The sequence below is a fragment of the Hoplias malabaricus genome, chromosome 2 (genome assembly GCF_029633855.1).
Source record: "Hoplias malabaricus isolate fHopMal1 chromosome 2, fHopMal1.hap1, whole genome shotgun sequence".
Taxonomy (NCBI): Eukaryota; Metazoa; Chordata; class Actinopteri; order Characiformes; family Erythrinidae; genus Hoplias; species Hoplias malabaricus.
The window spans coordinates 73,249,505-73,321,593 of NC_089801.1; the positions used below are offsets into that span (position 1 = coordinate 73,249,505).

Below are 72,089 nucleotides of genomic sequence, written 5' to 3' on the forward strand. Positions count from 1 at the left end.
TAGGAGCTCGGACATCCGGGAGAGACTCGGAGTGGAGCCGCTGCTCCTCCACGTCGAGAGGAGCCAGTTGAGGTGGTTCGGGCATCTGGTTCGGATGCCTCCTGGACGCCTTCCTGGTGAGGTGTTCCGGGCATGTCCAATGGGGCGGAGGCCCCGGGGCAGACCAAGAACACGCTGGAGAGACTATATGTCTCGACTGGCCTGGGAACGCCTCGGTATACCCCCGGAGGAGCTAGAGTCGGTGGCTGGGGAGAGGGAGGTCTGGGTTTCTTTGCTCCGACTGCTTCCCCCGCGACCCGGACCCGGATAAGCGGTGGATAATGGATGGATGGATGGATCTAGAAACAAGTTCAAGCAAACTTGTAGCATAATAATATATTATTATGGCAATTATTTTAATGACAATATATACAAAAGCATGTTAATAAATAAAAAACAAATATTAAAACTATTATAACAATCAAACATTTTTTAAATTACCTTAAAGTACTTTTATCTGAAAATGAACACAATACTGTATACATATATACATACCTTACATTTGCAAATAAACCAACTTTAAAAGATTCAAGTATATTTAACCAAAAAAACATGAGATTTTAGAAAGAAGAACACCCCTATTTGCATGCTGGACACATGTAGTCTCTATGCAGTGTAGCCAGAATTAAGCAGGGGTGCCTTTTCATGTAGATGGACTGCCTTAAAAAGCACCCCATCATAACTCTCTTTCTGTACACACAAATATGGTTTGTTTTTGTCAGTACACCTATAGGATCAATGTAAAATACCTGTATAAGTTTCATGGCAAAAACAGAAATGTAGCCAGAATTAAAATTGGGTACATTTCTTTCTAATTCAACTATTAATACTGCAGTTATGTTCAGGCAGTGGCAGCATGTGTATATTTTCATGGATATAACATTTAGCAAGTTCAGTAATGAAGTGGTAATTTTATTTACAATTCGCTGCTTTTGTCCTATATTCCTATTTATTTCCAGTGTTTAAATATTCCATAAAAATTGCGACAGGATATGTAGGAGTTTCATTGTGGTCAGAAAATGAACGTACACGTTTGTTTTAGAATAAGTCGAAGCTGACTTCAGAAAAAGCAGCGGTGCCTGTAGATTATATCATTTTATTATTTACAAGCGACCTTTTCTTTTTTACATCTCAATATCTAGAGTGTTTCTACTGGGGAAAAGGCGATTTATTTTTATTTTGACGGAAATGAACATGATATTTTGCCCGTTTTGTCATAAAACGCCGATTAACCTCCCTTAGGACTAAATATACCGGGGATGCATCTCGCGGCGGGGGTGCTGAATTCGGCACAACACCTGCTCTCGCCAGTGAATCAAATCAGACGAATCAGTTCACAAAGAGGAACCGACTATCAAACGATTTTCCACTAATCCCTAGTTTTCCCCCCAAAATAAACGGTTACCGATACACCTAACAATAAATGGCATTTTAATCCCTTTTCTACTTTATTAACGTATATAAAAATGGCATATCGTTGCTGTCAGAACATATCACATATTTCCAAAACTTGAATTTTTGAAAAAAAAAAAAGAAAAACAAAAAGTCAAGCAATTTCAGAGGACGCTGTCATGTTTTTTCAGAGGTTAAGGACGGCGCAAAGTTTATACACGATATTCACTGCGAGTTAACTGAAAGTTCGCCTAAAGGAATCGACTCCTTCGTGAACGGCACATCACTACGCCTGGCTGTAGCGAGTCCTCTTTGATCATAAACCCACGTACTTATGTATTTCCTTTGACTGTGATGGCTTTAAATCTGTGACATTGTTTATTTTCCAGTTGGTGGGCTGAACCGATTCTGCGGCACTGCAGCAGAAAACTGGGTTATAAAGACTGGGGTTAGTGTGGGGAGTAAAATCGCATAACAGACTGGTTTGATGAAAAGTAAGACTACGTTGTAAGTGAAAGGACAGCTTAGAGAGAGGCGGGTCTGTCAGTGTTTGGTGCGCTAACGTCAGTTTAGAAGTAAAATCTTTCATTCGGTGTTACAACCGAGCGCCTTGGTCACCGCGGTGTGAATGTAACTGCAGCGTCTTCATGACTGCTCTGTGTCTGTACAAACAGCCAATCAGCTTTGAGTGGGCGGGACGCTCGGCGTTGACATCATCTACTAAAGCTCCTTTTCCATTGTTGCCAGATTGAGCCAAATTCGAGGGCAGGGAGGGTTTTTTTTATTCTTAAGTGTGAAAAAGTGGGAAATATCAGTATTTTTTTTAATAAAACAATTTGACAGCTACAACTGAAAATAATTAAAATAATGATATGTTAACACACTCTTGTTGAGTAGGAAGAATCGTGTCCCGTTCACACGCTTTAAGTCTGTAGTAAACAAACAAGAAATGTTTCTGTTTTAATTGTTTAATTGTTTGCAATTTTCTTTAAAAAAATTAATAAATCGATTTTTTGTACAGGTGTTTTAGAAGGGTTCATGGTGAATTATTTCAGTTATGCGTGACAGTTTTGGCGGGACTTTATACTGTTTGGATTGAAAACCGAAAAGACAATCTGGCAACCCTGTTCCCCTTGCAGTCATTCGGTGACAAACCCGCCAGATAGACGTGTTGTTAACGTCTGTTTGGAAGTGAATGAGATTTAAACAAACCACAGGCACACGAGCGCACGTTTATGTTAAGTTAACACTGAAAATTAAACTGAGAAATGCTTCAGGGTTTCTGTTTAGTTGTGTCCTTTATCTCGACCACGCGGCCATTTTGAGCTGTGTCAATAACTGGCTGGTTTAACGATGGTCCTTCTTTATATTCGGACGTCATATGTACACGAACTGTTACTACCGTAGGAGGTACAGGACAAAAACGAAGATAATTTAAGCTGTGTACGACTCAGCGTGCTATAAACAGCAGGGAAACAGGTCGAGGTTGAATGTGCTGGTGTTAAAGCAGGACGTGAAGGCTCATAAGACGCGGTGCCAATGCTCTGCGACATTACACACATTCCCTACATTAAGGTGAAGCTATGAGACATTTTGTGACTTTATTCAAAAACGCAGTGCCGTCGGTTTCCAGTCGAGCACTGAGCCGTGACTCAGGAAACAGATGGATCAGACCTTCGGGTTATAGCACTGGAATAAAGACATACAACAGTCTCACCAAACAAAAAGAGCCTTTGGTTTTGGCCAAAGAGGGAGTAGCCACCTGGTAAGACACTATTCTGTCCCCCTCACGTACACTGACATCATAAAAACGTCCTTTCAGTGTAATCAGTGTTGTTTTTATGTGTGTAGGTACAGTTGTGGACCCACAGTCTATGACCATGCCCACCTCGGACACGCTTGGTGAGTCTGGAAGCAAGATTACAGAATAGGATTGCCATTGTTCTGTTGTTGTTACCCAATTTTTATATAAAAACACTTAACTCTGGGGCATGTTCATAGGGCTAAATTACAGATTCGGAGCATCTGAATACCTGGGAAAATACCCACAAAGCTATTCTACTGAATATGTGCATGTGATTGTTTACTGTGGTAGTGAGAGCTGCCACTGCCTGACTGGCAGCTCATGAATGGCAGCTGCCAAGGGGTCAGGTCATGGTAACTGGCAGCTACCATTGTGACAAATGCCTCCCTTACAAGCTAACTGACAGCAGTGTGACATAAGCTACAAGAGCCCCCTTTTTCCACCAGTGCTGGTGCTCTAGTTTTGAACGGGGCAGGGTGCTAGTCTCAGATAAAGTTATTTAACATACATTAACACCATTTAAAACTAATAGCCCAAGAACCAACTGCCAAGGTACATTTTATGGTAATGTCTCGGGTCAAAGAAGTTGCCAAGAAGGCAAACCTAGCATTGTGGTTTTTTTTTTGGGGGTCAGTATGCTCCACTCTCATTCACATCATTGAGAACAGTGTTAGCCAATTTAGCGTTTAGCATGAAGAGATCTCTAGAGCTGTTCTGTGTTCCCAGCCCTCTTTGCTTAGGAGCATTGTGTGATTGAGGGAGTCCTAGTTATCCAATTGTATTGACAATGACTAAACTGTGCGAGAAAATTGTGTAGAAATCTAAAAGAAAATTTCCACCTACAAGGTGTATTATCATAAATAAGTTCTCCTAACCTTTAACCCATTAATCCCTGCTTGGGAGACTAATGAGAGTAGGGATGGAGCAGATGTAGCAACCGTTAAATTAGTTTTCAATTTATAGTGTCCCTTTACATCTTGATTAGCACTGGTACATGTTAAACTGTTAATGAGTCAGCTGTCAGTCATCTGTTATTCTTGTCCTTGGCTGATCTCTTTTCTGTTATTGTCCTTATCCAGCTCTTATGTCAGATTTGACATTCTGCAGAGGGTTTTGATGAGGTTGTTTGGAATAAATGTAACTCATGTCATGGTCATCACTGACATTGATGACAAGATTATACACAGAGGCCTTGAGGCAAGTACATTTCAGCTGTCAGATTGTTTCTTCTAATAATGATATTATTATTTTTAATAAACAATATGTGTATAACCTGAATTATATTAATTCCTTAAATACCACTTTATAATTTCTCACTTTCATTCTCATATAGCTTACATTTTTAAGTACAGGAGGTCCTCAGGTTACGTCAGTCCCGAGTTACGATGTTTCGTGGTTACGACACATCTCCCATTTACTGTATAAAGCCTTGTTTTGACTTCAGTGGTTTTGTGTCGTAAACATCTTAACGTGAACTTCGTGTTTGGTGTGCGCGGCGGAAGAATACACGGTTACGCGGCTCGGGGACGAGGAGGATAGGTGTTAGGACACGATAAGTGCTTACAGTATGTTATTTACGTGCAGCATGTACGTATGTTCCGACTTACACCGAAAATCGGTTTACGACGCGACGTAGGAACGGATCAACGTCGTAAGTCGAGAACCCCCTGTACTTATCAATTTATAGAAATTACTATGAAGTTTTTAATCATTTATCATGTTTTATTATCAAATACATTTTTATGTGTTTTCTAGAAACTGTTAATTTTTATTTGGGTATTGTTTTCCCCACAGGAGAACATCCCACCACTTGTGCTTGCCAGAATGTATGAGGAGGAGTTTAAGAGAGACATGATGGCTCTAAAGGTTTAACATCCATGTTATGTGTGTAGTGCAGTGTTGATGTGTCTGCACTAGGGATGGGCGGTAGCCACATTTTTCAAACCGTAATACCGTCTCAAAATATTATCTCGGTGTACGGTATCACCGTGGGGAGGGGGTGCTCTGTCAGACTGCGCCAAGCCTTATATCTTAGCACAAGGTTCAGTGAATCTAGCTAAACACAGCCCGAAAGGGCACACAACACACATGTTGACGATAAAAACCCGTTACTGAGAGAACACATTTCAGCAACTGGTGCTGGAGGAACAGAAAAGTTCGAAAATAAGTGAAATAAGAGGGTGTACACTGTTTAGAAGCACTTCTGGCGTTAATAGGCACTTGTGGTTTAGCAGACCACAGCAGATTGTTCAGTGAATTGAGGCTCAAAACCCCCATATTTAGGGGATAAACCCATACACCTGTGAGCACAAAGTCGAGTGAAGGATATTCTGAGAATTCCTTTCTCTTTTAACCCAAACTCGGCGCTAAACTGACAACTGCGGTGGGCTACTGGGCTTGTGTTTTATCCCCCACTCATTTTCAGACAGTGACCTCAGCAGTCATTGAGCTCCCACAGCGCCCCCTACCTGTGACTCTCTTAAATACACATGGACATTTTAGCCGAGTTTTAAAGACAGAAAAGAAATTTGACACACCACACGTCATTAAGACAGAGTTTTAGAGCCACGGTGTTAAAAATAAATAAATAAATAAAGTAAGAATTCTAAGAATATTCTCGGAATAATTCTGAGAAAAAATCTTGGAATAATTCTGAGAAAAAATCTCAGAATAAATGAGTAAAAAGGGTCTGTATAATTCCGAGAATATAATGAGAATATTTAGAGAAATACTGTTTGGGTTGTTATTGATTATAAAATGTAGACAGACTCACAGTCTGTGTTCCATGAGTGAGTTGTGAAAGCAGCAGTCAGTGAAGTGAGCAGAATTATTTATTAAACGCGTTCACACGACATGACGACTAACCCCCGTCAGTGCAGCCCCTGACCGTGATGAATACGGTTTTAGTTTATTGTACGAGTCCGAGCCGTAATGTGATGGAGCCTCGTGGGGGCGCCGGAGTTCCACTCGCTCTATTTAAATACTAATCACACTGTGGTCCTCTTGTGGAAGAGAACTGAGTGTTTATTCAGGGTTTAAACACTAATCACACTGTGGTCCTGATATGGAAGAGAACTGAGTGTTTATTCAGGGTTTAAACACTAATCACACTGTGGTCCTGTTGTGGAAGAGAACTGAGTGTTTATTCAGAGTTTAAACACTAATCACACTGTGGTCCTGATGTGGAAGAGAACTGAGTGTTTATTCAGAGTTTAAACACTAATCACACTGTGGTCCTGATGTGGAAGAGAACTGAGTGTTTATTCAGAGTTTAAACACTAATCACACTGGTCCTGTTGTGGAAGAGAACTGAGTGTTTATTCAGGGTTTAAACACTAATCACACTGTGGTCCTGATGTGGAAGGGAACTGAGTGTTTATTCAGGGTTTAAACACTAATCACACTGGTCCTGTTGTGGAAGAGAACTGAGTGTTTATTCAGGGTTTAAACACTAATCACACTGTGGTCCTGATGTGGAAGGGAACTGAGTGTTTATTCAGGGTTTAAACACTAACCACACTGTGGTCCTGATGTGGAAGGGAACTGAGTGTTTATTCAGGGTTTAAACACTAATCACACTGTGGTCCTGTTGTGGAAGAGAACTGAGTGTCTGAATCTTTTTTTTTTAACGCCGTGGCCCTAAAACTCCGTCGTACGTCATAAATACCGCCCTCATTTTACGATACCGTCTACATTTTTAAATACCATGGTGTACGTTATTATCATTATACCGCCCAACCATAGTCTGCACCCTAATTCATTTTATATGATTCTAAATAAGCTTTGCATATTTTGAATTTTACTGCAGTGTATTGGTAAAGAATGTGCTTTAAATCATCCCATACTTACTGTAACATTATTTTATTTTGCTGAATGTTTTCTAGGTGCTTCCTCCAGCTGTGTATATAAGAGTCACAGAGACAATACCTCAGATTGTAGCTTTTATAGAAGGCATCATCAGAAATGGCCATGCTTATGCCACAGATCAAGGTCAGTTTATTCCAGATTTGACCTTAAAGATCCAGAGTTTAAGGTGTTGTTACTATGGAACAGTGTAGAAAGGCAATCTCAGTTTGTTGTATTTTGTACACAGGAGATGTCTACTTCGATACACAATCGATTGGCTGTCGTTATGGAAAACTTGTGAACTTTGGAGACACTGCTGAGGCACCAGGTACAGTTTTAATGTGTGGCTTTAGTCTGTAAGATTTATGTTCATGGCTTCATTGATATTTTTATATATGTCAAATATGACAAAATACGCAAAAGGGGTACTTAACAAATATTTAAGAAATTGATAGAAATATTTAAATATACTTAATTTCACACAGTTCATCGTAATCTTAATTTAGAAGCTTAATGCTTTATATAAATTAGAAAATAGTGCACAACAGAAGAATGTTCATTAGTGTTTTCAGACCCTGTATTCATCTGAAGCTGAATGTAAATGAACTCAGCTGTTAACGTTTTGAACATGCCACCACACCTCAGAGCAGGATGAATAATCCTGAATAATGAATACAGAATCCTCCCAGAATATTATTTATCCCTGACAAATAATATCTCTGTCAAAATAATTGAAATATTTACATCCTAAAGTATCTTTTGCCGTCTGGTCTATAGCTTACCTGTCTATATTGCATTAGTTAATATTTAGTTTCCCTAGGTGTTAAAGATAAAAGGGACCCCCGGGACTTTGCCCTTTGGAAAGCATCTAAACCACAGGAACCCTGCTGGATGTCTCCATGGGGAAAGGGAAGACCTGGCTGGCATATTGAATGCTCCACCATTGCCAGGTAAATGTTCATTTTCACCTACTGAGGAAAGTCCATATCTTAGCAGTTATCTGAATGCCATGGGGTACGAGGGCATCTAATTCTACTTGGTTTTGCTAAATGGATTGCAGTTTTCACCCCAACAAGCTTTCACTGTCTTCATCATCTAAATACACAAAAATATTCAGGTCACATTTATTTTTATCAATAACATTTCTAGGCATAAATAAATTAGACACATTCATTAAGCACCCCTTAATGAATGTGTCTAACTGCATGGTGGTGCAGCAGGTAGGTGTCGCAGTCACAGCTCCAGGGACTTGGAGGTTGTGGGTCTGTGAGGAGTGTGGTGTGTTCTCCCTGTGTCTGCGTGGGTTTCCTCCGGGTGACTGTGTGGTGTGGTGTGTGGTGTGTTCTCCCTGTGTCTGCATGGGTTTCCTCTGGGTGAATGTCTGTGAGGAGTGTGGTGTGTTCTCCCTGTGTCTGCGTGGGTTTCCTCCGGGTGACTGTCTTTGAGGCGTGTAGTGTGTTCTCCCTGTGTCTGCGTGGGTTTCCTCCGGGTGACTGTCTGTGAGGAGTGTGGTGTGTTCTCCCTGTGTCTGCGTGGGTTTCCTCCGGGTGACTGTGTGGTGTGGTGTGTGGTGTGTTCTCCCTGTGTCTGCATGGGTTTCCTCTGGGTGAATGTCTGTGAGGAGTGTGGTGTGTTCTCCCTGTGTCTGCGTGGGTTTCCTCCATGTGACTGTCTTTGAGGCGTGTGGTGTGTTCTCCCTGTGTCTGCGTGGGTTTCCTCCGGGTGACTGTCTGTGAGGAGTGTGGTGTGTTCTCCCTGTGTCTGCGTGGGTTTCCTCCGGGTGACTGTCTTTGAGGCGTGTGGTGTGTTCTCCCTGTGTCTGCGTGGGTTTCCTCCGGGTGACTGTCTGTGAGGAGTGTGGTGTGTTCTCTCTGTGTCTGCGTGGGTTTCCTCCGGGTGACTGTCTGTGAGGAGTGTGGTGTGTTCTCCCTGTGTCTGCGTGGGTTTCCTCCGGGTGACTGTCTGTGAGGAGTGTGGTGTGTTCTCCCTGTGTCTGCGTGGGTTCCCTCCGAATGAATGAATGAATAAATGCATGAACATTCATTAAAGCTAAAGTCTGCGTTAGAAAATATATGCATTCTGATTTTATTAGACTTTTGTAACATTGAATATATTTTATAGAAAAATCTATAGCTAAGACGGATACTTTTTGTTAAATGCCACTTGCTGCCTTTTTAAGCGCCTGCTTGAGAATCTATCCAACCATTTGATAATTCTGTTCCTTTCTTTAGCTCTGTGTTTGGGAGTCAGTTGGATATCCACTCAGGAGGCATTGACCTGGCCTTCCCACATCATGAAAATGAAATTGCTCAATGTGAGGCTTATCACAAATGTGACCAGTGGGGGAACTACTTCCTGCATTCAGGTATAGCTTGTATGTGCAGGTTTTGGAGCCAAGTTCTTTCATCTCAATATGCCGCTGTTGGAAAATGCTTTCTTTTTTTGATGCATATGGCATGACATTAAGGAGCTAAATATTTAAGAAATTCATCATATGCCTATTTTTGTTTAGAAATAATGGGATGTGATTAAACTTCACGTCTGGAACTCATAATGATTACAGAAGAATACATTTTCTGGGGGGTTCAGTGAGTTTAATACAAACTATTGTTTCTTATTAATGTGTTTTCAGGTCACCTTCATTTGAAAGGCAGTTCAGAAAAGATGTCAAAGTCTTTGAAGAATTATATTACAATAAAGGTAAGTATTTTTAAGTATATATATATATATATATATATATATATATATATATATATTTTCACCGTGACCCTAAAATGGAAGTGGCAAAGAAGATGATGATGATGTTGTTAATATATTTGATACTTGTTTGGTATTCGTTCGAAAGCTAGTCCCTGATTCAAATATTGTGGAGTGTACTTGGATTGATCTGAAAACATTAATAATAATTTGAAAGACCTTAGAATTAAATTTCTAAATGTAGATATTTACATTAAAATGACTACAGTTATTTCGGTGGTTAATTAGGATATACTTCCAGTTTCGCAATACAGTAATCCCTCGCTACTTCGCGGGTTTTTTCAAGGGGGCTTATGGCCACTATATCGCGGATATTGAGGGAAAATCTAGAAAAAACGTAAGTATTTCTTACGTACAGTACACAGTACATGTGTTGTTCATGTCCACATCCGAGTGAAATTTACTGACGCTAAATCACAGCTTAGGAATGACTCTATTAAAGAAACTGGTGGGATATCACATGTAGTTCCAGCTGAAAAACATTATAGAATGACTGTTTAATGCAGAGGGTGGGTTGTTAACAGTAACAGGGAGGGTTTTAAAAGTCCAAATACTCGTTAAATACATAGTATCTTTCAAATATCTTTCCTCTACTTGGCCGAAATTAGTTTTTCGCGGGTGGTCTTGGAACTCATCCCCCCACGAAAAACGAGGGATCACTGTACCTTAAACAGTTTAAATTATGTGGAACATTTTTTGTCAGCATGTAAATTTAGTTTGTTGCAGGGATAAGAAGAAGTATGTGGAGGTTAACACAATGCCCATTGGCAGAAGTAGCAGACAGTTAGGTTTGTATGAGAAGTTTAGTGTATTGAACAGCAAGAAAAGTGTATTAACACTGGGAAATGTGTTAAAGCACAATACTTGGGCCTGGTCGCAGATGTAGGTTAAAAACCACTGGTTCCACATTGCATTGTATGGTGGATATGGTGTTATACTGAGGGCAAACTGATGTGTTTTTTTTCCCATTTGAAGAGGAAGTCAATGCAGCTTATGAATGGAAGAAGTTGAGGTTTGCAGAGGTTTGGTGTCGGAGTTAAGAGAGAAAGAGAGAGAGAGAGAGAGATGGTGGCAGGTGTATATTAGGCTAGTCGAGATGGTCATTAGGGGATTTGTAGCGCCCTCACAATGTGATTGGCTGAGACACATTCCAGGCATATGCTAATATTGCATGTTTAAAAAGATGCTTTTTTTAGGTATTACTCCACAAATAAACCTAGCAATGAAGCCTGTGCTTACAGGATGGGGAGGGTGTGACTTCACCTCCTGAGGAGGGCCCGATAGTACTTTTCCACCAACGTGGATTACTTTTCTCCATTGCTCTCCTTCACCAGCTCAGCAGGACTGCTCTGGAGCCATACTCTGAACTTAAACACACCAAAACTCTATCAAATATAGCTGTGTTAAATTTGAATTCCATGTAAACAGTGGATTAACACTAGAAGCAAGGTGTGAGAGAAGTGGAATGTGTGAAGGACTGAAACTATTTTACCCTGCGGAGTGTTGATAAACAAAATGAATGCAGTGCTAGTGTCTCACATTATAACACTCCCATGTGTTATTGTTATTAAGTCTATGTTATTAAGTCTACCACATTGTAGTTGGTTGAATTTGGACTTAGAGGTCATGCGTTGAAGGTATTGACGGTAATAACTGACATTTAAAGTCAGTGGTCAGGGAAGTGCATTCAGTGATTGATTGCGCTGGGGTAGGGTGTCTGACACCTGCCAGAGGTGCCGTGGATTCAGTGAAAGGGACGTGTCTACCTCAGACTAAAAGCTTGCAAAGAACCAGGTGTTTAAGGATGTATGAAGATATTAGCTTGGACCCTATGTGTAGCTCCACTGCAGGATTTTGTCGTCGTATCCTGTAAAATTTGAATGTAATTGACTTTCTTTCCCTTTTCTATCTGACATTTTCGTTTACTTTTTATTTAATAGGACTTTTTGAAGACCTACACAGTGAATGAGTTCAGAATGTTTTGCCTGTTAACCAAGTACAGATCAGGTGAGCTTCAAATTCAGTTTATGTAGTATGTTTAATACAAATCTAATTCCTAAAACTTGGGGAATATGTGTTAAAATAACTTTTTAAACAATGATTGTAAGAGGGGAAAGTCGTACAAACAGAAGGTATGGAATGGAGGTCAGCAACCTTATAAACACATTTTAGTACACAAAAGTCACGGTTTGAGTATGTCACTGTTTCCATTTAGTGCTGTATATTCCCCTGTGGTAGTTAATACAGCAGGAAGTGTGTTGATTCATTGCTTTAACTTACTCTTCCTGGAACGGGGCCTTGTCGTGGCAAAAAGGCTTTGTTGGTCTTATGTAGGGAGCTATGAATGAACAGGTCCGGATTGAAGATCCAAGATGCACCCTGGTTAACACAAGAAGAGTGTTGAGTACCCTGTCCAGAAGAGGATTACCAGGACCTATCTCTGGAGCCAGGCTTGGACGTAGTGTTCCATGGCGAGTGCCTTGTAGCCAGACAATCCACATAACAAAGCTGGGCTCAGCCTGAAAATGCTAAATGTGAGGATTGCATGCACCCACCACTTGCTAGGTCCAGATTCAAGGGTGCTGTGCAATGTCCTTCAGGCGCGGGGTGGGGGTGAAGGGGGCCCTCGTGGAATGGATGTTGGCTTTTGGGTGTGCGTATGAGCCCAGCTGCACTTCAGAGTATTGGGCCTTCTAGGAGATAGAGGGTGGAGTTTTGAAGGGGACTCCTTGCACTGACTCCATTGTTGTGCTGGGAATTTCAGAGCACATGTTGGACATGACTGGGGAAATCTGGAGAGGAGTGATTGGGAGGAATGGTGTGCCTGATCTGAACCTGAGCGGAAAGATTTTATTAGACTCATGTGTTTGTTCAAAACTAACATAATGTTCGAACACAAGACCAGAGCCTCCTGGACCAAAGGTCAGTGATAGACTTTGTAGCCGTTTGATAGACGTTCTTCTCTTCTGAGGCCGTATGTTTAGGACACTCGGGTACATGGAGAGGCTTAGCTGTCAGCTGATCTCCATCTGGTGGTGATTTGGAGCAGATGGTGGGGAAAGTATTCAGACCAGACCTGGTAGACCCAAACGTATAGTGAAATTATCCTGGGAAATGCTGGCAGACAACTCTCCAAATTTCAACTTTCACTTCTGAGAGAATTTTCCTGGAGGGGATAGGGGACAGGGAGTCTGATTGGACCCTTCTCAAGACCTCCGTTGTGGATGCAGCTGTGCATAGCTGTGATCACCGGCAACACAGGAACATAGTGGTTGTCAGGATGTCAGTGGTGAGGGATGTTTTAAAGCAGAAGACGTTGTCTTTTCAAGTTGGGCTTGGCTTGGGGAACGCCTGATTTAGCAGGTGGGGGTCAGCAGGTGAAAAGGTGAAAAAGACTGGCAGTTACAGAAGCAAAATCTGGAGCATGGGAGGGGTTTTGGAGAGGCCACTGTGAATGACTTCCGGGTGGCCTCAAAAAAGGTTGTGGAAATCACTCAAGAAGGGGAAGTGGTGGGACATTGTCCAGTCTGTGCTGAGCAAGGTTGGTGAAATTCTTAACCGGACTGAGGTTATTTTTGGCAAATGGAAGGAGTACTTTGAGGAACTCCTGAACCCGAGAGACATGCCTCTTATGCAGGAGGTAGGGACAGAGTCTGGGGTGTCAGATTCCATTTACTTGCCCGAAGTCTCAAAGGTAGTTAGAAAGCATTGCATATATATATATATTAGTTGTATATTATTATTAGTAGATAGAATTAGATTATATATTTGTAGAAGGACTGGCGCCCCCTCAAGGGTGAATTCCCGCCTTGCTCCCAAAATGCATATTGGAACTGGATGCATATTTCTAAATTAAATGATTATGAAAATAAGCACCCATCTGCTACAGAGTATACAATGCAAAATACTATCCATCCATCCATTTTCCACCGCTTATCCGGGTCCGGGTCGCGGGGGAAGCAGTTGGAGCAAAGAAACCCAGACATCCCTCTCCCCAGCCACCGCCTCCAGCTCCACCGGGGGTATACCCAGGCGTTCCCAGGCCAGTCGAGACATGTAGTCTCTCCAGCGTGTTCTTGGTCTGCCCCGGGGCCTCCTCCCCGTTGGACATGCCCGGAACACCTCACCAGAAAGGCGTCCAAGAGGCAGCCGGACCAGATGCCCGAACCACCTCAACTGGCTCCACTCAGAGTCTCTCCCGGATGTCCGAGCTCTTAACCCTGTCTCTAAGGGAGAGTCCAGACATCCTGCGGAGAAAACTCATTTCAGCCGCTTGTACCCGCGATCTCGTTCTTTCAGTCACTACCCAAAGCTCGTGATCATAGGTGAGGGTTGGGACGTAGATTGAACGGTAAATCGAGAGCTTTGCTTTTCTGCTCAGCTCTCTCTTCACCACAACGAACCGGTACAGAGCCCGCATTACTGCTGACACCGCACCCATCCGCCTGTCAATCTCCCGCTCCATCTTTCCCTCACTCGTTAACAAGACCCCGTGGTATTTAAACTCCTCCACTAGAGGCAGGATCTCACTTCCAAAAATACTATTTGCAGTTTTAATGCACAGTTGCAATATGTGTTTGAAATATTTAGGGGGGGGGGGTGGATTATTTTGATGCACATTTGTTTGTTTTACCCGAAACTCTCATTTCTAAAAGAAATCCTTGGGTGAATTAAGGCTAAAATACAGCACTGAAGGTCAACGTTCCTTGAATATTGAATATCACTGTTTGTTCCCTTTCAGCAATTGACTACAGCGATGCCAGTATGAATGAAGCTCGGTCCACATTGTCCACCATGTCTGCCTTCATCCACAATGCCCAGGCCTATATGCAAGGTCATTTGACGTGCCAAACTGTACAGGAGAGCGTTTTGTGGGAGAGGTATGAAACTGCACACAGCTGTACACAATACTCAATGAATATGTACTTGTTTGTATGTGTTCTGTTCATTCTCTTGATTCTGCTAAGGTTCTCAGCCACTCAGGACAGTGTCCGAACTGCATTAGCTGATGACTTTGACACGCCAAAAGCAGTGGATGCCATCATGAGCCTCATTTACCTTGGCAACTGTCAGCTTCAGCCTGTTAGTCAAGTAAGCTGATGTATAACCTGTTTAAGCTTATTTAGAGTTTACTTGAACCTGGGTTCCTTGTGTTTAAACTGTGGTGGAAAATTATGAGTCTCTGAGTCGGCATCAAGTATCCTCTCTCATTGACCCACTTCACAAACTGCATCTTTATACCTGTGGCTCTCTACCTCTGATTACCATAGCTCTCATTTCTTTACCTTATATGGCTACGAGCCAAGTTACCATTGTAACACATTCCATTTGCTTTTTTTCCACATCAATCGCATTCTAATGCGTCCTGTTCTCAGTATGACTCCGAGCCATTTTACCATTTGTTTAACTCTCTTTTGCATATCTTTCACCTTTCACGATGCACTCTGTGCACCCCCTCTATTCAGTCGGTCTCTGTTATCTCCCCTCTGTTGTCTGGGAACAGAAGGAGTTGATTGGAAGGTGTCGATATGCTGTTATTTGAGACACAAACACACACACACTCAAGTCTGCTGTGTCACAGAGAATGAGGAATAAAACCATTTCAGTTACACAAGCCTGACATGGTCATTGCTGATTGCTGAATAAACAAATTCAATCACAATATGAACTTTTTTGAAAGTTCTGTCTTTTTGAAACATTACAAAGTGACGTAAAAATGGATTATTGCAAGCTTTAAATGGATCGAGCAGAAAAGGTGATGGTTCAGTGGCCAAAAGCCTGAATGATTCGCTGTTTTTCTGGTGAATCACATTGATTCCAATGATTAACAGCATTAATGTAATGTGTATTCGGCCTGTTGATGAACACACGTTATATTCCGGCTTAAACCATGAATTTGTTTTGTTGTTTCTCATGGTAATGTTATAAATAGTGCCTTTTTAGCCTCATCCTTTTAGATCCTTTTTGTGGTTTTGTTTCTATTGTTAAAGTTAAACAGCCAACCCTTTCAACTGTTCAAATATTTTAATCGGCCACCCATAAAATATCTACTAGAAGCTGTTTCTTAAAGTTCCTCCAGCATCAGAAGGGTGTTTTTTCGAGTTTATTCCAGTTTTGATAATGTTTTTGTTTTTCTAATGGTCAATTAACGAATGAATGAATGTCTTCTTATGTCTTTTCTAAGGATGATGGTACATCCAGGAGTCCAGCAGTCTTTGGAACTATTCTGACTTACATCAGAGATTTCATGGACATTCTTGGAGTTGATCTCTTTGACAGAAAGGTGAGCTGGTTGTGGACAACATCTAAGCACAGCACTGAGTTAGGAATGTTGGATTGTTTGAGGGATGTGGAGTGCTGGATGCCTAAGAAGTTTCTCAAACTGAACCAAGACAAGACAGATGTGAAATTCCCACGTCCAAGTCCAACCATGGCCAATGAACTTGGGCTTCTTTTGTCTAATGTACGCAGCCAAGTAAAAAACCTTGGTTTTGACACTGATCTTACATTTGAAAAGCAAATAATCACTGTTGTTAGAGGTAGTTTCTTTCAACTCTGTCTTATAGCTACCCTTAAGAGAATACTGTCTTTTACAGACCTGGAAACAGTTATTCATGCTTTTATCTCCTCCCGTATTGAATACTGTAATTCTCTGTACCTGGGGATCTCTCATTTGAGCCTGTTATGATTTCAACTGGTCCAAAATGCCGCTGCAAGGCTTTTGACTGGGACAAAGAAAAGGGAGAGTATTACCCCTGTGTTGGCGTCGTTGCACTGACTACCAGTGAAATACAGAGTTGAATTTAAAGTGTTAATGTTCGTCTTTAAAGCGCTTCATGGCCTGGCTCTGAAATATATTTCAGATCTTCATTGTCTTCGATCTACCCCAGGTGCCCTACGTTCCTCTAACCAATTGACACCTCTCGTTCTCGACTGAGGTTCAAAGGAGATCGGGCCTTTGCTGTAGCCGCCCCAAGACTTTGGAACAGTCCACTCTTCATAAAGCAATCCCCTACAATAATGACTTTTAAGACCCATTTGAAAACCTATTTACTTTCTCTGGCGTTTGGGTCCTTTTAAATTATTTCAGCCATTTGTTCTGCCTTGGTTTATGTCGTCTTGCCATCAGTATTTTCTTTGCAACGTTTTATTGTTAGATTCTTTTATTTGTTTTATATATACAGGGGTTGGACAATAAAACACTGAAACACCTGGTTTTAGACCACAGTAATTTATTAGTATGGTGTAGGGCCTCCTTTTGCGGCCAGTTCGTCTTGGGAATGACATACACAAGTCCTGCACAGTGGTCAGAGGGATTTTAAGCCATTCTTCTTGCAGGATAGTGGACAGGTCACTACGTGTTGCTGGTGGAGGAAAACGTTTCCTGACTCGCTCCTCCAAAACACCCCAAAGTGGCTCAATAATATTTAGATCTGGTGACTGTGCAGGCCATGGGAGATGTTCAACTTCACTCTCATGTTCATCAAACCAATCTTTCACCAGTCTTGCTGTGTGTATTGGTGCATTGTCGTCCTGATACACAGCACCGCCTTCAGGACACAATGTTTGAACCATTGGATGCACATGGTCTTACTGGTGCAATGTGCAGTTAATGAAGATTGGCCACCAGGCTGCTCCAATGTAGCCATGAAACCTCCCACACTAAAATGACAGGGGTTTCAGTTTCATTGTCCAACCACTGTAAGTTTTATCGACTTATTGACCCAAAAAAAACCTTCTGGACTGGATTTGCCTGATAACGGTGCTGTACTCTTAGGCATTTATTGTTTTAATATGAGACTGGTGTGTATTGTTAGATAGATTTCTTAAAAACGTTAAATATACACAAGCTTCCAAAGTTAATCTGACTCTAAACCAAGTTTCAGACTCCAAACATGTCTATGCCAATGTATTATATGCAAAGAAAATGTGGGGAATTTTTTTTTTCTCTTTTCTTTTCCTTCAAACTTGCTAAGTCTCCACTTTGTACGGTACATTAACCTCTCTCAGGAATCCAGTGATGACTCCTCTAGTGTCCTTCATAACGTGGTGGAGCAGCTGGTGCACTTTCGTAGTGAGGTTCGAAACTTTGCTCTTTCTGTGGAGGACAAAGCCCATCAGGACCTTCAGGGAGGTATACAGCCTCAGAGAAAAAAGCCCCATCCGGACAGAATGCCTTTACTGAAGGCCTGTGATGCCCTACGAAATGATCTTGTGCCCTTGGGAGTGCAGATTAAGGTAAGATTTCCTGTTTGGTTTTAGTACTTAGAACTGTGTTTAACCCACTAGCCACCAAAGCCACACTTCTGTTTAACTGGATTCTTATCCTATATTAAAGCAACCATGGGCTTCTTGTTTTGTTTTCAGGACAGAGGGACCAACTCCACATGGGAGATTACACCGCAACAGAAGGAAACTAAAGATAAAGAAAGCTAGAGTCTGCTTCAACTTGTTATGGACAACACTGGGGGTGTAATTCCATTAAATATACTTGACCGTTTAATCTTTTGTTGTCATATTTATTTTTATTTTTAGCATCGACAGAAAGCACCTTGTGGTTGTCTTCAAATCTCTGATCCTGGAACATCAGCTCAACACTGTTCACTGAATCATAATCCACAATGACGACTGCTGAAGACCCTCAACAATGAGTGCAACATAAAGGCCACAATAGAGGCCTCATTTTTAGTCCAATTTGCACTATATGTAAAAGCCATGTTGAATAAGAATTGATTCTCTTTGAAAGGACCAGATGTTAATGATGTATTGTGGACATGTGGTTCACGAAAATAAACATCATTGTTATTACCAAGCCACGGAAGAAATATATCAAGAAATGTTCCTTGTTTATTGGTCTGACTGATAACTCGTGGTTTTTATTGTTTTAGTGGTAAAGTGCCTTTCTCATTTCTTTTCATTCATTCATTATCTATAAGCGCTTATCCAGTTCAGGGTCGCGGTGGGTCCAGAACCTACCTGGAATCATTGGGAGAAAGGCAGGAATACACCCTGGAGGGGACGCCAGTCCTTCACAGGGCAACTCACACATTCACTCACACCCACGGACACTTTTGAGTCGCCAATCCACCTACCAACGTGTGTTTTTGGACTGTGGGAGGAAACCGGAGCACACGGAGGAAACCCAAACAGACACAGGGAGAACACACCAACTCCTCACAGACAGTCACACGGAGAAAACACCACACTCCTCACAGACAGTCACCCGGAAGAAACCCACGCAGACACAGGGAGAACACACCACATTCCTCACAGACAGTCACCCGGAGGAAACCCACGCAGACACAGGAAGAACACACCACACTCCTCACAGACAGTCACCCGGAGGAAACCCACGCAGACACGGGGAGAACACACCAACTCCTCACATACAGTCACACGGAGAAAACACCACACTCCTCACAGACAGTCACCCGGAAGAAACCCACGTGGACACAGGGAGAACACACCACACTCCTCACAGACAGTCACCTGGAGCGTGAATTGAACCCACAACCTCCTGGCCCCTGGAGCTGTGTGACTGCAACACTACCTGCTGCACCACCGTGCCGCCCTCATTTCTTTTCCCTGCGCAAAAATGTTTTTACATTCCCAGTTTCCAACTACTTATCGGTTTGTATTTTAACAGGCTGGCTTTGTTGCTGTGCTTTTAAGCCTGGCGTGTGTAAACTAATCTGATTTGATTGGCTACAGCCTTCTGGGGTGAAACACTACTTATATCAAGAATAGGTGAGCTAAACTCAGTAGGTGGATATATTTAAATGCATTTCTGTGGAGAATGCGAGTCCTGTGTTTTCTTTTAAAAAAAATTTAGAGGCACATCAGGTGGGAAAAAAAGTGGGGTTGAATAAGAATGTTTTAATAAATAAAAAAAAAACAAAACAATAGTCTTAACCAAGCTTATGTTAGCCATTGACATTTTGATATTGATTCAGTCATTGTCTGTAACCCTTATCCAGTTCAGGGTCACAGTGGGTCCGGCGCCTACCCAGAATCACTGGGCACAAGGCAGGAACACACACCGGAGGGGTCACCAGTCCTTCACAGGGCGACACACACATTCACTCACACCCAGGAACAATTTAGATTCGTTTTTGGAGCATAGGAGCACGGAGAGAACTCACCTAACTCCTCACAGTCACATGGAACAGGACTTGAACCCACAACCTCCAGGTCCTTGAAGCTGGGTGACTGCGACACCTACCCGCTGCCTCTGTTGATGTTTATTTTCAGAAGTACACAGAGATACAACTGAATGAGTCAAATTTTCAAACAAGACAATGGTTGAGCAATTTGAAAGCTGTAGAATTCTAAAGGCAAATGGGGACAGAGTTCTCACATCATAAACCTAAAGAAGGACTCATCCCGGGATGCTACTTTTGAGCTGAATGGTAAAGGAATAGACAGAAATAGAGGCAGGGACTCATTCACAGATCTGTGCATTCTGAATGAAGGAGAAGTTGAGGTAAAAATGTAGGGGATTTTGTTTTAGGAAATAACTTGGAATATGAAACTTGATTGTGTTAATAAATGGAGGGACTTTTACTTTTTAAAACGTTTTATGGTATAATTCTTTTAAAGGTTTTTATCTAAATTGTTGCATAAGAAGAACATTCCTCCAGCTCTGCTGGTACTTTCATCATCCAAAATGTCATGTGTGCTGATATTTTTTGTGTGACGACCCGCTCACACGTTAAGATTGCGTAATTATGCGTATTTTTCTCAGCGTGCGTGCACTTCTCCTCGTGAGTTTCCCCGTGTCATTTCAGTAACTTCCCCCGAATAGAGAGTGATATCAGTGCTGCTCCCGATGAGAAACAGCCAGTGCATTGTACTGCAGAGGATTTGTCGGACACCAGTAATTCAGTGGGTTTTGTTATTTTTTTACAGCGAAGACCACTACAGAAACTCACTGAGACCGTTTCGTCACTTGTGTCCCATTCACAAAACCGTAGAACATGCCACCGGCGAGAAAAATGCGAAAGCCCGATATTAAGATGGTGATTTTGGGCGATATGAACGTGGGGAAGACGTCTCTTCTCCACAGATACACGGAGAGGAGCTTTAAAGACACGCTGAGCACTGTCGGAGGTGCTTTTTTCCTAAAGCAATGGGGACCATACAACATCTCCATTTGGGACACAGCAGGTAAGAGACTTAACGTTTTCGAGAGGTCGGCTAACTTTTTTCCTAAACTTTTTTTTTTTTTAAAGAACCCTGAACTTGTTTTAAGATTCAGTTCCACTTTAAATGGTGCGGTATATACACTTGGAAGTACACGTTCTAACGGACATGTTAGACAGCACAGATACGCTATTACGTGCATTGTTTATTTTCCCTTAGAATTTTCCGTTCCACCTTAAATGGCACCACCGTTATATTCCAGCACAGTACTGTACATTGTAAAACTACAACACGGTTTAAGGTGGAACGAGAAATTCTTAGAAATAAAATAAAATCAAATTGTATAAAAGTATACCCAGTAAACATTTAGCCGTTGATTCAACGTTGAAATAACGTAATGACTGCCGTCTAATCAACGTTCTCTTAAGGTTGAAAATGAACGTGGATAAGACGTCCAAACACAGACATTGAAAAGACGACTATTAGACGTATTTTGGACGTCCACTGACGTTATTAATTGGTCCCGAAATAAATTACTTGTATTAAACGCGTTTTTGACGTCCACTGACGTTATCGATTGGTCACCACTTAACTAACTTATTAAGACGGATTTTGGACGTCCATTGACGTTTAAAATATGTCCTTGACGGACAGACTACTTTTACACCCATTTTGAACGTCCAGGGACGTTCCTTGTTTACTGGGTAAGGTATGTATTTTGGTCCTTGGAGTTAACTTTCGTACTTGTTTGTACATTGGGCTCCCTAGCACACAAGTGACGTAATAAGTTATGTTAATTCTTATATGTATATGTGTGTGTGTGTGTGTGTGTGTGTGTGAATTCGCCATTAACGTTACAATCTGAAGGGCTTTTAAAGAGCATTTCTTTGTATGAATCTGGAGGACCACAGTTCTAACTTCGTTCAAAATGCCACCAAACCCTTAAAGAACCTAATGTGTGAATATCTTTGGTCCTTTACCTGATCTTTCTCAGGAATCTCTGGACCTTTGCACGTGATTCTCTTCAAATCAAACGACCACAACATTAGGATTAGTGTTCACCACGAGAGCTTCTTTATGCTGCAAATGTTACCAAATATAACATGAATTCCACACACATCTATTTCATATTCCTACGACATGTGATTAGTTCATAGCTCTAGTGCGACCCTAAACAAACTTTGGACACCGTTACTCAATGTCATTGACCAGCTATGTCCAGAATAAAGAGGAAATTCAGTGCATTGCTTTTACTGAACTATCTCTGTAAAAGGTCATTATAACTACTGTGCGTGAAGACATGTGGAGCTAAACTTGAATTTGACAGTATGACCTTATTTGTGCTTTCTCTGCCACTTCACAAGTCCTGTGAAAAAGATCGGGGAAATCTCATCTTTCTTCAGACACATTTCCCTTTCGCAGTCGAAAAGTCATGAATTGGCAACTTGAGCAATGATGGAAATATAAGGGTCTGGAATCTTTTGAGGTTCAGCAACTTGCACTTTCATGTCTCCAATGTTAACCTGCTTCATGTTTATTTATCTACCAATAATCCAACATTTTAAGAAAATCAACATAGATTTTAGAATATCATGACGTTCCTTTAAAAAAGCTGCAACATTTTGTGGTGGTTTCCCTGACAGGGATTAAGCCTAGTCACTCTATTTTTAACTGTGATTTTCCATTTGAAAAGAGGATATTGTCCGGGTTTAATCCATGTCTGGGAAACCACACAATTACAAATGCAGTTATAAACCTATGTTAACCAGCAGGCCCTGTGTAGTGTAGTATAGTTCCTGACTAGACTTAGGGTTTTCACATCACCTGATTGCTACAGACCTGTGGAATTTTCACTTTGGTCTGGAGAAACTGCATGGTTCCCTGGGCCATGGTCCAGACCAAAGAAAAAGGCTAAGGTCAGACCAAAAAGATGCTCTTGGTCCGGATCAAACTGAGCCATGGTCTTGGTGCTGTGTGGGTCTGACTTTCTGACAAATAGTAGGAAGCTGACTCAAGCCATCGTCACTCAGTAAAATACAATATTATTATTTTATATTCTTTTAACACGGTTCTTCTGGATTACTCATTTAAATCCATACGCTCTATTTGGATTAGTTTTACCTGGATAAGTGACATATGTAATATTTTGAAAGGTGGTCAGAGTAACAGATGATACTCTCTCCAGTTCATACATTGATTGTCTTGATTTTTATGCCATTACTTTAGTCAACATAAATATCCACACACTTCATAAGCTACAGGATATACTGCATTATTATTAGAAGGGCACTCAATAGTATGGAACGTAAAGTGCACTCTGTTGTAGCTTGAAAACAGCATTAGTCGACCATTTAAGGTGTTATAGAAAAAACAAAAAGGAGCTCTCATCATTTAGAAGTGCATATGTACGTAATGTGTTACTTGAAGGTGAAGTTGGTGCTTGAAACTGGTGCCTCTGCTAGTAGAGCCACAATAACAGCAGTACAGTCGCAATTAAATTAATCTTATGAGTTTTACTCTCTACCTTTTGAATTTACCACATACCCACGTCAGACACATGCCCCTGTACAGACAAATCAGTATCTGGTACATCTTCATGTATCGTTCAGTCATTATCTGTAACTCTTATACAGTTCAGGGTCTAGAGCCTACCTGGAATCATTGGGCGCAAGGCCTTCAATACACTCTGGAGGGGGCGCCAGTCCTTTACAGGGACATCACATTCCTCACAGTCACCCGAAGGAAACCCACGCAGACACAGGGAGAACACACCACACTCCTCACAGTCAGTCACCAGAGGAAACCCACGCAGACACAGGGAGAACACACCACACTCCTCACAGTCACCCAGAGGAAACCCATGCAGACACAGGGAGAACACACCAACACTTCACATACAGTCACCCGGAGGAAACCCACAGGGACACAAGGAGAACACACCACACTCCTCACAGACAGTCACCCGGAGGAAACCCACGCAGACACAGAGAGAACACACCACACTCCTCACAGTCACCCAGAGGAAACCCATGCAGACACAGGGAGAACACTCCACACTCCTCACAGTCACCCAGAGGAAACCCATGCAGACACAGGGAGAACACACCAACACTTCACATATAGTCACCCGGAGGAAACCCACAGGGACACAAGGAGAACACACCACACTCCTCACAGACAGTCACCCGGAGGAAACCCACGCAGACACAGAGAGAACACTCCACACTCCTCACAGACAGTCACCCGGAGCGTGACTCGAACCCACAACCTCCAGGACCCTGGAGCAGTGACAGAGACACTACCTGCTGCTCCACTCTGCTGCCCCTATCTTGATGTATCATGTCAGACATTACAGGAGACATAAAAGTGGTCACTTTGAGGCTAATATAATTTTTAATTCAGTAGATAAGAGGATTATAAAACGATGTGGAATGTTTTAAACTGAAGAAATGAAAGAACTAAAGCCTTAAATTGACCACTTTTATGTCTCTAATGTAAGTAAATCACAAACCAGATGTGACAGATGGTTTGGTTTGTTTTCTGCTGGAAGAGTCTGTTAATGATGAAGAATCACACTCCGTATGATGAAGCCTTTTAGATTAAAAGGGAGTGGAATAGCCTTCTGAACAGTGTGAGATCCACCCTCAAGTGCATGAACAGAATATTACGATCCTGATTTGCACAGTTTTAAAGCAACGGTAATTTCAAATGCATGTAAAATTATTCTAGATCCAGTGTTGTCAAATGCTTCTCTAACTTTAAGGCCACGACTGCCCCCTGGTGATCTTAGACTCATGAGGGAACTGTGCAAAATAAATGTGCTTGCTCAGGTTGTCACTGCTTGCATACATTTATTTCCCCCTCTTGCACTGATGTTTGTTTTCATTCAGGACTGCCATAACCCCTCAGCCAATCAGAAGGGGTTATGGATTCTGACCAATGAAATTCTTACTGCTTATGCTTGCCTCATTTCATCTCTCATTAATATTGAATATTATAAAAACAGGTTTGTAACGAGAATATTTCTGTATATAATCGTCTAATTTGAGTTTAATATTCTTGAATAATCCGTTTTTGTTTTCATTCCGCCTTTTCTCACTTGCGCTTCTCTGTCTCCAGAAGTTTCTGGGGGGAGGATCTAGACAGTCATTGGCTGCTGAAATTAAGCCCCGCCCACCCAGCAGATTCTGCACATCCTAACTCTCATTGCAAAATGACTCTAAGCCTCTAGGACGAACTGTGCATTACTAAAAGACATATATTTAAATAAATAAAATTTAAAAAATTAAATTAAATAAATATTTGATATGGCTTACCTGTGTTTGTCGGTTGGTCTTTTTCCAGTCAGGGTACGATTGGCGCGCTCTCGCTGACGTAGCGGGGTGTGCAGAATCGGCTGGGTGGGCGGGACTTAACTTTAGCAGCCAATGACTGTCTAGATCCCGCCCCCGTCAACCGTCAAAAGCGAGAAACTTCTGGAGGCGAAAGCGAGACTGAGAGAAGTGCAAGTGAGAAAAGACGGAATGAAAGTAAAAACGGATTCTTAAAGAATATTAAACTCAAAATACACGATTATGTACAGAAATATTCTGTTTACAAACCTGTAACACCTTATTTATACCCCAGGGAAACAGGAAGTGATGAATTACTAATTAAAGGTTCCTAGATACTTTGATCCACTTTATACACTACAGTAGAAATTACATAAATTGTTCAAATTCATTTATTTCCAAGAAATTAATGGTGGCAATAATCGTGGAACAGGTCATTTTATGGGAAATAATTATTTCTTTGTCAGGATTTTTTCTTTCTTTTTTTTTACTTGAGTTGAAGGTTGTTTTTTCAAACTTTTTTCAGACTGAGATTATGCTTCTGCAATAAAAAAAAAATGTATTTATTTTAAGGCTTTTAACACCATTTTAACTAGGGGTGCCAATAATTATGGAGGGCGCTGTATGTACAGTGCGTTTTTGTGTTCTAAAGGAGCACATAGGGAGTTCAAGGTGGTCTCTTATATTTAGTTGTTGACTTACAGTTTTTTTCCTCTGTGCTTTCTCAGGCCGCGAACAGTTCCATGGCTTAGGGTCCATGTACTGCAGAGGAGCGACTGCCATCATCCTCACCTATGATGTTACTAACTGGCAGAGCCTGCAGCAGCTGGAGGAGCGCTTCCTGTCCCTCACAGACTCAGCCAGTGGCGACTGCATCTTTGCCATTGTGGGCAACAAGGCTGACCTCACGGACACTTGTGCCCAGATTGTGACCCCTGAAGACGTCGGGCCAGGGGAAGCTGCTGTTTCAGATGCCTCTTCTTGCTCCACCCCTCCACACACCCCTACCATTCACAAGCAGGTTCACAGGGAGGATGCCATCGCCCTCTATAACCGCGTAATCCGCTACAAAGCCCTGGATGAAGTCGCAAGTCCTTTGGCGGAGAAGATGTGCTTTGAGACCAGTGCCAAGACGGGCTACAACGTGGACGCCCTGTTTGAGGCACTGTTTGAGCTTGTGCTGCCAGTCATCATCCAAAAACAGGCGAGGGTCGAGTCACCTACTGTATGTTTGGAAGACTATCAAGATGAAAAAGAGAAGAAGAAACCTGGCTGTTGCACATGAGAGAAACTAATGAAACTGCAGAAGACATAGATGATGGGTCAGAGGTGGCTTTATTGTCTTGTTGGCCTTTTTTGACTGATCTTCAGAGAAAGCTGCCATACCAAAACCCTCATTTCTGATTTCAGGAAAACAGAAATCGGCATGAAAGGACATCTAGTTCCTTCAGGAATACCAGGGTATTTTGCATCTTACCTTAAACATTGACAGTCTGGTGTTTGTATTAATAAAATGATCACTTGTTTCTCCTCCATCTCTGGCCTGAGGACCTCACAACACTGGTTCAGGAATAGGGCTCTGCACAATACACTACTGATGCAATGATGCCACTACGTACTGTGATATCTCTTTTAGTAAATTGGAAGTGTGTTGTTAAAGCAATAATGTACCATGGATAAAGATTTTTATAGATAATATCATATGCCCAGCCCATCAGAACAGCCATAAACACACAGTATATCATGGTAATTGGAGGTCTGATGTGTGTATTGCAGTCTTCTGTGATATCTGTACCACAAAAGCCAAATATTTATAGCATTAACAATCAATATATTGGGAGATCATTAGATTTTGTGCAGCCCTGTTTTTTAGTAGCACTCGTGGACATGTCAGTGAAAAATATGAAGCACAAACTTATTTGAACAGTGGAAGTGAATAGCAGGTTAAATTATAACCTCAAGTACAGCCTGTATAACTGGTTTCTTTTTAATATGTTTTATTAATGTTGTTTCTACTGTAACTACTGTGAATGTTATTTATTTAAAACACTTTGCTACTGAAATGTTCTATAAATAAAGGCTTATGAATTTATATTCCCTCAACTCTGAACATGCTTTGTTTACTTGTTTGCTATCTTTAGAAGCATTTACTGACCTGGTTTTGTTCTTTATCTTGTTATCCTGGCTAAATTGTTTACCCTCCCTCAAAAATGGGTCATGTGTATTTTCACTTCACTTTCCTGTATCCCCAGTAGAGGTCCCTCTACGCATTGACAATGGCCTTGGTGCAGCTTTCTGAATGCATCATCTACACAGATACAAGTGTGTTCCACAGTCAAAAAGACTTTAAAAAATTAATGTTGATACTCTTTGGCTAAATTACATTCACACCTTTGACTAATGTGTGTATGATATGACAAGATGAAATCTTACGTAGACACACTGGTGTCTCAGGTAAATTCAGAGATGGTTAATAGTTTAACGTCATTGATTTATAGATACATTTGGCTTCTTCAGCTCCTCAGGTCCTTGAATTAATTTCCATTAATCAAAGAACCAAGTACCAGGGTCATGGTGGAGTTAATTATGTGGTTACGGTTATCCACCATGAGATTGGTAAACCAAAAGCAAGTCTAATTTAACCAGTCTATGGTTATGAATTCTGAAGTGAATTTAACAAAGTCACACTATTCCTCTGATCTACATCAGCTCAAGTTTAGACAAAACCATTTAGGGCATTCCGGTTTTAGCCGACAGATGTAAGACTGTTGTATGGTCTGCATTAGTGTGCAGCTTTTACTTTTTGGTTTAACCTTCATTATCTCCTCTACATTTCTGCTGATATCTTGTAAAGGTCAGAAATATTTATTCTTGTTATGTCACTGAATTGCCAAAGGTTAAAGAAACCTGGCTCAGCAGTCACATGTTTAGGCTTCACGTCCTGGTAAATACAGTTGTATTATCACAGGAACTGACCCTAGATTTGCACTTATAGTTTGTTTGTGACTATAGGTCAATAATTGATGATAAGTGACAGTAGTAACACAAGGGGTAACAGTGCTGTATGACATAGATACAATAATATAACACTTTCCTCTGTAAAACAAGGAATAAACTGTTACACGCTGTTAGTGGGAATAATGGCAATCTCTGTCAATTATTTCTTTCTTAAATTTAGTTTTATTCTAGCTTTTTTCAAACTGTCAACTACTTTATTCATATATTTGGGAAACATCTCAGTCATTATTTGAGGGCAAGTTTGGATGTGATACTTTAATTTAGAGTACAGTGGTAAAATATAAAAAAGAATATCTGTTGGACAGTCAATAAATCTAATCTGAGTCGAATTAAACCAAACATATTCATGTACAGAACATCTAAAAGTACAGCAAGCAAATGCTTCACTTTCAATAAAGGACTAATCTAGGTTACTTGTGTAATTTATTTCTGTTAAAAGAAGGAAGTTGAATGTTTTACAGAATACTTACCAGCCCAGTCAAAAAAACAAAAACAAAAAAAACACTCCCCACACACGTAAATTGCCTATTTGCTTTAGTTTGCACTGACGCTCTTATGCTAATGTAACAAGTGAAGCATACCCTAGCAGTTAGCATTGGGCATATCACAAGGCGAAATTATATAATTTCTGTCAGTATATTGCGTACTATTGTCCATAAAAACACACAAGAACAGGCAAAATTCAGCAGTACTGATTTGGTGATGTCTTTTAGCCGACCCTCTCAGGATGATAACTTCCATTGAGTTTAATAGCTTTGGAAATCACTAAGGACTGATGATTAGCACCTCATCAAGTTTGGCAGCTCCCTTAGCTGCAGAATAACACCTTTCATGGAGTAGTTCTGGAAGCTGCTTTAACACCTTTTAGCTGGCCTCGACATGAGGTAAATGAGGCTTTCTTCACCTCCTGCTGCTGTGGGCTAACTCAGCTGCTAGCATGTTGCGGGAATTGGTGTCAGTGGTTGTTGACAGGCAGCCAAGTTGTTGGACAGTAAGTAAAATCCTGGGATTGTGCCTGAGTTATCAGTTTTCTTGAGATTGTAGCACAATTAAAGAGTTTAGGGCATTAGGTACAGTCTTATTGTGTGGAATGGAGCTGTGAAAACTGGCTTTTACATCAGAATATACGAACAACAACAACAAAAACATTTGTTTAGAAAAAAACACACAAACTAAATACTCACATTTTCACGATACCTTCAGTTTAGCCTATATTTGTTGATTAATCAATGAATATTACTCAGGTATAAAACAAGTGTATGCAACAAGCATTATGATTTTACATGCATAGGCCTACAGGGTGGGCCATTTATATGGATACACCTTAAAAAATGGCAATGGTTGGTGATATTAACTTCCTGTTTGTGGCACATTAGTATATGGGAGGGGGGTAACCTTTCAAGATGTGTGGTGACCATGGTGGCCATTTTGAAGTCGGCCAATTTGGTACCTACTTTTGTTTTTTCAATGGGAAGAGGGTCATGTGACACATCAAACTTATTGGGAATTTCATAAAAAAAAAAACAATGATGTGCTTGGTTTTAACATAACTTTATTCTTTCATGAGTTATTTACAAGTTTCTGACCACTTAAAATGTGTTCATCTTTGGGGTCAGCTGAAGGCAATTGTCAATGCTATGAAGTTACGAGAGGTGCAGCACCTGAAACTACGGATACTGGAAGTCTGTGCTAGCATTTCTCCTGCTGTGTTGCTATCAGTGTGTGAAGAGTGGGAGAAGAGGGTTGCATTGACAATCCAACACAATGGGCAGCACTTTGAACACATTTTATAAGTGGTCGGAAACTTGAAAATAAGTCATGAAAGAATAAAGTTACGTTAAAACAAGCACACCATTGTTTTTCTTGTGAAATTCCCAATAAGTTTGATGTGTCGCATGACCCTCTTCCCATTGAAAAATCAAAAGTTGGATCCAAATGGCCGACTTTAAAATGGCCGCCATGGTCCCAGAGTACATTGTATTAACTGCACTGAAGCCAGACATGGTGCTGTACTCTGAAAATAAACGGATAGTTTATTTCATAGAGTTAATGGTTCCATTTGAGGATGCAGAGGACGAAGCATTCGAAAGGAAGAAGCTGAAGTACACAGACTTGGCAGCTGAGGTGAGAGAATGAGAGTGGCAGGCCCATGCAAGACCGGTGGAGATAGGTGTTAGGGCATTTGTAGCCAAGTTGGCCACATCCCTGCTGGTGTAGTTTGACATCAGGGGCTGGCAAGTAAGGGCAGCTGTGAAGGAGTTATCAGAAACAGCTGAAAGGTTTAGTCAGTGGTTGTGGATAAGGAGAGCTCAGACTAGTTGGGAAAATGCACTGTAGAGGTGTTGTTGTGCTGTTTGATGATGTAGCACGTAAAAATCACATGGAATTGGTGGCACTAAGCATGCATTAACGGTGCCAGTGGGGCTAGGTACAGCCTTAGTCACCAGGGAGGCCAGTGTAGATTTACGGTTGTTGATGGTAAAGGGTGAGGTAGGACTGTAAAGCTTGAAGGGGGGTGGGTCTAGGATGACAGACTTCACTGTTGAGACTTCTGGAGGTGTCCTGGGCTTAATTCAGCGACCTGTGAAGAGCTAGTTGTACAGTGGGTGGTGTGGGTGCTCATGGGCTGGGCTCAATGAGTAATCGTAGATGTTAAGGGTAGCTGGTTGCTGATCGAATCATAAACAGCCACAGCAACCTTAGGGTGTAGTTGTAGGATTGGAACAATAGAAGTTGTGTGGCTGTTGGTAGGAAGAGAGTGTGGTGTATGAAGCTCTAATGGATTGGCATGGTATTTTACATCTTGTGTATGATAATTATAATTCTGTACCACTCCAAATGATCCTGGTATGTTCTGTCATTGTACTAAAAATCTAAAAGCATGTTCGGAAGCCAAAAGTGACCCCTACAAAGGCAAGAAAGGTACTCAAGTCTATCCGGATTTATCTGAGAAGTTCTTTTACGATCATCTCAAAGCAGTAATTCTAACAGCTATAGCACATGGATGGATGCTGACTCGACATCTCCAAGACTTGTCTACCCTTTGCAAAAGCTCATCTGAGCAAAAACGTAACATTGAATCTCATTAAGAATCAGTCGAGGGAACTACTATAGAATGATGGCGAGGAACCCCTCCAACTTCAAAGACCTTCAGATCGTCACAAAATGTTTTTTCCATTCTTTCATTTTCTGTAACCGCTTCAGTCACTCACTTGTAGAAACTTTTACACAGACAGTTCACCTACCAGTGTGTGTTACTGGATTTTGGGAGGAACCCTGAGCATCTAGAGGGAACCCATGTGGAACTTTGCATTGTACATTTTTTGTTTGTCTTTTAACTGATATTTATTTGGAGTGATCAAATATTTAGGTCATTTTTTCATATTAGTACATCACGGAATAATGTCACTTGACATGATAAATCATAAAGTTCAAAACCACTGCCTGGAGGTTATGTTAAATGTACATTATATATGGTATTAATTCATTTAAACAACAACAAAAATGTTGTTTATGTTGCCTCATTAAAAATGCCCATCTCTTCTCCGGCTATTGTCCCCCTCCTCCATATTTGGTGGTCCAGGGTCTTTCTGAGTGTCAGAAATGGATCTATTTGTGTGCTGTTGTGTAAAGGATGGGTCAATGAGTGCCCCGAGAGGTCCCTCAGTTTAACTCAACAGCTGCTACTATAGTGCTGACCAAACTAAAGCAAACAGGCATTCATTCCATGTGTTTGATGGTTTCAACAGGAAAGGGAACAAATATTGTGTATTTAATCATGAATTTATTCATGCACTTTATTAAGTTTTATGTTTCTATGTAACATTTGTTGTGCATTCTTCAAAGTAAAGTACAATGTTTATTTCACGACAGTCACTGTGTAAGTTCAGTCTTCCTGCTTCATACCCAGTCATTCTGAGTAGTCTCCAGACTCACCTCTCAATGAAGTGGTTATAGAAGTGAATGAGTAAATAGACGTACGTTTAATGATTAGGTAAATCTCAGAGCAAAAAAAAAAGTAGCTTAAACTCTTTGCTTTTATTGTTTTCGAGACTTGCTTTTGGTTTTACATAGACATCTGCCCACAATTCACAATTCAGTTCAGTCTGTTGTATTTCCTGCTACTCAGAATCCAAGCAAATCCAAAACTGGCAACCGTGCACTTATATTGTTAGGGTGAACATACATTTTGGAACAATTTCATCCAGAATGAAAAATAAGAGGCACCAATTTACTTTAGAAATGCATTGGGTGCATCATAATACATATTTAGGATGCATCCAATGCATTTACCAAAATAAAATAACATGCAAGTTATGTTGCTGAATATTTTCCTGTCCTTCTGTGTAATGTGTAAAGAAGCTGCCTCAACCTCAGAGACTTGGAAGAACTGCAAAGAGGGAGCAACAATTAACTGGCTGTTAGATACGATAGCTAGAGAATGTGCCATAATCAACTTATTTACATAGAAAACTGTTCATCATTTCAGTAAAACATCTACCTACGCTAGAGAAAAGCAAAAAATATGAATGAACGTTAGCTATTTCAACAATAAATGTAATTTAAGAGGCAGATCCTTGCTTCTTATTCACTATTTTTGTCGTCAAACTACAAACGTTTGACTCAAACCTTATTGCATAGGAATCATCACTCGCCAGTTCTTACTTTAATACTCCATACCACCTTTAATAGACAGCACTGAAGCTAAAAACATTGCTAGGTTTTATTATCAAAACTATTTTTAATCGTTTCATAAACGCAAACAAAGATGCACTGTTGTATGTCTGTGTGTAAAAGGGAAATTGATTATTAAATTAGTATCAAATTATGTTTATTATCTTTAAAATTTCATGTGGGTTTGATTCAGATTCAGTTACAGGGTCGGTTTACCCCAGTTTACCCCAATTTACCCACTGACTTGGATAAGTTTAGCGCTCAGCAAAGGCACAACGAGCCACAAGTGCTTACTTACATTCATTTATTTATTTATTTAATAAATAATAAACCATATTCTCAGAACCCTATACCACTGATGCATTCTGAGCATTTAAACTAACAGGAAAGTTCCGGAAATTAGATCACATTTTGCCTTATTTAAAGACCGCATGAGTAAGAAAGTACTAACCCACACTCCCCTACAGCTGCTTTGTTTGATTTTTGTTTGTAAATGTTCCTCTTTTTTGTCTTGTCTTTTCCAAGGCTTCTTCACAGATACAACACATCTTTTCAAACTCAGTGTTGCATTGTCCTCTCACCGGGAGAGGATTGATAGGAACACCTGTAGAGAGAGGAGAATGGAGCTTTATTTCCCAAAGCTTTGATAGTTAATTGATCTACCAGGTGTTGTTGAGTCTCATTTCCTTATATCTGAGGTTTGCATTTGTATAAAGTGTCATTTTGACTGGATTAAAAAAAAAAAGAATGGGGGTCTCTTACTATTAGAAATCACTGTATAAGGACGGCATTTCTAATAGTGGCCAGGGACTCTGTATTGTGTGTGCTGGCCTACATTGGCTTAGCCTGCTGTGCTCTGCCTGAGTAGCTGTATTGTGACTAAGCTGTCACCAATGGGCCCTATTTGCTGTTTGCACCATTGAATAAGATTAGTGACGCCTTATGCTGAGGCTAACACATGTTGTTGTGTGGGCTAAGCCCCCTTTGATTGAACAAAAAAAAATAAAGGGTGGGGGCAAAAACAGATAACAGGCTGATGTCCAAATAACACATAGGATCAAAAACAACATCAGGAACAACAGCCAAGCCATTCCAATGCTGTCATATTTAATCTGTGCACGTGTGTGTGTGTGTGTGTGTGAGAGAGAAAGGTGGGTATTAATACCACAATAGGCAGCTGCTCATTTCAGGGATGGGGGTCTGTTGCCCCCAAATCTCTCCTAGCCAGATCAGTGCTTTTGTTTACACTAATCTTCTTTGGGGGGCAAATCCAGCAGTGGGATAATGTGGGATGCTCCAGGGCCCCGTATGGATTTGTTGGTGAACCTTGGAGCAATACAATGGTTTCTGGCCCAATACAGTGGCATCTAAACATCATCAGATTATATGATCTCCAACAGACGGTCGGTGTCCAGTTTACACACAAACATGCACAGTAAATGAAGGATGACTTCATACGTGCTGAGAAAAACAACAAACAACTCAGCATGTTCAAAATATGTTTGTCATTCGCCAGCTTACCGTGAGCTTCCTAGACTGCATTAATCACTTCTCAACAACATTAGCCCTTTAAATGAACATATTCGAGGAGGCGGAAATATAGGGGTAGCTTCACAGTGCTAATTAATATTCCACAGGCTTAATATTGCTATGTATGTATGGGCTTCCATTAGCATTATTATGCCATATGTGTGTACTGAGCATAACCAAAGGATTTCGTAAGTAATTTAACACGGTATAATATTACAACGGTAATGGGTTGCACCTTCTATTTCTTAAAGGAATAAAAACTCAGAGCCACAAAACTTGGGCATCTTACGACTTGTTTGTACTGCAGTAAAGGTAACAGACTGCACAGTCATTCCAGGCAAAGGTTGTTTTGAAGCTCCAGGTCAGTGAGTCCATTGCATGCCATAGCTGGAAAAGTCCAGTTGGGGGCAGTGTTTTTTTGAGCTTTCATATTTTAATGTTGAGGAGTGACAAAATACTGTCACTAAGAAACACAACAGGCTTTGCTGCATTGCTGAAATAAGCCAGGCCAGGGGTGGATTACTGACCAGCCATTGAGGCCAGTGCCCAGGGGCCTCTGACAGTTTGGGGACCGCGAAGGCTTGACATTGCCCATTCGATAGGGGCATGATATCCACAGCATTTTTAATAATTGCAGTAAAATATAGACTTAGATTATGTAACTAAAAACATTAAATGAATTATTAAAAGTCATTGACTGTCAGGCCTCTCAAAGATTTACATGTGTTATTACTGCCAATGACTACTGATTCATTTCCCTGTTGTTTTGAAGTTGACAGTTTGGGATAACTTTAAAGGTACAGTCCTATACTCAGATTTTCTTTTAATAGGCATTAAAACTGTTGTTATAACTGTTGTAACTACAGTTACTACTGTCATTTTATTGCTACCAACATATGCTGTGTTGATCACATGCTATTTATGTCCTCCTGGAAACTATTCTTGAAGTCATGATATGATGCAAGTTTAAATTGCATGCCAATGAACCTCTCAAGGCCATGTCTCTATCTCAGAAAGTCCCAGCCAGGCGTAGCAGTGATAAGCCGATATATGACATACCTCACAGAAAAACCTGTACAGTGTGTGTTCACGTCAAGTTCTTAGGCAGTGTTTCTGAGACTCAGAATGTTTGGTGAGTCCATGTTTGTGAGTATATGATTCAAGCTTAATGTAGCATAATAGCATAGCATAATGCAGATGTTGTATGTTGTATATCACTATGATCTGAAATATATCTAAAAGGTGAGTATGTCGTGTTTAATGTTTTAGTATTAACCCCTTTATCAATGGCTCTGGCACGAGTTACAACAAACAGGACGTGTATGTTTCAGGTGATGGTGTGAGGACAGCTGGGGCAATCTTGGTAGTGTGTGTGTGTGTGTGAAGGGGGTTGGGGGGCTTCTCTCGGACCATTGTGGATAGGGGGAGGTGCAGCTACGCACCATATAAACACAACATCTGCCTGGAATAATCACTGCTACGTAGGTCAAAATGTGTGGATTTTACAGGCGGCGAATGCGTTAAATTTTCATGTGCAGCATATGGCTGAACCCTATGTGTCTTTTGGACATTTACTGCTCCTTCTTGATTGAGAAGTCGTATTAAAATGTTGTATATAGTGCACTGTAGATAGGGAGTTGATAGCAATTTAAGATTCAGTCAGTAATCCCTCCTTAACATTAAGAATTTATAAGCAACGTATATATCTTTTTTCTTCAGCCTGATAAAGTCGTAATAGAGTCCATGAAATTCGGCTGTCAGTTTAATCTACGCGGAAAAGGCCCGAGAAAAACACAAATGCATCTTAATGGTTTTAACTGCGCTTGTTATCAATGGTACAGTGCTGACACAAGCGCAGGCGGAAACGCTGCAGGCGGCGCTACTGTGCTTCTCCGCCCGTTTTCTGTTTAGACAACATTCATAGGCAGAGAGTTTGTGTCTGCGAGCGACTGGCCAATCACTGAACGGGAGGTCAGCCGCTTCTAGCCAATAGGAGACGGGATACCAGCCAATCCGCGCAGAGAGGGTGGGACATGCATTGAATACGGGTGTGAAATATAAACCCTCCAGAGCGCTACAGGGAACCCGAGCGCGTAAGAGCCGAACGTCATTGGGAGTTACGTAACCACGCAACGCGCGTGCGCGCCCGCGAGAGTTGTTTACAAGTTGTAACGGTCCCTGACTAAGATGCAGAACTTAGCAGAAAACGTTATGGTCCTTTCTAGCACTTTCTTATCACCTTACGGTGTCTGTATTCGTCAAATAAAGCGAGAAGCGTGTCTAAAATCCCATTATAATTCGTTTTGTCCTTATCTAATGCCCCATTTTATCAATATATTAGCTCAGACAGTTAAATATAATCATTTTCGGTTGTCGGTCTTGTACAGGGAAATTCAGGCGCAACGTTGACGTCAAATGTTAAATCATAGTGTGAGGTTTGACTTGTTTAACTTTGTGAGTAACCGTTTGAACGGCACGGAATTTGTTTTTTTTTTTCGAAAACAGTTCCTGTTTGATAACGCTGTGCTTGAATGTGGTCTATATTCGACGTTTTATAAATAGACATTAGGAAGTCTGACGAAGAAATACATCAGACTCGTACGTACGTACAGTAAAATGTGTCATCCTCGCGCTGTTTGGGATTAGGGGAGAGAACAGTTTGTATTGAAGAGTGTATGTGTGAGTGTGTGTGTGTGTGTGGTGGGCGGGATTCGCCAAGTGCCTCACTTTCTTATTGGTCCATCCAAACGTAAATCTGCACTCTCTACCAATGAATCCAATGAGTAGCTCCGCTCGGTTTAGATAGGCAGGCACGCCCCCCGCCCCCCGCCTCGACGGTCGCACCGCCTTATATGACTGTGTATTTTCTCCACTGGCCAAAGCTGGGATGTGAGTGTAACGTCACATGTTGTTTTTCCCTCTTTAGTCCAGTCATTCTGAAGAGGGGCTGTTTTTGCTCTGAACTTTTCGAGGAGAGCAGACGGACGACGGAGCGACTGCAACTCTCGCACCAAAACTGCACTGGATTTTCTCCTAATCGCCGGGAATCCGACTCTCGCAAAGTCCGTGAGAATATTTGTTTCTTAAAGCCCGAGGGATGGCGAGCCCGCCGCTGACGGGAGGGACGCCGTTATCGAGTCTCAACATGAACTCAAACCACGTTAAGAAAAGTGGATACCTCAAGAAGCAGAAGCACGGCCATCGGAGGTTTTTCGTGCTGAAAGAGCAAAGCGACGGGTTGCCAGCGCGACTGGAATACTACGAGAATGAGAAGAAATGGAGAAATAAAGCAGCCGCCAAAAGAGTCATATCTCTCGACTCGTGTTTGAGCATAAACAAGCGCGCCGACGCCAAACACAGACACTTGATAGCTCTCTACACCAAGGACGAGTATTTCGCCGTCGCCGCTGAAAACGAGCAGGAGCAGGAAAGCTGGTACAGGGTCCTGACCGATGTGATGAGTGAGGGGAAAGTGTATGACAGCGCTGCCTCCAATTCTGCATCCTCTTTGGTGGGCTTCGACGAAGGCAATTACGGTATGATCACTCCGGCGAACAGCGCCTATAAAGAGGTATGGCAAGTGAATGTGAAATCTAAGGGACTCGGACACACTAGGAACATCACCGGAGTTTACAGACTGTGTTTGTCAAGCCGCTCAATTAGCTTCGTGAAACTTAACTCTGAGTTAGCATCTGTCAGTCTGCAGTTGATGAACATCAGGCGATGTGGCCACTCGGATAGCTTCTTCTTCATTGAGGTGGGCAGGTCTGCCTCTACAGGACCCGGGGAGCTTTGGATGCAGGCTGATGACTCTGTGGTGGCTCAAAACATACACGAGACAATTTTAGAGGCTATGAAAGCAATGAAAGAGCTGTCAGAGTTCAGACCACGCAGCAAAAGCCAGTCAGCAGGCTCAAACCCCATATCCGTACCCACTCGGCGGAACCTAAACAATTTGCCCCCGAGTCAGACGGGGTTAGTGAGGAGGTCAAGGACCGACAGCGTGGCGGCCACGTCCCCTGTCACCAAGTTTTCGTCCTGTCGGATACGCACAGCCAGCGAGGGAGAAGGCACCATGGCGCGGCCAGTATCCATGTCGATATCAGAGAACGGAAGCCCTAGCTTTGCTATCCGCACTCACATGTGCAGGTCTAACACGGTTTCTGTGGGCTGCCGAACATCTGAACCATCGCTCCTGCATCACAGCAGATCCATGTCTATGTCTATGCCTGTGTCTCATTCACCTCCATCTGCTGTAAGCCCACTGAGCCTCTCCTCTAGTAGCGTGAATGGCTCCACCTCCTCCACCGTACACAAACCTTCCAGTTGCAGCGGCTCTGTCTCAGGGTCTCCTAGTGACACAGGCTTTCTGTCGTGTGATGATTATGGATCCAGCCCAGGGGACGCAAGGTTCAACCCATTGAACCGTAGCAATACTCCTTCATCCTTCTCCGGCACGCCCCCTTCCCGTGAAGGGAGTGATCTCTGTGGTTATATGATGATGGAAAATCCATCTAGCCTGTCCTTAAATAAAATCCAGGAATCCAGTAGAGAGAGGCTGGACTTAGAAAAGTCATATAGGAAGAGGACATACTCCCTCACAACACCTCGACAACCTAGGGCACCATCTCAGCAGTCCTCTGCTTCGCTTGACGAATATATGTTGATGAGGGCAGTGTACACAAATGGGCATTCAGGCCCTTCTGCTTCTCCAAAGGTTTCATATCCTGAGGATTATGGGGACATTGAAATTGGCTCCAGCAGGAGCTCTTGCAGTAACCTTGGGGATGATGGCTACATGCCCATGACACCGGGTGTGGCACCACAAGGAGGCAAAAATGACCCTTACATGCCCATGAGTCCTATGAGTGTCTCTGCTCCTAAACAAATCATCAATCCCAGGTCCCACTCTCAGGCTGTGGGATGTCAGGGCACAACGCACTCCCCCTGCAGTAGTTCCGTGGAGGAGAGTGGCTACATGAAAATGTGGACTGGCTCCAAGTCTTCACTGGAGAGCTCTGATGGCAGAGTGGCAAATGGAGAGTATATGAACATGTCACCTGTTGATCCCTATGTGTCACCCACACCACCTGATTATTACCTTGGTGGCTGTGAGCCAGCACAGCGACCCTCCCCTTCCTTAAGCTGTCGCTCTAACAAACACCAGGGTCCTAAAAGAGAAGAGGACCAGTATGTTATGATGAGTCCACAGAGCCAAAGGCCAACTGAGGAGTCAAACTACTACACCATGTCTGCAGCAAATTCTGGGCCTTTGTTGCCCAGCCCCTCCACCATGCCACTTAGGCACAGTCGCACTGACGGGCTGTCACACAGAGGTCGAGTCAACAGACCCAACAGATTATCTCTGGATACTCTGAGGATGCTCCCAAGCATGAACGAGCATCCCCTCCCCTGTGAACCTAAAAGCCCAGGGGAGTATATCAACATAGAAATCGGCGCCACTGCCAGGTACTCCTTGCCCTCGGGATCAGAGGAGAGCCAGGGTTCATCTCCCAGCCTCAACAACATGAGACAACCATCCCCTCTCTCTGATTACATGAACCTTGACCTCAACTCACACTCCCCAAAATCAGGGCAAATCCTTGCAAATCCTTTACATGAGATGCCTGAGCTCACCAACTGCCCATGCCCATCTGAGGAGGGGACATATTTCCTTGAGCAGAGGAGCTCCCCTTGCCCACCTGGCACAGGTAAAGATGATTATGCTGAGATGAAGTTTGATGACATGCACATCTCCCCCACCTTCATTTGTGAGCACAGGGAAAATGGTGAAGTTAGCCCCACCAGCAGAGTAAAGAGGCTTACCCTGGCTGAAAAGGGCATAGCAAGTATTGGGGCATTCCTGTTGCCCAGCACCTCGGTAGACCCTGATGGAGGGGCGAAGGTGATCCGAGCTGACCCTCACGGTCGGAGGCGGCACAGCTCAGAGACCTTCTCGTCCACCACTACTGTTACGCCTGTGTTCCCTTCTTTCGCTCACAATTCCAAACGGCACAGCTCTGCCTCCGTAGAGAACGTCTCGGTCCGGAGCAGCGAGGGTTCGGATGAGGAATACGGCAGCCCAATGTGTAGAGAGACCTCGGCCGGGTACCAGAACGGTCTGAATTACATTGCCTTAAACCTCATGGAACACAGAGAGCTGGGCAACTGTGAAAACGTGATGGGCTTCAAGACTGTCAGTTGCTGCAAAGGAGGAATAAATGGATTACATGCCAGTCCGTACGTTTCCCTGGGTTTCAAGGAGACGGCCACCACTGTAAAAGGTGAGTCGTGCTGAGCGATGTTTTGTTGTAGTTCAGAATGCAGGTAGTTTAGAGGATGGTGCAGAAATAATGATTGAACAGCAAGCGTTGGTGGCAGCCGTTGCCATATTCTGGTCAATTTGGGAACTTCTTTTTCACGGGTGATTATTTTTTAAAATTGAAACTCTAAATTATAATGTTTTAATATGAATAATTATTAGTATGCACACATTTGACCTGTAAACAACTTAATTTTTATATGCTATCATAATAATGACGTTTAATTAAGTATTATTATTATAATTATATGTGAGGGAAGAATTAGAACATGGCGAATGCTGAAAGCAATTAATCCCCCAGCAGCACTGGGAATGAACTGGGTATCATTATGTAATTCATTACGCGCATAAGATAACGTTGGTACGCGCCAGTGGTCGTCGTTTGTGGGGGTCGAGAAGTTGGTTGTTGACGTGGAGAACGTGTTTTTCATTCAGAAGAATTCCGAGGAATCTGAAACGTGACCAACGTGACGAGCTCAGGGGCTGCGCAGTGGTAAACAACCCAAGTGCGTAGGAAGTCTGACACTGCGGGATACAGGGATTCGTGTGTGTTTTGCACACGCTCCGTTTAAAGAAGCCCAACAATTCGGGCTGTGTCTGCACAGAGGTGCGTTTATCCTAACGTTTATTGTCCTGTGCTCGTAAACATTACGATTGTTGCTGAATTATTGAAAAGTACTATTCTTAGACGGAGGGTGCAGGGAAAGTGAAGCTGCGTGGTCACGTGAGCGGCGCTGTTTTCCTCTTGTGAAGGGGCTCAGTGTCCAACTGTTCAAAAGCTGTGGCTTTACCTCATTAAGAACAAATGCTCAGCCAAACCAAATTATATTTATAAACATAGGAACGTGCATGTCTGTGGAAATTGAATTTAGCAACGTCTCGGGTTTAGAATAATACTCATAAACAAATAAGTAATATGTATTTATTAATAAATGAGAAAATAAGAATATATATATATATATATATATATTTATATATACACACACACAGAGACAGAGAGAGCGATAACACTGTATAGGAGCGTATTTAATAAATGCACTGGTCACTGGACCTTCTCCACAAACCTTCACTGAAATCTTCCATAAGAAAACTATGGACATCTGCCTATTTCAAATTATCTGTGGGTGTGTGCAATGCAATGCTCTTGCATGCTTTAACAGTATGCTAGGTTGAATAATGTAAGTGCCTGGGGCCTTTCCCTGCACGCATAAACACACACACACATACAAACACACACGCACATTGTACAGCGTGCCATGCACTGCAGCACGTACTTCAAATTGTTTCCATCCTCCCTTGTGTCCATATTTTAACATGTCCATTGGCAGTGGAACTTGTGGTCCAAAAGGATCCTTATTGCCAGTAAACTGTTGTCTATAAGTGGCCGGGCTGGTGCCATTAACTGATGGACTTGTTGAAAACAAGCAACGTTTTTAACTCTTTCTGTAATGGGGTCAGCTCCAAGATGAAAAACTAGTGAGGAGGGAAGAACGGAGGGGGTTAATATTTGCGCTTCATCTCTTAAATGGACATGTGCAACCGTGTCCACGGGTAGTCCTGGAGAATAAGGGAGGGCAGTTAAAAAGGCATGTGCAGCCATTGGAGGGGGGGAAGTAAGCCAGCGTTTTGTTTATGGGTTGTTGTCAGGTACTGATGAGGTTTCACGCTTGGAATGACTGACTGGGTAAAGGTTGCTGGGAGAAGCAGTACTCGCTTGTTTTTATTAGTACCTTCCTCAGGGATAAGTCCTCCCCTTTTCTTTCTCTTTCTCTCTTGCTTGCTTTCTGTTTCTTCTTTCTCTCCAAATCCTTGGCGAATCTCCTGTTCACACTCAGACAATATGTCGGCAGGTACCGGCTGTGTTGACTTCGGAAATCAAAGAACGTGAAGCACATTTGTCAAGGATGGCACGCCTAACATCAAATTGAATTGTTTTCAACTTTCCGTGCTGGGATGTTTCTCCAGTAGAAGTCTATTGGAAAATGGATAGTTTATAAAAACTAAGGAGGGCAAGCTAAAGATTCATACCGTTCGTGCACAGGTCCCAGTTGAGTTAGAAGCTAACGTTGGCCTGGAGCTTTGTGTGGATCTTTGACGTCGCAGTCTGTCCTTATGTTTTTAGCATTTTTCAGATCGGGGGATGATAACAGGTATGAAAGGTATGGGGAATGTGAAGGGCCAGTTTTTCTTCATACTCATGTTGATGCTACGTAAGCTCTGGATCACTGTTAGCTGAGAGATAAACAATACAAACACACATGTTGGAAAGTCATAACTTTGGGCATCTGGATTTTACTGTGAAATACCTGTTTAGATAAACAGTGCACTATTAGAATTGTCTGATCTTTATAAACTGCTTGTTATTAACCACTTAAGAGCCATAAGAACGTTACTGTGCTTTTATCAACAGGCTTGTTTGTGCTAGAGTTCACCTCCTTCACCTCAAACTCTGTTAAGGTTACTTAAAGTGAAACAGAAATAAATTTACCCTTGATTTAGCCTGGTATCATATGCATGTTATTTACCACTGCCAGTGCTCGCAATGCTAGGCGTGTAATGAAAGGCTAATCCTTGTTTACAACTAAGATGTGAAACCAGGAGAGAGAGAGAGAGAGAGAGAGAGAGAGAGAGAGAGAGAGAGGGCATTTTGATATCAGGTTATTCAGTTTTGGCTTGAAAACCTATAGGAGTGAATAGGTTGTTTGTTGGTTGGTATCTCTCTCTCTCACTCACTCTCTCTCCCTCCCCCTTTTTCAGGGATCTTAGGCCTCCTTGAGTCTCCTTTGGCCTGTGTGTGTGTGTGTTTGTATGGCAGATGGCCGAGGCAGGGAGGGTTGTGTGTGTGTGTGTGTGTGTGTGTGTGAGTGCACCTGCCGCTGCACTCACTGCAGGCCCGTTATCAGGCAAAGCAGCAGCACAGACAATACACTAATGACAGCCCGCCATCTGCTCCGGCCCCAGGACAGGGGCTATTGCTTGTCATTTAGAGAGCAGGAGAGAGAGATAGAGGCGGAAAAGTAGGAAGGACTGAGGAGGAGAATTAGAGAAGCAAAGAATGAAGAAAAGGAAACAGTCAAAAGAAAATGTTAAGTACTTTATACTGTTGGTAACTCTTATGACGAGAAAGGGGGAGAAATACTGTAATCACGGTGACATGGGTGGTCTTACCAGTGTGTAAATTACTGCTGGAGATGTTATGACCATGTGCAGGGGGCATAAACAGGCAAACACACAAACAGTGAGTGTTTTGATCGAGCTGATCGGGTTTCAGGACGGCCCTCCCTCTGTCTGGCCTGAGAGCGGTATTATCTCTTCTGTACCTTTCTCACTGTCTCTCATAAAAAATGTTCCTCCCTCCAGCACCCAAAGCCCATTATGACCTGTTGTTTACCTGCTTTTCTCTTTCATTTTACTTCTCAGTCCCTCCCACTCTTATTCCCTCCTCTCTTGCTGTCCCTCGCACACTTCGCTCTTCCTCCCTCCCTCCCTCTCATTGTTGTCATTTTAGCTCCATTCCTTTCCATTAGTACGGTTTGGCTGTGCGACAGACTGACAGTAGGGAACGGTTGGAGGGAGGGCTAGCTCAGTCATGGCTGTTACTGGCTGGTGCATGTGTCAGATTTTCCAGTCATGCCGGGCATATGGACGTCCTGCATTTGAAACAGGTTTTATTTGGTAGAGGCCAATCATTTCTGCTTTATCAATGGTCGCCATAAACATATCCCTTTATTTGTGTTCTTTATTTGCATTGTTCTTTGGTGGAAAGTCTGCTGTATACGGTTCTTTACAGAATTTAACTTTAACCACAGGATTTCCCAGAATCCTTTTTGCCTAGAACGTTAACCAGAAAGTAAACATGAGACCTAGGCATGACACTAAATTGAGCCCGAGAGCTCAGTAACCCTGTGTCTAGCATCAACTGTTTTGAAATATCCCTAAAAATACTCACCTGAAAAAGTCTTTCAACAGACAGCCTCTCAGAGCCCTGTGGCCTAAACTAGGCCGGGATGTTCCTGTCTGAGATAACAGCAGCAACACCGTCAACGTTACCCACATTTAGCTCGGGGTAAGAGAAGGAGATTACACTTGAGGGAGGGAGGGGGATTAGACATTGTTCAGCGGCTTGCTTCGAGGCGGATGAGGGGCATTTACAAGCTCCTGCAGGTCCAAAACAAACCTGTCCTCAGATGGACCTCAGGGAGCTTGATATTTACTTCCTTAATATTCCTCTAGTTTTGCAGCTTGTTGCTGTCATGTAAAATGGACAAGGGCATGCTCAATCCCCATGAATCTAGAACTTGAGTAGCGTGAGTCCAGAAAGATGCAGAGAAATGAATACTATGGCTTTTGTGATGTCATCTTTATTTAACAAGACTATTAGTAAAGTCTCTACTCCATACTGTTCTTCATAGCATGACTGTCCTCTCCACCAACAATCCAATGTACCACCCATGGAAGTCCAGACCCTCCACCATTTCTTCATCGGACGCATAGCCGGCTAAATATCATGCACTTCATTTAATGAACAGTGGTTCTGATTGTGAGGTGGTGCTCAGTGGCCATGTTGCCTTTTAGAGTGACTTGTACATAACTGAAAGGAGGTGGTTGTAGTTTTTTAAAAAAGCCTCAAATTTGGTCCCATTTCAGGACATCTCAGGAAAACTGCTCATTCTGGTCAGTGTCACTCTTCAAGGTGTTCTTAAATGACCCCGTTTGTTTGATTCCAGACATAGTAAATATAGGATTTGGGATTCCTGTAATGCTCAATATATAATTATTCCTACATTAGATGATCAGAAAAAAACAGGGATAATAAATCCAGGGTTTTGTGTGGGACAGCTTGTGTTTTGGTACAGCAGGTAGGCTTGGAGTATATTGAGATCAGTGCTCGAACCCTGTACATACCCAGACTAATTACAGATGGAGCAAGGTGAATAGTTGATGAGGACAAACATGTGGCTGTGTGTAGGTTGAGTGGGGGAAGGGGAATGAAAGCTTAGGGATCACCTTGCTATTACACAGTAATTGCTGTACCGCTTGCAGTTACAAGAAACGTCTAGGCACCGTTATTGTACGTAATTTGGCTTTTCTGTTCAGGTTCCCCCTCCATTAACCCCATTTGCCCTTGAACTCTGCCTGCGGATGTCTGTCTTCTGAAATGAGAACGAGCCTGAGAAATAGGGCCATGGACTAAGGTTAGCTAAATACCTCCATATCCTTCTTGTACCCTGTTTTCCTCTATTCTGGGCCATCAGCAGTTTCTGTTTGTCCCGTGGGGCTTAAACCAGCTTTATGTGCCCCCTTAAGGCCAACGAGACACTTCGGACTGAACAGCATTACAATACGCCTTTCTCTCCCAGGACCATGGATTAATGTCTGGGCCGCTGTGTGAGGACACGTAAACCAAAATGGCCCCCAAACCTGCTGCGTCAGCCGCTCCCGCCGTAACCTTACAGTGGTTTTGTTGCAGACTGGAAGCAGAAAATGGGAAAATTTGGCCTCTAATAATACAAATATGCTTAGAGGCCCCTTTCAAAAGAGATCTAAACATGATGTAAATGAATAAAAGTGAAATGAAACCTAGACAAACTCTTATGATTGATTGCCTAATCGAATTAGATTTCTTGTCCGTCGCCTTGCAGCTAGCATGCTGGCTACTACTCTTTTCTCTCTACCCAATAAAGTAACTGAGCATGCCCAAGGATCTGCTCAGTCATTTTACTCTTCATTTGTCAGATTATGTAATTACTGCCCTGCAGGACCACCATTCAAGCTCCTGACCCCCCTCTAGCTAGCGCTGAAGATTTCCTCCATTCCTTTAGTTGGTGACTGTAATTCCAGCAGGATTATAATGGAATTATATTGGGATTAGTCCATCTGTGGTAGGCAGGAGCTGGTCAAGGCTTTCGCAAACTCCTCTCGCTTGTCCCCAACCCCACCACGTCAGGGTTTAAATGTGACTGTACATGAACGGTTAAACCCTGCTTTCCACTGTCTGTTCCTAACCGTATGCAAAGGTTCTATTGATATGGTACTGTATACGAGTGCTTACCATAATGGCTTTTGGGGATTAAGTCTGCAGGCCATGATTTAGTAATGTTTGAGTAAGAGAGAGAGAGAGAGCGTGTGGCCCGTGAAGAGTAAGCAAGCGGAGTCAGATGTGATGAGGAAACTGAGCTTGTAGAGACTTCCCCTCTCAGTGAGGCCCAGATGCAAATCAAGCTGTACAGACGAGCACAAAAGGGCAAGAGGTCTGCCTTCAAATGTACAAATGGAAAGATACTCCACCATGGACCTATGGTACCTAAGAATGTAATTTGGAATGCAGCCATACTTGGTTCTTCTTAAGCTTCCTTGCCTGTGATATATCTGTATGTGTCAGTGCCGTGATACAATGGCTCATCATTGCACATATAGCACCAGTAATCTTGCCAGCTGGCTTTACACGGTTCCAAAATACAAACACACAAGCTTTTGGGTTTTGGGTTTTTGATGTATGTTGGAGAACTCCGAGATATGTGCTTTGAGCTTTAAAGCTTATAGGTCAATGTGGAAACTGTGGGCTGATGCCATGTTTACTTTTTTTAAAGTAAATATCAGTTCATGATCATTCACAACATTTTTTAAATATAGAAAATATAATAATAATAAGTGACATTTCAGAGAAGTGCAACAATTTGTAGAGGGTTACATAATGTAAAATGAATGTGGCCTTGCACCGCATACATTTACATACATTTCTTATATCAAAATATAAACTGAAATATTGGTTTGAAAGGTCAGCCATAATGCGACCCTAGTTTAAGGATGGTATTAATCTTCTAACCATCTACCATCTTTGTGTCTCTCTCAGATTGATCTTCTCCACTGGATCTTCTTCCTCCTCAAACGTCTCTGGCACTGCGGGAAGTGGTAACTCAACCTGAGACCAGAGAGGGCGCCGCTGCTGCGGTTGAACTATGCTGCTGTAAATGAACTTTAACCTATGACCCCTCACCCTTTGCCTGAGTTCCCGAGGGCTAAAGTCGTGATCCTATTCCAGGCTGGCCACTTTAAACATGGACACCTCCGTAAACAGGGACTTCATGACCTGCTCTGTCCTTCAGGAACTGCAATTTGCTGCTTAGTAGGTGACGACAGTCTCAAAGTTTCATGTACGTTGTACATTTTTTTGTTGTTGTTATTACCACCTTAATAATATTTGGTTGAATTAAGGATTCAACAACAGCCACCTTCTCTCCAATCCCCCAAAAACCAAGCCCTGTATCTGTAATATTTACTTACCATAAATGAAAACCTCTACGAAGGTACATATTTAACGTTTTTATTTATTGATACCTAGTACAAATAATTAGGATGAAGACTTTCAACATTTTAAGGATTAACAACAAAAAAAAACGACCCAAGAAACTGCTACAAGTCCTACCTCAGGAAAATACAGTTAATTACGATGTACGAAATTCACAAATAATGCAGATTTATAATTTCCTTTTTTTTTGTCCTTATTAATTTCTATGTTCTTTTATGACCAGTCCAAAGCCTTATCTCAAATGATATAGAATTGACTTAAAACTGTACTTCTTTGGACCTAGAAACAATAATTACAGTATAAAACGATCTATTCTAGTTTATATTTTTTATAGAAGCTTAAATTGTTTCACATTGACTAGTGAGTTCCTGTATGAACGAGGCCACTAACGATGATAATTTAAAAAAAAAAAAGAAATATGCAAAAAACGACCACTAGGATATATGTGGTTACTGCACATGATGATGAATGCCTAACCTCACATTCAGTAGTAGTGAAAAATCATATTATTTTTATGACCAAATATAAAGTTCTATAGAGTATAAAGAGTATTAAATAATAAATGAGCTTGGTATAGCTGTAGATATGTGCCCACGTTCACTGCTATTATCTCCACCATAGCCACTCCTGTATACCTCCACTTTCCTTGGTTATCCTCACCCATGACTTTGACAGTGATGTCAGTGGTGGTGAAAAAGGCTGTGCGCAAGTGACCGAGTGGTGGGGTAACCTGGTGAATTTAGCAACGGGTAGAAACACGGGCACCTCACAACAGGGTTGGCAGTTGTTGACTGTGTCTGGCGCTGACCACAATGATACTGTGATGCTACAGTGCCAGCAGCAACTCTAGATTGTAACACATGACACATTTGAATGTAGAGCACGCAACCCACTTAATCGTGCAAGAGGACGGAGTAAACAACCTGCAGAGGCACAGATTAATAGCTGCACCAAAACAACCAAGCTTATTTTCTCCATTTAGTGCCCCCCCAACCACCCTCCCCACATTTCTCTAAATTTGCAAAGTGTGTATAAAGCTATTATTAGAGAACGTTTTTCGTCAGTGGAATTTTAGCAGGTCTTTTCCGGATGAAAAGGATTAGGACATAATCTCCGAGGTAAATGGCAAAGCAAAGTAAACAAACAAACAAAACAAAAACATCCCCAGAACGTTTTTTTTTTAAAGATTGTTCTTACTGTTTCCGCTAAAAACAGAGTCATAGCGCTGATGCTTATATATTCCAATGCCATAGATTGCTTTCTTAAATATATGCCTTCAGAAGGATAGACACGTGACCTAAAGACACTTTATTAAATAATTCTGTAAAAAAAATAAATAAATAAATAAAAAAAAGCTACTACTTGATCTTAGGATATTTGGGGAGAGTCTGCTTTTAGGTACCATCCATTCACCCTCTTTATATGCAATATTTACACACAAAGCAAATTAGTTTACAAAGAGGAACCAAATGTATAAAGACTTGTTTAATATATTTGTTGAAAGATTTTACAGAGAGATTGACTCTATGCTGTTAATGCTGTTTGTACATTTCTTTCTGCCAACCTATTAAAACTTTTATTTTCCTTTGCTTTACGGAACCGAAAACAGTGTTCTTGAAGACGTGTGTGTTTGTGCATATATATATATATATATGTATATATATATATATATATATATATATATATATATATATATATATATATAATATGCTTTTTTAAGTATCAAAGGGTTGATATATATTATTACATTATATTTTAAATATTTGCAAGGTCTGATTGAATACGCCGTGTCTTCCATTGTACAAATGTCATATACTGTTCGTTGTGATGCTATAATGCTATTAAGAAATCATTTAAAGTAATTTAGTTGAATATACATTTTATTTGTGTTGAAAAATGATAGTCACATGCAATAATTAAATAAATATTATTTAAGCCAAATGCAATGGTGTTCTGCTTTTTCTTGTATCCACTAACAAACATTCACGTACTAAAGTTACTTTACTACATGTCTGTGCATCTTCAGTGGTGGGGTAAATGGAAGATTAGGGACTGAGAATTGGACCTACATAATAATAAATGTTAAGATTCATTTTTATAATGAGTTCCCACACCATGAAGGAGTGCCTCACACTGTTTGCAGGCTCTATACCCCACAAGCTGATGCTTGGAATTTGGCATGAACTCACTCATTAAGAGAGGTATTTGTGCCGATGCGGTGTAACGTGGTTGTTAGAATCCTCTCGTTCATGAACTGTTAAAAATGTGAGAATATGTGCCATAAATTGTCTACTTGATAAAAGCCCAGTGTCAAAAAGATGAATGAGCCTAATAGAGAAGGCAGGATATTGCCATGACTTTCTGAGCACATTCAAACTACATGTTCATAAGCCCCAGGGCCAATAGAGGAAGGAACACGCTGTCCATTCATAAACAAGTCACCCGATTACTTCCTGTTGGACTATGAGTTGAAAGGAGAACGGCCTGGGCTGGAATGCTGTGATTCCCAGGCTCGGAAATCTGAGCATCCTGCCTGAAGCTGAGACTTGATTAGGGCAACATGCTCATTCTTTCTTCAGAGAAGTCTGCAGGAGGCTAAAAGGGTGTGAATGGCCCCCTTCCTGCTTTCTCTGATGGGCGAGGCACCAAGCCAAGAGAGAGTCAGCACACAAACACAGAACAACACCAATGTTTAACAGTAAACATTCATTCATTATCTGTAACCCTAGTTCAGTTCAGGGTGGCGGTGGGTCCGGAGGGGAGGCAACCTGGAGGGGGCACCAGTCCTTCACAGGGCAACACACACTCACACATTCACACCTACGGACACTTTTGAGTCTCCAATCCACCTACCAACGTGTGTTTTTGGACTGTGGGAGGAAACCAGAACACCCGGAGGAAACCCACGCAGACACAGGGAGAACACACCACACTCCTCACAGACAGTCACCCGGAGGAAACCCACGCAGACACAAGGAGAACACACCACACTCCTCACAGACAGTCACCCAGAGGAAACCCACGCAGACACAGGGAGAACACACCACACTCCTCACAGACAGTCACCCAGAGGAAACCCACGCAGACACAGGGAGAACACACCACACTCCTCACAGACAGTCACCCTGAGGAAACCCACGCAGACACAGGGAGAACACACCACACTCCTCACAGACAGTCACCCGGAGGAAACCCATGCAGACACAGGGAGAACACACCACACTCCTCACAGACAGTCACCCGGAGGAAACCCACGCAGACACAGGGAGAACACACCACACTCCTCACAGACAGTCACCCGGAGGAAACCCATGCAGACACAGGGAGAACACAGTATCCTACAGTATTTTTATGCTGTTTTATTAATACATAAATCTGTGCTGTTTTTGCGGCTGCACACACTGTATTGCCAAAGGTTTGAGGACACCAGCTCATCCTGTGTTGCTTTAAACTGAACTAATCTAAACTCAAAAACTCAAAAAGCATCAATGCACCACAAGGGTTTGTGTGAGATCAGCACGTTTGGGCAGAAGAGTCACTGTATATTATTATGCAATAATCCACAGCAGCACACAGGGAAGGAACACGCCGTGCCCCAACACACTGCTGTCACACTGGGGGGTGGGGTGGGGGTGGTGTTTCTGGATTATTTACAGAAAAAAAATAAATCCCACCCAGAGACCAACATGGAGTCCGAAATATTTCAAAATGGTTCTCAAGCAGTTTAACCCCTTAAACCCTTAAAACCTTGCCGTAGGTCCTACAGCTGAATTCCTCACTCTCATGAATGCATAGCTTGCCTATTAATTATTGAACGATTTTATAGGGTACAGCCACAGAAACATTACTTAACACAGGTCAAGTAGTGATGGGGGATTAGTTGAGGATCACAGCTCATGCTATTGGTACTAAATTAAGCTTGATTCCTACAGAGAGCACAGTTCGGCATTGGGATGGTGACATGGTGATATTACTCTGCTGTGGAGCAGTTCTGGTTAATGGTTTTCTATGACATTATTAAATTAAGCTATCAACTTACTCTTGTCAGAACTCTGTTCGAGGCCTTATCTCCAGCTAGAAACCCAGTCCAACCCTCATCACTGTAGTCGGTCTTAAAGGAACATTTACAGAGAACCATGTCACGGTTCTATTCACTCTGTGGTGTTAACTGTGTCTTGGAAGTGAAGTTAAAGTTGGATTTACCAAAACAGGTGTCTGCTTCAGGCTTGTGGTGATAAAAGTGGAGCTGAAAATGCTGCATTTGACCTTACGCTCATAACTGTTCCCCACAGCGCTTTCTGGTGTGGTTCCTGGAGCTGGTGCTGCTGGTAAAGAGCAAAATGGGCTCAAAATACCACATTATCACCGCAAACTGACAGACAAACACAGGCCTGGAATTTGCAGCTCTTTTCTGCTTCCAGTGCTGTCCTCTGAGTTTTTCCAAATGCTTTCCCCGAACGCTTTCAAAAGACAAATAAAAAAACACTGCTCTCCAGCAGTGATCATGAATCCACTCTCATGACGGCCCTATTCAAAACGCCAAAACTGTTCAATCTATTCGAGGCACAGTGAAGCAAAACCCATCGAAAACAAAACAAAATCATGCCTTTCATTTAGAGATCCTTTGAAAATAGCATCTGTTTTTAGTTTACATTCAATAAACTAATATCTCTAGTTTAGAGTTATGTTACGGGAGACAAGTCAGATTTGATTAATTTTACGAGTTTATAGATTCATTACAAATAGAGTGATCTATTTCAAGTGTTTATTTCTTTTAATGTTGATGATTATAGCTTATCAAATCAAGTCAAATTTATTTGTATAGCACTTTTTACAACTGATGTTGTCACAGAATTCTGGTAAAGACAGAGTATTGACATTAAATGTAAAAATGTAAAGTTACATTCATACAGTGACGAAAAGTCCATTATCTCAGAAAATTAGAATATTAGTACAACCCCAATTCCAGTGAAGTTGGGGCGTTGTGTAAAACATAAATAATAACAGAATACAGTGATTTGCAAATTATTTTCAACCTTTATTCAATTAAATACACTACAAAGACAAGATATTTAATGTTCAAATGGATAAAAGCTATTGTTTGTTTTGCGCAAATATTCACTCATTTTGAATTTGAGGCCTGCAGCATGTTCCAAAAGAGTTGGGACAGGGGCGATGTTTACTACTGTGTCACATCACCTCTTCTTTTAACAACACTCAGTAAGCGTTTGGGAACTGAGGACACTAATTGTTGAAGCTTTGTAGGTGGAATTCTTTCCCATTCTTGCTTGATCTTGATCTACTGGATACATCTGTGTGTGGTGGCTCTTGAGGCACTGACTCTAGCGGCAGGCAATTCCTTGTGGATCTCCCCTGAATTTTTGAATGGTCTTTTCTTGACAGTACTTTCAAAGCAGTGGTTCTCCCTGTTGCTTGTGCACCTTTTTCTAACACATGCAGACACAAGGGAGAACACACCACACTCTTCACAGACAGTCACTCGGAGGAAACCCACGCGGACACAGGGAGAACACACCACACTCCTCACAGACTGTCACCCAGAGGAAACCCACGCAGACACAGGGAGAACACACCACACTCCTCACAGACAGTCACTCGGAGGAAACCCACGCAGACACAGGGAGAACACACCACACTCCTCACAGACAGTCACCCGGAGGAAACTCACGCAGACACAGGGAGAACACACCACACTCCTCACAGACAGTCACTCGGAGGAAACCCACGCAGACACAGGGAGAACACACCACACTCCTCACAGACAGTCACCCGGAGCGGGAATTGAACCCACAACCTCCAGGACCCTGGAGCTGTGTGACTACGACACCTACCTGCTGCATCATTGTGCCACCCAAGTAGCAATTTATTATGGTAAAAATTATTATTATAAATATTAAATGTTAATTTTGGTCAGAGTCACAGTATTAATAGCTAAATTGCTAAACCCCACCAGAAATTGTAACCCTACCCCATGAAGCAAACATTCTTCAGATGTTTGGAGAAGGTTTTTCCACAGGGGTGTGACATTAGAAATGATTGTTAACTCAGTCCTATAACAAGAAGGAGGCTTTAATGTTCCCGGCATGCAAGCACCACTGCTACTACACAAGCCACCGTCAACAGCAGCTATGATTAGAATAGAGTCAAGGTCTTGGAGTAGTCACCGAAGACAGATCGCCCACATGCTGTAGGTGGGTTCAGGACTACGCCCTCTGAGGACTGCACTAAGTGTGGTGCTTACGTTTATGACTCACCTCAAGTCTATGTTTTGTATTTTTCTGTAACTGAGACGTCTGCATTCACACAAACACAGACACGGACACACACACGTTTTGACATTCATAGGATGGCAGAATATAATGGTCTCTGGTCAGTTCAGATGCTTCGTTTAGTGTCTACAAGAATAGATAATGTTTCTGCACATTTTACTGCACAGTGGCTGTTTTCTAGCTAACTTTAACACATCCGGAAACATAAATAACATATGGTCTGTAATTATAATTACATATAATGCATCCTTCTTTCTTCATGCATAGTATCAGCTTCACTGACCATGCAGATGCACTTTATTGGTCAGCAGTTAAAAACTGTAGCCCATTTTTCGCTTTGCGTACCTTGTTAGTCCTCTTTCACCTGTAACCAGGACCCCCACAGAGCAGGTATTATTTGGGTGGTGGATCCTACTCAGTGCTGCAGTAAAGCTGATATGGGGGTGGGGTTTAATGTATGTTACAGTGGTACAAGTGGATCAGACACAGCAGTGCTACTGGAGTTTTAGTACAAAGCCATGCTTTAGCTAACATTTTTTAACTTTCAAGTCTGACATTCATTTTTTCAGAGGACTTATTTTTGGAAAGATATATATATATATATATATATTTATGCACTTATATATGTAGAAGTAAGCTTCTAGAGTAAACAGGTGTTTCCAAAACTGAATTTAAAGAGTGATAAAACAGGAAATAACATATATAAACCTATATATAAAACATAGATAAAACTCCTAACAAATATGCAATACTTTGTCCACCACCAACACTGTCACCACTGCATAAAACATTCACCTCTGAGAGTCACCAACATCCTCTGGTCATCTTTCTGAACACATCTAATATTAATTAATTTCTTTACAGCTTCTGATTAATTGGTTATGATGTTAAAAGCAATACCAACAAAGGGTCATTTGATTTTTTATTTATTTATTTATTTATTTATTTCTTAGCCTTACCCCATAGGACCAGCTGATGTCACGGCATGTGAATAAACCTAACACTAACCCAAGTAATAAACTACTAACCAGATTATTTAAGCTACAAAGAGCTAGTACAATTTTGTAAACCTACATTCAGCAAAATTGTATTTATGCAAACAGTGATTGTAGACGTCTGAATGGTAGATTTTGAGAGAAAAAACAAACAAACAAAAAAAACCAAAAATAACTCCATAGTTGGGACGTTACGCTCTGAAAATATATACAACAAAAAATAGCTTTCACATTCTGCACAAACCTTGTATCTCTCCTCACAGCTCACTGTGTCTCTCTGTGTACTATGTGTTTGTGTTTGTGTTTATCAATCTGCCGTGTTTGGTCACCAGTTCAGGTTCTCCACACTATCCCTGTGTGTTTGGTTGCCTGTGTAAATATTACATCATCATGCAGGCATTTCCCAAACTAGTCCTGAGGCTCCGAAGAGCCCCCTTGGGTGCCCCACTGCGGATCACACACACTAAACACAAGCTGCCCTTTGGCGCTGGCTCAGGAACAACTTTCCTTTCTCCAAACTGTAACCACAACCGCTTTCAGAAAAACATGGTGTAACTAAGATCAGGATGAAAGGAATATTCCTGGTATTCAGACAATAACAAAACAACAACGGCCAGTATCTAAGCTGACGTTGTATGACCACCTCCATCATCACGATATTTATAAAGTGCCCACAAACAGCTCCTTATCTGGTGAGAAAAATCGCTTTATAGTGAATCAGTTTTGTCATTGATGACCTATAATCTAACAGTTTACCTCTGGTTCCATCAAAAATCTATTCATAGAATCCTTTGTCCTAGTGGACATTTTTATCCTGCTAAACACGAGTGAGTGAGTGAGTGGAGGACTGACCCAGATACCAGACATTTGGATAAAATCTGTCTCATTTTTGGAGCTAACACCTCAGTTAGAGCACTGCTGAGTGGACAGGACATGGGCCAATTGCCATGAGCTGGGTTTGATTTGGTTACAGACATGGGTTTGATTTGGTGTTGTGTGGGGGACAGACATCAGCCAAATATGAATTTGGCCCAGCTTTGTTTCTTGTCACACGCGAAGTCCAAGTCACTGAAGTCCAAATATGGACCATAAGAGAACTGCATATGTACCACACTTAGTCCAAACATATTTGGGGAGTTACAAGCCAAGTTCATGTACGAAATACAGAAAAAATAAAAAGAGCACAGTATTATAAATTGGCTTGTGTGTGGTTTCACACAGATGTGAGTGATAAGATCTTAGCGAGAGCTGACACATTTTAACACCAGCTGTAGCTTCCAGTCTTCACAAGTCAGTGTGATGCGGTTTTAGCTTTTACAAATTCATATTTCCACTGGTTAATGACCATACAATACAGAAGATACACTAATAGTAATTCTGAAAGTAGTTTGGAACCAATGTGTGTACTAGAGGGAGTGGTAGCAGACATCTTCGAAACTTACATTCTCTTCTGTAACACAGAGATCAAGCTTATACTCAGAAGTCCTAACAGAGGTATGACACTGAATCAAAGATAATTGTATTCATTTTGGACGTCTATGTGGTAAGATGCATTTTTCAGAGTGGCCAGTGAGACAGTGTTAAAGATTGTATCTCTCTTTGGGTGCACACTGATGCAGACAAAACTCAAGGTGTCTGTTTAAGGCTGGGTTCAAAACAAAAGAAAACAAGCTTGAATAAGAATCAACTCCCTGCCCTTGCACCGGAGTTCCTTACACTGCACTTGCCAATGTCTGTGCCATGATTAGAACTGTAACTTGCTCTGGATCAGAATGTCTGCCAAATGCTGGAAATAGATCAGTAAGTTTAAGGGAATGTCTATGATTGTGGGCAATCACAGTTCTGTCTGGGTGTTTACATTCTGAAGCTAAGCTTCTTTTAAGGTGGAACAGCATGTTTGTACACGGCATGAAAAGAAACACGTGGGCAAACTGTCTGTAGTTTTTTTTCACTCTTTGAATTACCACAGGAACTCATTTGTAACTCGAGTTGTTTATTTTTGTAGCACTTTCAGAAATGCATTTAACTGTCTCACATTTCCACCTTAAGGGATCACAAGCAGCAAAAATACGTCTATATACATGTCCCCATAGATCAGGAATAGAGCAATATCCTTATTTTGTTTCATGTTTTTCAATGTTTGGAGTTCTCTCTGTTGTCTATAAATACTCTGGATGCCTCTGGCATGAGCAGAGAGAGAGAGAGAAGCAGAGAGGAAGGGAGAGCGAGAGAGAGAGAGAGAGAGAGAGAGAGAAGCAGAGAGTGGAAGAGAGAGGGAGAGAGAGAGAGAGAGAGAGAGAGAGAGAGAATCAGAGAGAGGGAGGGAGAGAAAGAAAAAGAGAAGCAGAGAGAGGGAGAGAGAAAGAGAGAGAGAGAAGCAGAGAGAGGGAAAGAGAGAGAGAGAGACAGAGAAGCAGAGAGAGAGAGAGAGAGAGAGGGAGAGAGAAGCAGAGAGAGAGAGAGAAGCAGAGAGAGAGAGAGTGGGAGAGAGAAGCAGAGAGAGAGAGAGAGAGAGACAGAAGCAGAGAGAGAGAGAGAGAGAGAGACAGAGAAACAGAGAGAGAGAGAGAGAGAGAGAGGGAGAGAGAAGCAGAGAGAGAGAGAGAGAGGGAGAGAGAAGCAGAGAGAGAGAGAGAGAGAGAGAGAATCAGAGAGAGGGAGGGAGAGAAAGAAAAAGAGAAGCAGAGAGAGGGAGAGAGAAAGAGAGAGAGAGAAGCAGAGAGAGGGAAAGAGAGAGAGCAGAGAGAGAGAGAGTGGGAGAGAAGCAGAGAGAGAGACAGACAGAGAAGCAGAGAGAGAGAGAGAGAGAGAGAGAGAGAGGGAGAGAGAAGCAGAGAGAGAGAGAGAGGGAGAGAGAAGCAGAGAGAGAGAGAGAGAGAGAGAGAGAGAGACTAGCATACTGGACTGAGCCAGTTTGTTTTTGCACTCATATACAGACGGGGGGGGGGGGGGTTCAGACTGGAGATCTAGCAAATGGTGAGGAAACATCTTTTTAAATTTGTATTAAAAAGAAGTGTTTTTTTGATTACAATCATGAACTAAGTGCTAATGTAATATTAAGATTCTCTATTTTCTTTGTACTAAACTGTAATGTCTCTGCATTTTCTCCATTGTGATTGTCCAGAGAGCTCATCTGTAATCCAATACTACTGTGACCTGGTTTAAATTTAAAGATGGACCTGGTCTTGCATGGTTTTGTTTTAAAATCTTTAATTCATTCACTCATTCATTCTGCCCAGCTGCTCCATCCTGACTTCCTGGAATCACTGGGTGCATGGACAGGGTGTCAGTCGGCAAAAAAATAGATACTAAAGCTTTTCTTCATAATTCCATGTCTCAGCCTGTGCTTCCTCCCTGTTTTTGGAAAAAAAAATGCAGAGCCTTGGAGTTCCCCCAGACAGCTGTGAGCAGACAGGCCATCACCTGTCTGACTGGGCCAGGAAGCCAGTGGCGTGTGTCATGAGGCTGTACGCTAGCAGAATAATAATAAGACTAGGGGGAAAAGGCTGGGAAGGGGATGAGTAAGAAATAAACTGAGGTTAAGATACCTCGCCAAAAATGAAAACACCAGAAAATGCTCTAGAATATCACTAACCGGTGTGAGACAGCTTTGTTATTTGGTTGAGTTTCAAAGGAGGCAAGCAAAAGATGAAAGACTGAGAGGGGAATACCAGACAGGGTGTGACTCTGCTGACATAATGTGATTTGAAGAGGGATGTGCATTCAGGTCACACACCTCCTTCCAACTATGTCGAGTTGTAAAGTCCTAAAGGCAGACCAGGGTTCACTTCCTCACTCAGGCAGGAACACCACATTATACCTGATAGAGTTTTAACAGTGCATTCACTCATCTTTGCAATATGATTAAAAATCTGAAATTCTTTTTATGTAAGAGGGTCTGCCAAACGCAATAAACCCGGAGGAAACCCACGCAGACACAGAGAACACACCACACTTCTCACAGACAGTCACCCGGAGGAAACCCATGCAGACACAGGGAAAACACACCACACTCCTCACAGACAGTCACCCGGAGGAAACCCATGCAGACACAGGGAGAACACACCACACTCCTCACAGACAGTCACCCGGAGGAAACCCACGCAGACACAGGGAGAACACACCACACTCCTCACAGACAGTCACCGGGAGGAAACCCACGCAGACACAGAGAACACACCACAGTCACCCAGAGTGGGACTCAAACCCACAACCTCTAGGACCCTATAGTTTACTGATATAATAGGGAGAAAAGAAAAAGTAGGAAGGTAGGAATCAAGCCTCACCCCCCCACACCCACCCTCATTTTGGGACTGTGCTGGAAAAGTGAATTATTCTCTGCAGCTGTACGGGAAACCCAGGAGCAAAATTACCACGTTTGCCGGACCACCTACCGGGCCGGCCTAGAAGAGGCATGTTCTCTTACTGACTCCTAATGTTAAAATGTGCTTGCGTGAGTAGGAACTGTTAGTTCAGCCATATTTCACATAGCGCTTTTCCACCAGCGAGGAACCAGAACAGTTTCAGTTGGTGAACTAAATTTAAAACCATTCGGTGCGTTTCCACCGACATAAACTGGTTTGTGAACCAGAAATATTAGTTCCCAGCTGGAAGCAAAGAAGAGTAGGTTCTTCAGTGTGAACCGTCCCTGAATAATAGGAAATAAGACAGGAACATGCTCTACTTGTGTGTGTTTCTGGGGCTGCGTTTGGCGTGACGCCATGCCAGAGCCTATGCAACATTTACACACGTGTTATATCTCACTGAGAGATGAGGACTGTTGAATTTGTCTTATTTCACTTGAGTGTGTGTATTTGCCTGAAATATTTTAAAAGGGAAGTGCTGGGGAGCCATTTTGTGGCGTTATTGTGTTTATAAAACTACATTTAGCTGTGCACAGCCTCATTACACTTCACATGCTTTAACCTGTTACACTGAATAAATGAGAAATAGTATAGATTCTTAAAATCAACAAAATGTACTTGGTCTTTTTTTTCTTTGGTGGTAGATCGTCTAGTGTTTATTTTTAAATGAAATAAACAAGAAAAACACTGATGCTGGTGTTATATTTTATGAACAAACCTTTGTGCTCCTTTTTTCATTTCGGCCATATTTTCTGTACAAAACAATCACAGAATAAAAACCACATGTAAACAAAGACACTGGAACCAGAAACACCTCTGTGACGAAGGCTATATATTTTTATTGTTTACCTAATATTGCTTTAAGTGTGATTACTGGCACAAACGGTAAGAAAAACACCATAACACTAACAAGATTAAAGTAATGCTAATGTCCCTAGAGCCCTGTGGTGTTTCTAATAGTGTGTGTTCACTAAGTGTATACCTTTTTTATGAAGGAATTTGAAAACATTAGTTCAAATAGAAACATGAATTGTGTGAACTGGTCACACCTCGGCTACATTAGTCTCACTACTCCAGTGCAAAACCAATTAAACAAACCTCAGACACAAATCTGTCTTGGATCATGGGCTAAATAAGAGGTAAGGGGAAAACTGTTGTGGCAGATGATGCTTAGAACAGAATTTACTAATCATGACTCATGGCGTAAGTGCACCCACAGACACACACACACACACTTGAATGTATTTCAACCTTAGTGATCATTGCTGTAGACATATTGATAAGCCCTTATAGATTTTGCACGTTACCAGAACTACAGTAACTGCTCTCTGGAGACCAATTTGTCTTTTTTGCTTCATTGTCAGATGGCCACCACTATTGGATTTCTAATGAAGTGGAGTAGCTTTGGATGGCTACTATGATTTGTGTGTACAATGTACTGTAGTATATTAATGTTTTGTGTACTAACCAGACAAACTTACATTACTAAGACTGGTATGTACAGGGTGGGCCATTTATATGGATACACCTTAATAAAATGGGAATGGTTGGTGATATTAACTTCCTGTTTGTGACACATTAGTATATGGGAGGGGGGTAACCTTTCAAGATGGGTGGTGATCATGGCGACCATTTTGAAGTCGGACATTTTGGATACAACTTTTGTTTTTTCAATGGGAAGAGGGTCATGTGACACATCAGACTTATTGGGAATTTCACAAGAAAAACAATGGTTTTTCCATTTTCCTTGGTTTTAACGTAACTTTATTCTTTCATGAGTTATTTACAAGTTTCTGACCACTTATAAAATGTGTTCAAAGTGCTGCTCATTGTGTTGGATTGTCAATGCAACCCTGTTCTCCCACTCTTCACACACTGATAGCAACACCACAGGAGAAATGCTAGCACAGGCTTCCAGTATCCATAGTTTCAGGTGCTGCACATTTTGGTGGTATGGTGTGGTATATGGGGTACAAAGATATTGAGGCGGTTCTTCATCAATAGAAACATCAAGGCCACTGGATATGCGAAATTGCTACATGATGATGTGTTTTCCTCTTTATGACCCTCTTCCCATTGAAAAAACAAAAGCTGGATCCAAAATGGCCGCCATGGTCACCACCCATCTTGAAAAGTTTCCCCCCTCCCATATACTAATGTACCACAAACAGGAAGTTAATATCACCGACCATTCCCATTTTATTAAGGTGTATCCATATAAATGGCCCACCCTGTAGAATATACCTTAAATTTTAAGTTTGCAGTGCCCAATAACGCACATTTCTACATGGGGTATATGGGTATTACCTTTACAAAGCACTTCCAGGACTATTTGGTTTGCTTGTGGTAATCTCCACAAATCATGTACTTTTCTTGGGTGTATATATATATATATATTCTGTTTGTAAGCTCAAAACTGGTCTAATGTGTTTACGAAGCCCCACTGTTTAGAGCTGGATCTGTCTCAGACCAGTAAACTAGACATTCTCCCTATGCTTATGGCAGAAAAGAAGTGTTTTGGAGGATGTTAGACAATGAAGAAAACGCCAAGCAATAAAAACCATGAACTGAGATGATGATATTGCTCTCATGCTCCATAGGAAGGTAATATTGCTTTATTTTTGCTGTCATTGTAAATAATTCTAAATTCGGGAAAGTGCTAACTGCAAGAAACAGTGAATAAAAACTTACAGAAACGTTAAACTTAAGTCACGTACAAACAACAGTCTTTTTTTTTTTTTCCATTCAAACATACCCGTAAGAAACAGCGCTTCCCAGTCTTAGACATCCCCTTAAAGTTAATGGCTTGCTTAAGCAAATTTTTGCAAAATATTTTCTTTATTTCAAGTAACAAAAAAGAACACCATTACAAGAAGCATTACTTGGGCAGTATATGTAGCTGATGCTTCTTTTACATTCACACCTACGTGAAAGCACACGCACACACACACACACACACACACACACACACACACACACACACACACACACACAAGAAGGAGGGGCCACCATCTCTCCAGACACAACACTGCACTATCTGAGAGGATTCCATTAGTCGCCATGGCAGCATACACACATGCATTATGTAAACACACATGCAAACACACATCAGTCCAAAGAAGCCTCGCATCACTCTCTACAGGAGAATGCTCTATAAAGACCATATAGATTTAACAAGGTAGAGAGAGAGAGAGAGAGAGAGAGAGAATTGTGAGAATAGTGAGAAGACAGGGAGAAAGCAAAAAAAAAAGACTGAGAGAGATAGGTGGTGAGATAATGGATGAAGAAAAAGAAAAAGTGAGAGAGCATAGAAAAAAGAAGGAGAAAGAGAAAAGTGAGAAAGATACAAGAGAAGGAAGGAAAGCATATATAACAGTTCAGCTGAATAGAAGGAAAACAATGGCGAATGTGACTGATGTAAGAGGAAGATTAATGGGAAAGAAGACTGAAAAGAACACAGTGAAACCAAAAGCAGCTTTAAAAACACCCTTCAGTCCCTGAGCTACTGACAGAGGCTCAGTATTTGACTGTTTGTCCAGCTGAACAGGCTCTACATCACCAGACTGGGATACTTTAACAACAGAGCTGCTAAGGGGCCAATGGTAGGGGGGAAAACAATCTAGTCGAAGGGAACAGTTTGATAGTTGTAGACAGGTTTTCTTAATTTGTGGCCTAAAGTTCTGGTAACACTTTAATTTACAGCTCGCTAATTACTGGGTAAATACAGAGTAAGTACCTGTTAAGTTAGCCATAAGATAAAATAAATACTGTGTAAGTAAAGGGTATGATGCTAGACATATGTGGTTATTACTGAGTATCTTACAGTTCATTTCATCATTTCCTCATTAGTCACTTATGTACAGATAATGCCTCATATCGACTAAACGGTGTAAAATATCTCCAAAGTATGTGATGATGATTATTTTGATAAATCACATGTTCTGAACCTAAGCTCAGTGAAACTCTGCTAGTGTCTGCAATGAAGGTATCTGACCATGTCCTTCTCTGAAGGTGCACTGTAAATAATTGTATTGGATCCATAATTACATTCAGAGCTACAGTGAATTCAAAATAGTAGCTGCATTCCTTATTTATAAAAAAATTACACTTGCATCAACAGTCATACTTTTAATTTAATTTTGTAATCTACAGTTATGCTCAGAAGTATGATGGATTCGTAACATAATTACATGCCTTATTTGTAAAGTGTTTGTAAAATAAAAATGTAAAAAGTTATAACCACATAATTCTACTATCATATCCTTTACGTACTCTGTACTCACATTTTCTTACACCTTGCTTAACAGGTGCTGACTCTGCACTTACAGCGTACCTTATTTGCCCAATGTTTGTGAGATACCCAGTAATAACCACATATTTCTAGCATCATTCCATAACAGGTGCATTCTCTGTACTTACCCAGCAATTAGTGGGCTGTAATTTAAAGTGTTACCAAAATTCTTTATATGTCCCCACATTTTACAAGCTATTCTTTTATTTTTAATTTGTTGTTAAGATTTCTTAATTTATTCCCACAATTTGACAATCATTCTGTGGAAACATTTTTAATTCATTCATTCATTTAATGTCTGTAACCCTTATCCAGTTGGGTCCAGAGCCTACCTGGAATTATTGGGCGCAAGGCGGGAACACACCCTGAAGGGGGCGCCAGTCCTTCACAGGGGGACACACACTCACACATTCACTCATACACCCGGACGAAACCCACACAGACGCGGAGAGAACACACCACACTCCTCACAGACAGTCACCCGGAGGAAACCCACACAGACACATGGAGAACACTCCACACTCCTCACAGACAGTCACCCGGAGGAAACCCACGCAGACACAGGGAGAACACACCACACTCCTCACAGACAGTCACTCGGAGGAAACCCACACAGACGCGGAGAGAACACACCACACTCCTCACAGACAGTCACCCAGAGGAAACCCACGCAGACACAGGAAGAACACACCACACTCCTCACAGATAGTCACCCGGAGGAAACCCACGCAGACACAGGGAGAACACACCACACTCCTCACAGACAGTCACCCGGAGGAAACCCACGCAGACACAGGGAGAACACACCACACTCCTCACAGACAGTCACCCGGAGGAAACCCACGCAGACACAGGGAGAACACACCACACTCCTCACAGACAGTCACCCGGAGGAAACCCACGCAGACACAGGGAGAACACACCACACTCCTCACAGACAGTCACCCGGAGGAAACCCACGCAGACACAGGGAAAACACACCACACTCCTCACAGACAGTCACCCTGAGCGGGACTCAAACCCCTACCCCAGATCCCTGAAGCTGTGTGACAGCACCACCGTGCCACACTCTCACATTTTTAAAAAAATTATTACTATCTATCTGGCAATATAGCAACAATTTTTAAACTCATTCCCACAGTTAAACTCTCTTTCATTTGTGTGTCTAGAGTTGTATTGTATATCCACAGTTGTCCTTGAGATATTGCTGATTCAATCCCCAGTGATGCCTCAGCCTAGGGTCTGAGAGAATCTGGGAGTCTTATGATGCTTTGTAGTTATTCTGCTCGGCTCAGCTCACTTGGTCCCTGTTGGTTTTCCACTAAAAAGCCAGCTTCCTCCGAGGATGTAGCCGATGATGTCACAAAACACTAACCCTAACCATTTATTTTTTTTTAACTGAACACAGCTCCACGCATCAGTTCAGAGAGATTAGTGGAGTTTTATTATTCCTTGTTGCTCCATCCCTCCTTCGTCCACCGATCCAAGAAGCACTTGAACCTTACAAGTGGCTAGTTTGTGCTGGAGGCACGCATTCTGCTGTGTAGACAGGTCTTTCTGGCCAATCAACACTCATGCTTGCTTGGAACCAGGCATGAACAGGAATGAAAAAAGGACACACTTCTAGGGAACCCAGATTTGCCTAATGGAAAAGCAAAAAAGGAGAGCCAAGCCAAGCCCAGTAGGTACCACGCAGTGGAAAAGTGGCAACAGAGAGCACAACCGGCTTCACTTTCTCTGTATTTGTAGGATGACCCACCTCCCCACCCTTCTATAAGCACAATGCTAGTCAATGCAGATGTCAGCAGGTGATGCTCTCTTCCTGTCCTGTATTGTTGTGTTAGCATCTGCTGGAAAAGAAGTGCTACTGGGCTTCATGTTTTAGAGAAAGAATGTGCTGCTTGCCCTCTCAGACCTAGATTGGTGACACTGTGTGGTGAATAGTGAATGAGTTAATGAGTGAACCATTCTGAGCACAGCTCATGTTTACCAGGAATTCTGGAGGACTCTTGCCATACTGACCCTAAAGCACACGGTACACACGAGTGGAAATTCAGAGCTGAAACCGTGAGCAGTGGTCAGGAAGTGGCCACCCACTACAGACCAAGAAGAAGAAGTGAATACTAGTGGATTATTTGCCTGGACCATGTGACCAGAAAGTGAAGTCTCCCTTCATTCCCTAAAAGCTGGAGTGCACAAGTGCGGAGTGTGACCTGTGTGATCTGTGACCACTGTTATGAAAGATTACAGCAGGAAACATAATCCACAGAGAGCAGAGGAAATGGGTGCGGATGGATAACGTTGTTTGACAGCACGTTAATCTAATTGGCCATAATACCCCACCGCCCGCACCCCCGCCCCTAGCTACCAGGATGTTTAAGCTTTTAAATAATGCAGAGGGGAATAGATCTGTGCAGGTAATGGCTTCCTCCCTCTGCTGTGAGTGGCAGTGTGTCAAGTCAATAGTATTGACACCCTTGGTCAAAAAGGTGAATCTCTAAGCAGATACAAGTTCACACAGAGAACACTTTTGCTCTTGTTCCATAGGAAGTGTTATGAATTGAATGTATTTTGAAAAATATAAATTAATTCAAAATGTTTCTTAAGGAGTTTGCAGTGAAATCTATTCTCATTCCACATTCCTTCTGAAATAAAGGGGTTTAATCAGATTTTACACCAAAGGCTGGAATGTTTTTGTAAGTATTTGGTTGTATTTAGCCATAAAAACATTAGTGCACAGCCAGCACAACTTAGTGGGGACCACATGGGTTAAATGTGGGTTAGCTGGGTTCAGGATTGGCCTGGATCCTGGGGGTTTGGTACATGGGCAATTGGTGGGTCCAGGGTTCAATTATAAACAATTGTCAAAGCTGCAATTTGCACCCTGGGGCGGCACAGTGGCGTAGCAGGTAGTTTCGCAGTCACACAGGGACCTGGAGGTTGTGGCTTTGAGTCCTGCTCCAAGTGACTGTCTGTGAGGAGTGTGGTGTGTTCTCCCTGTGTCTGCGTGGGTTTCCTCCGGGTGACTGTCTGTGAGGAGTTTGGTGTGTTCTCCCTGTGTCCGCGTGGGTTTTCTCCGGGTGACTGTCTGTGAGGAGTGTGGTGTGTTCTCCCTGTGTCTGCGTGGGTTTTCTCCGGGTGACTGTCTGTGAGGAGTGTGGTGTGTTTTCCCTGTGTCTGCGTGGGTTTCCTCCGGGTGACTGTCTGTGAGGAGTGTGGTGTGTTCTCCCTGTGTCTGCGTGGGTTTCCTCCGGGTGACTGTCTGTGAGGAGTGTGGTGTGTTCTCCCTGTGTCTGCGTGGGTTTCCTCCGGGTGACTGTCTGTGAGGAGTGTGGTGTGTTCTCTCTGTGTCTGCGTGGGTTTCCTCCGGGTGTCCGTAGGTGTGAGCGTTCGAGTGAATGTGTGAGTGTGTGTGTTGCCCTGTGAAGGACTGGCCCTGTGTTTGACCCAATATTTGATTATTGGACAGCCCAGTAACTCTCCATAAATGGGTCCATAGTGAGTTATCCTTAATTTAGAGAGATTTTGTCTTTGAGGTGGGCTGCCCATTAAAAGCCCCTATGTGTAACACATCCTGGGTCCATCAGTGACCATAGAAGGCGTTTATACATGGAGCCATTCCTTTATAGGCAACTGAGGATGATGTTAAACTCATGAGCTACTCCTGAGCATCCCACTTTTCTTTCATGCTCTTCTATGAGAATTTTCAAGGTATGTGTATTTATGTGTAAGGCATAATGGATAAGTCTGTGTCCACAGCAGAAGTTAGACTAAGTAGCAAAATACACTACTCAAAAGGGCTGTCTACAAACATTTGGACAGACAGTGCACCACCGCTGCTTTGATACAAAAACTGCTAGATTTACACGTGCACTGTGATAAACTTTCAGCTCGTGCTGCTCAGTGTAGAAGGAGCACGTGATCAGAGCGGTTTACACCACTGTAAATAAACAGGCGCAGGTCACGTGTCTGAGAGTCTCATTAACAGCAGCCTTTCTCCCCGCACTGGTCCTGACGCTAACCCCGCCCCCTGCACTCCGATTGGCTCAAACTTCCCGCGCCCTGAGCAACAATTGGCTGGTTAGTTCAAACTCGCCAAAATCATGTACATGCACAGATTATTATTATTATTATTATTATTATTATTATTATTATTATTAATTAATTAATTAATTAATTAATTGATAATACAAAAAGTATATGATGTCTTGGCGGATTAGTTTCAAAAAGTACCATTCCTTCCTCACAATATGTGTTTGTGTGTGTGTGTGTGTGTGTGTGTGTGTGCTTTTCATTCATCCATTCATTCATTCATTCACTTTAACTGCTTCATTAATACAAGGGCCAAGGGCTGCCAATCCATCACACACAGACATTAACACATTCACATTCGTTGACAATTTCACACTCTCACACAGTCACTCAGACACTCACACACGTGGACATTTCTGCACAGCTCTGGACTGCGTGAGGGAACTGGAGCAGACATGGAGAGAACACACCAAGGCAGTGAGTGTCCCCACACAAACAACAACACATTAACATCCAGCTCTCAGCCTGCAGCCCATAACATTATAAGGAGTGTTTAAGCCTTTGCTGCAAACCAAATGCAGCACGAAACAGAGCAACCAATCAAAACAGGTCTCAGGGTTACAGACAAAGCAACATAAACCTGTTTATTCTGAGGGGTAGTGAGAGACCGCAGAATGGTCCCGTAAATATGAAACATAGTTTGGGTTAAAAAAAAAATGATGTGATTATATATAACTTTATACAAGCCCCACACTCACTGAGAAGGCTTTAGTTTAAATATGTGTCATTATCTTAGGTGCCTAAGACTTCTGCACAGTGCTGTATATATATTAAAGTTCTTCTCCAGCTGAAGAGAACTCCAGGAGCAGTGACCTAGTTGCTAGCTCTCACGGCTTTGGAAGTACGGAGGAAGGAGAGATGCTAGAGGATAGACTACAGAGCTGCTATGTGACTTAACGAGGTCGAAAGTACTTTTTTTTTTTAAAGCTAAGATAGTAAAAGGACTCAGAGGGCTCCTGAGAACCACTTGTCACTGTGGCCTCAGGCACATCCACAACAAAGCAACGTTAGTGACCTAAAAGCTTCTGTCTGACCTAAAAGCTTCCAAAACTCTTCCTGCACTAAACCTCCACAAATTACTGCTCAGTTTTTGTTTTACTTTCCTGTAGTTTAAAAATATCAGCTTAAATGACATTCTGTGTTAACCCATCCACTTAAATACGGCAGTATTCTACAATAATATTATGACATTAGACCACAAGTACTGTTTCTGTTCCTGAGCTTAACATATTAGAGAAATATTCATTCATTCATTATCTGTAACCCTTATCCAATTCAGGGTCGCGGTGGGTCCAGAGCCTACCTGGAATCATTGGGCGCAAGGCAGGAATACACCCTGGAGCGGGCACCAGTCCTTCACAGGGCAACACCGGCACACACACACACATTCACTCACACACTCACACCTACGGACACTTTTGAGTCGCCAATCCACCTGCAACGTGTGTTTTTGGACTGTGGGAGGAAACCGGAACACCCGGAGGAAACCCATGCAGACACAGGGAGAACACACCACACTCCTCACAGACAGTCACCCAGAGCGGGAATCAAACTCACAACCTCCAGGTCCCTGGAGCTGTGTGACTGTAACACTACCTGCTGCGCGACCATCCCGCCCCCTATTAGAGAAATATACATTACAAAAAAATGTGTCACAAATTTAGCAAACGTTTAGAAGAAGCCCTAGCAACGATGACCACTGCACTGTCAGAATAAAATAACTGTACAGGTTTATTATTGATATTAAAGGTACAAACTATGTATGTGTAACTTTAAAAGGTGCAGCAGTGGTGTTAACATCTTGTTGTTTTCTCTAAAAGTACATTTACTTTCCTTTGAGATGTAACCTAGGGTGACCAGACGTCCTCTTTTACCCGGACATGTCCTCTTTTTTAGACTTAAAAAAATGTCCGGGCGGAATTTCACAAACGTCCGGGATTTTGTTTTTCTAGAGCTTACATAGAACTTCGAGAAGCGTTTCGTTCACAAACTAGTCCCGCCCTCCTCTACTCCGATTGGTTCGCTTGAGTGAGAAGGGGGCGTGGTGAAGTAGCCTAAAATCCTCTGATTGGACGGTCTGACTGTAGAGCTACCGTTATTGGTCGATAACCTTCTCTGTAAACATTTAATTGGTCAGTCTGCACGTCAGTAGTCGTCCACCCCCCCAGAGACGTGTCCTCTTTTTCGCCATTTCAGATCTGGCTACCCTATGTAAGCTTTCTTTACAGAACTGTTTAAAATAAAAATATACATTAAAGTCATGGAGATTAAATAAGTGTAGGGAATTATAATATTTTACAATTATAATAGAATTATGTTCTGTAACTAAAGGTTCTGAAGATGTTCCCTTGAGGCTTCCACCACAGTGAGTTTATGAGAGTGAGAAATGTTTGTCTTTCACTATGTCTAGCTTTCACTAGACGTAGTGGAAATGCACATATGTCTCTACAGTAAATGGGATTTGTCCTCCAGTAAATGTATGTTGGTACATTTTTTTTGCCTCATATGGGAAAGGAACATTAAAGACATTAGGGCTGACAGCATGCGCTTACCGTCATAAAACTTTATAGTTTAAAGAGACTTTAAATGGTGCCGTTGCATGTTGTTATTTAAGTATAATCCTGTAGTTATACGACAGTGGAAGTAGTAGTTTGTTCAAAATCTTTGCACAAGTGAATCTACACACACATGGCTGCCAAGCTTTTCTGGTTGTGAAAATATTATATATAAAATATATATATTATATTATATTATATTATATTATATTATATTATATTATATATTATATATAAAATATTATATGTCCTAATAGAAAATAATATGTACATAAACAGTGGGAAAACAATAGTATTCAAAGTTTGGATTCGAATTTGCATTTTGCAACCTTCCTTTCTGTTAAATTTTTATGAATTATCATATATCTATCTATCTATCTATCTATCTATCTATCTATCTATCTATGTAGCTTTGTATGACATTTAAAAAAGCAGCACCAGTGTATACTGCACTAATAAGGTGTTAAGTAATATAACGTATGCACTAATGGAGATATGAGGTAGTAAAACTGCCAATAAACAAATTATTCCTAAATTATTCCACTGTGACAGCAGCGGTCAGTCTGGAGAAAAGAAACAAAGGGAATGTTTTATAACATTAGCAAGTAAAGTAAAAGCATCTTAGTGCAAATGTGTGCATAATAATAAAGTCTAGCCATACAGCAGCAGTTTGGTGTATCACAGTTCTGACAGCAGGAGATCAGTGGTGTTCCTGCAGTGAGGAGACTTAGTGTGCGGGGAGAAAAGACCTCACACAGTGCTCTTTGTCACACTGTATCTGTCTTCCACTCAGTGTGCTTCTTCCTTTATCTATTGTCCATAAGGCAAGCAGCTTATTGAGAAAATTAACATATCTGGGTGGGAACTGTTTTGTTTACAGCTGCCTAAGTCTGAGAGCCAAAATTCCTTTCACTTCAGTCACAGTGAAATTCAGTTCAGACCCAGTATGTTCCTAAAATGGGCATGACCCCGACCTATTTAACGGAATAGAACCAAGGCACATTTAATCCAGGGGTTTCAGCAAAGACTGACATGTCTCTACCGAATGGCATAGTTCATGATTGTAATCAAAAAACACTTTTCGTAAAATTCAGAAGATGTTTCCTCACCATTTGGTAGCTCTCCAGTCTGTTTTCGTGCTGGAAACTGGTCTAATGTGTTTATGAAGCTCCAGTGTCTGTAAATTAGCAGAAAAACAAACTGTCTCAGTCCTGTATGCTAGGCTTTCCCTCCGCTCATTGCACAGGCATCTGAGTGTTTTTAGACAAAGGAGAAAACACCAAACGTTGAAAAGCATGAACCGAGATGAGGATATTGCTGATGACTGATCCATAGGTG

General features: G+C 41.9%; 3 protein-coding genes across 3 annotated transcripts; all 3 read left to right on the forward strand.

The window, feature by feature from the left end:
• Positions 1-2,580: 2,580 nt before the first annotated feature.
• On the forward strand, positions 2,581-18,650 carry cars2 (cysteinyl-tRNA synthetase 2, mitochondrial). Its single transcript, XM_066660707.1, has 15 exons — positions 2,581-3,196; positions 3,283-3,333; positions 4,315-4,432; positions 5,030-5,101; positions 7,120-7,225; positions 7,329-7,409; positions 7,902-8,031; positions 9,313-9,446; positions 9,714-9,781; positions 11,779-11,845; positions 14,580-14,718; positions 14,806-14,929; positions 16,023-16,121; positions 17,849-18,076; positions 18,206-18,650. The coding sequence occupies exons 1-15, from the start codon at positions 3,015-3,017 to the stop codon at positions 18,272-18,274; spliced, it is 1,668 nt and encodes a 555-aa protein (XP_066516804.1). The 5' UTR covers positions 2,581-3,014; the 3' UTR covers positions 18,275-18,650.
• Positions 18,651-20,545: 1,895 nt separating this feature from the next.
• On the forward strand, positions 20,546-27,384 carry LOC136686882 (ras-related protein Rab-20-like). The gene is made up of 2 exons (XM_066660942.1): positions 20,546-21,004; positions 26,040-27,384. The coding sequence occupies exons 1-2, from the start codon at positions 20,815-20,817 to the stop codon at positions 26,594-26,596; spliced, it is 747 nt and encodes a 248-aa protein (XP_066517039.1). The 5' UTR covers positions 20,546-20,814; the 3' UTR covers positions 26,597-27,384.
• A 9,748-nt stretch (positions 27,385-37,132) lies between these two features.
• Positions 37,133-49,820, forward strand: irs2a (insulin receptor substrate 2a). Its single transcript, XM_066661449.1, has 2 exons — positions 37,133-40,817; positions 47,709-49,820. The coding sequence occupies exons 1-2, from the start codon at positions 37,631-37,633 to the stop codon at positions 47,711-47,713; spliced, it is 3,192 nt and encodes a 1,063-aa protein (XP_066517546.1). The 5' UTR covers positions 37,133-37,630; the 3' UTR covers positions 47,714-49,820.
• Positions 49,821-72,089: the final 22,269 nt, after the last annotated feature.

Bases quoted from the DNA above. Each gene is read 5' to 3' on its own strand.
- LOC136686882 (XM_066660942.1), top strand. From the start codon at position 20,815: ATGCCACCGGCGAGAAAAATGCGAAAGCCCGATATTAAGATGGTGATT. The intron at 21,005-26,039 runs GTAAGAGACTTA...GTGCTTTCTCAG, and splicing joins CTCCATTTGGGACACAGCAG to GCCGCGAACAGTTCCATGGC.
- cars2 (XM_066660707.1), top strand. From the start codon at position 3,015: ATGAGACATTTTGTGACTTTATTCAAAAACGCAGTGCCGTCGGTTTCC. The intron at 3,197-3,282 runs GTAAGACACTAT...TTATGTGTGTAG, and splicing joins AAAGAGGGAGTAGCCACCTG to GTACAGTTGTGGACCCACAG. The intron at 16,122-17,848 runs GTGAGCTGGTTG...AACCTCTCTCAG, and splicing joins TTGATCTCTTTGACAGAAAG to GAATCCAGTGATGACTCCTC.
- irs2a (XM_066661449.1), top strand. From the start codon at position 37,631: ATGGCGAGCCCGCCGCTGACGGGAGGGACGCCGTTATCGAGTCTCAAC.